The sequence below is a fragment of the Phodopus roborovskii genome, unplaced genomic scaffold (assembly GCF_943737965.1).
Source record: "Phodopus roborovskii unplaced genomic scaffold, PHOROB, whole genome shotgun sequence".
Lineage (NCBI taxonomy): Eukaryota > Metazoa > Chordata > Mammalia > Rodentia > Cricetidae > Phodopus > Phodopus roborovskii.
In genome coordinates, this window is record NW_026126480.1 from 39087028 (window position 1) to 39154839 (window position 67812).

The 67812-nt window shown below is 46.2% G+C and overlaps 1 protein-coding gene across 1 annotated transcript; it reads left to right on the forward strand.

The window, feature by feature from the left end:
- Window positions 1-212: 212 nt before the first annotated feature.
- Btbd16 (BTB domain containing 16) lies at window positions 213-45560 on the forward strand. Its single transcript, XM_051193164.1, has 16 exons — window positions 213-259; window positions 3641-3699; window positions 6146-6294; window positions 10757-10830; window positions 12492-12635; window positions 14833-14922; window positions 16396-16510; window positions 22691-22760; window positions 24194-24324; window positions 32896-33015; window positions 38396-38487; window positions 40349-40431; window positions 41779-41856; window positions 42875-42973; window positions 44330-44518; window positions 45414-45560. Exons 2-16 carry the CDS (start codon window positions 3682-3684, stop codon window positions 45480-45482), a joined length of 1521 nt encoding a protein of 506 aa, XP_051049121.1. The 5' UTR covers window positions 213-259; window positions 3641-3681; the 3' UTR covers window positions 45483-45560.
- The last annotated feature ends 22252 nt before the right edge of the window (window positions 45561-67812 follow it).

Here is a 67812-nt window from a genome sequence, read left to right on the forward strand (position 1 = left end):
AGTCCTTGGAATCTGACTGCTGTTACCATGGTACCCATTACTACCCCAGGAAGCCAAAGGCAGGCTCTCCCAGCAAAGCATCTTGGCCCATAGGAAAAAGGGGTGAGCCCCAGATGTCATGAGAGCTTTCAAGATTCAGGCTCAGAAGGTGCCCAGCCTCCAGCTATCCCATAATTCAGAGTTCAGTACAACGACCATTCCTCTGCTCCACACCCAACCTCTGTGAACATCCTCCAGTGGGCAACAGGACTTCAGAACAGTAAGTGGGACTGGTACTTCACCCATGGCAGAGACCAAGGGCTCACCTAGTGATGGGAGCTGCTTGCATGTAGCTCCAGCAGAACAGGGAGACACGTCAGAGGATCCTGGCTGGGAACTGAACAGACAGCTTCCTTACCAGAGGACATAGGAAGCAACAACTAAATCCCACCAAGCACATATCTCCCAGGGAGACATAAAAGATAATACATTTTAGGGCCATTGGGATGCCCTGGGGTTCAAGGCCAGCTAGTAAGACAATGACTAAAAGAAGCGGAGTTGAGCAGCAGCCACTAGACTGAAATGAGCCTTTTATATGGAGGGTCCTGGCAGGAGCGTTTCTTCATGTGCTGACTAGCTCTACACGAAATCCACATGAAGCCCCCTCCTCTCTCCTTAGATGCCGCTGGGCCACACTGAAGACTCAGAGTTCTTATCTGCAACAGTGGAAAGTAGACAAGGGTTTTTAGGCTAGGGAGCTGGAGGTCATTCTGACTTCTGTGTGAAAAACAGGGCAGAGAAGCCTCTATGTACTCCCTGGAGGTGGAACAGAAATGTGGAGACCCAGCCATGAAAGAAAACGTGTGTGTGTGTGTGTGTGTGTGTGTGTGTGTGTGTGTGTGTGTGTGCATGCGCGCGCGCACACACGAATGAGCATGCGCATGCACATTGCTGAGGATCCAGTCTAGGGCTATCCACTTGCAGCTCTACCACTCAGACCCATTCCTACCCGGGTTGCTTTGCTATGCAAGTTTTTAAGTGAGAATCCATCAAAGAAAACAGAAACTCACACAACGTGCTTCCCATACCTAATTCCCAGTTAAATAATTTAAAAAATATAAACAAAGAAACCAAATGGTATGCTGAGAATGTGGCACACCTGTGAGGCACGTGGGGCAGACGCATAAAGCATAGAGTTGTGTTCTCAGCACTGTACACAGCAAACACCCAGACAATGCCCAGAGAACCTCAGCAGCTCAGTGGGAGACGGAAAAGCAAAGCCCAGGACACAGAGAGTAAACCGTAGAATAATGTGAAAAAGAGCACCCTTGCTTACTGGTGGCCAGGGAAGTTCAAATGAGAATAGTCTGAAGCCATGTGTCACCAGATTACCAAAAACATACACTGGTAAACCTAGTACTTAAAAACTGGTGCTGGCAATGCAAGCTATAACAACTTTTGGTGAGGAGAATTAGCATTTATCTATTATAATTAAACAAGTGTAACTCATAATTCCATTAGAAGATCTGATTTGCAGAAATAAGGGCAGTAACATACAAAGATATATATGTATGTATGTATGTTTGGATACCTATGTAGACAACAAACATATATACATATGTCAATATAAACTACCAGCCTTAATAACACGTATGTGTTGCTCTTGCTGTTTATGCAAATAGGATACAGGAAGTAGCTGCAATGACTAATGACAGAGGACTGTTTTAATGAAAAATGAGGCACCCATTGTATGAAATACCATGTAGCCCTTGTCAAATTTTCTTTTTAAAAAAGATTTATTTATTTACTTATTTATGTATGTATAGATTGTTCTGCCTGCATGTACACCTACATGCCAGAAGAGGGCACCAGATCTTGATGGATGGTTGTGAGCCACCATGTGGTTGCTAGGAACTGAACTCAGGACCTCTGGAAGAGCAGCCAGGGCTCAACCACTGAGCTATCTCTCCAGCCCTTGTTTGTTTTTAATGTACTTAATTTTAAATGAAAAGATAATTCTGTCTGCTCACATGGAGTGGAAATCCCATGAGGCAGAGGTCATTCTCGTCTTGCTGTCTGTCATCTCTCAGAAACAAGCAACCCTTGTACCCAGGAAGTACCTGTAGAATGGATGCATGACTAAGTCACTCTGCTACCTTGGCTGTAATCCAGGTCAAGTGCCACTTGGAAAGCAGAGAGTAGATGAGAGTCTTGGTCAGCAAGTGCCACAGACTCTAATGTCTTCTCACCTGCCCATCTACTTTCCCCTTGCTCCTCATTTTTGTTCTGGGGAACAAATGAGCCCCCATTACACAGCGTCTAGTTGGAAGAATTACTTGGGTGTTTAAGTTAGGTCATTGGGGCCCACTTGTCAAGAATTTGACCTTGGGCCTCAGAGATGGCTCAGCAGTTCAGAATACATACTGCTCTTGTAAGAAGACCCAGGTTTAGTTCCCAGCATCCACATGGGGGCTTAAAACTGCCTGTAACTCTGGTTCTAGGAGATCTGGTCCACATAAAATAAATGTACACATAAAAAAAAAGGAACTGAAGAGATGGCTCTAAAGGGCTGATCTTCCAGGACCTGGGTTCAATTCTTAGCATCCGCATGTCAGCTCTCAACTGTCTATAACTCCATTTCCAGAGGATCCAACAACCTCATGTCAGTGCACATAAAATAAAATCAAATAAAATTTTTTAAAAAGTTAAAATGTTTAAAAAAGAGAGAGGGACATTGGCTTGAGTAGAACCTCATGGAGATGGGGTATGGGGAGCTGATTTAGCCTCCTGGGAACCTCTGACAAAAACAGCCTTTGGTGCTTGTAACTCAGTCCTTGTAGCAGATTCCCAGTCTTTCTGGGGAATCTGTGAGTGTCCTCCCCCACTAGCATCTTTCAGGTAATCCTACCCTCTTGTTCATACACACACACACACACACACACACACACACACACACACACACACACGTATAAATGTGTGTATATATGTATGTATGTATGCATGTAATTTTTTTTTAGCAGACCATTAATCAGATGGGTTTCTGTTACTTGTAACCAAATTGCCCTAATGGCATTCAGAACCAGCAGAAGAATGCCAGTAGTCTTCTTCCATGGCCCTTAAGCCAAAGTAATCATAAATCCGCTGGGCCCCAGCACAGCCCTGGCTCTACCTGTTGTTGGGGGCTAGTTGGCAAAGTTCCCCTTTGTCTCCTGATACGTGCTCACTCTGCTTGCAGCCATCCTTTCATCTCCATCCTCTTGACAACATGAGAAGTCATATCTGTGCTGCCCCATCTGAGATGCTTTTCCAACACGACAGCATAGATCCATCCACAGATATGCCTTTGAGAACGTAATCCCAGCACTTGGAAGGCAGAGGCAGGAGGATCTCAGTGAGTTCAAGGCCAGCCTGGTCTCCAGAGTGAGTTACAGGACAGCCGAGACTGTCTCACAGAGAAACCCTGTCTCACAAACAAACAAACCAAGAGAACCTAGGCCTGGGATGTAGCCCATCTTGCTTTGATACTTGACCTACAATTAAAGCTTTCTCATGATTCCTCTTTGGTAAAAGAGAGATTCTTTAGATATTTCCACTATAATATTCTGATGAGGTGCTTCAGGGATGTGTTAAAATGTTCAGCTTTAGCTCTTTTGTCTTCCAGATACTCATCTCTTTTCTTCCTTGTCATCTCCACTACCATTTATGAAAATGTTGAGTCCGGTAAGTAGGTCCATTCACCAGGAGGCAGGTAATGGCAGGGCTGGGAAGATGGTTGTTCATGCAAAAACCATGGTTTTCACCTCAAAGGGGATAACAGGTAGTTTATTCTAGAGCCAAATATAAATGATCTCTACTCAGGAACACAGATTTAGGTTACTCTAAAGTTCTGACATAGTAACAGCTTCATGACATTTTATAATCAATACACTGTCAATTATAAACCAGTACACTGTCAAGTATGTTGCCATTAGGTAGATAGGTCACACCCATGTGGGGAAATCTCTGCTACAGCTCTCTCTGTGTTAGCTAATGACATTTTGAGATTTTAGGCTGTTAATATATTGCAAAATGTTTCACCTGATAGTCACAAGGATGTGTCAGACACAGAAGGAATGGCTAGTAAGGGGACTGACAATAGTCCAAGATAAATTGTAGCTAGGCTCTGGACCTGCAGAATTCTAACCTCTCCATGGTCATTGAAGTCATCATCAATGCATCGACCTCATAGAAATTTCAACAGAAGGCATCGCTTCTTTCTAGGGAAACTTTCGTTCACATGGCTCAGTCAGTAAGTGCTTGCCATGTGAGGCTAATAACAAGTTTGATCCCTCAGTATCCATAAAAATTAAGTGTGGGTGGAGCTTCCCCAGTGCTGGGGGTGGGAAAAGACAGAATCCTGGGGCTTGTAGAGAGTTGTTCTTGCTGAATTGATGAGCTTGGGTTCAGCAAGAGACCCTTTAAAAATTAAAATTTGCTTTAAAAAATAAAGCTAAGGGCGATAAAGAAAATATCCAGTTGTCAGCCTCTGACTGTGCACACACACAAATGCTCAGAGGCATCCACACATGTGCATTGATGTGTACATTCACACACATGGATGGGAAGGAAGCAGCACAGGATTACGGTGGGATTCCCATGTCTCCATAAGGGCCAGGGCCTGCATGACTGAAGGTCTCAGGCTTAACTGGCTGACTACAGGGAAGGGTGAGTCCAGGCAGCATTGTCCAGAAACCAGAGAGCAGCCCCACTGCTGAGCTGACCCTTTTGGTGCCTCACTGCAGCAGGACCACGACTGAACTCAACCCACAGCTTACAGTCACCTAGTTAGGCGATATGCTGAGACACATTTCCCAAACCGTTTTGTTTTATCCTCTTAATAACTCTACAACTTAGATGGTATCATCACAGTCACCATCTTTGTCACCATTATTGTCACTACCACCACCAATAACAATATCATACTATCATCACCAGCACCTCACCACCAACAATACTAAAATCGATATCACCATGATCGCCAAAATCACTACCAAATCATTACTGGCATTACCATCACTGCCATTGTATTAACATACTACTTTAATCATCATCTTTGCCACCATTCCATTTAAGCTAATCCCCAATTTAAATGATGTCTGAAGGACTCAAAAGGTTAGGTGACTTGCCCAAAGTTGTCCATCAGTAAGTGATAATAATAGGAATTAGATTCAGATCCCACATCCCGTATCTCCACTGTTCCCTTGGTGCTTGGATGGCTTAGGATTGATGACTTCCATTCCCATGGATCCCTCGTGGCGAGTTTTTCCTTCTACGCGTCTTTGAGTCATCAGTCTGAGAGTTAGATTCCTGGTGTTCTCTTCCATTAAGGAAACTGTATGAATGTTCCTAGCAGCATGATGCATAAAAACAGCAAGAGGCAGGAACAACTCAGTTGTCATCAACTGATGAAATGATAAATTGTGGAAGAGTCACTCAATGCAATGTCCTTGAGCCTTGAAAAAGAAGCAAATGCTGATACCTGGATGAACCTTGGAATCATGGCAACTGAAAGCACCCAGACACAAAGAGCCAGACATTGTGAGATCCTACACTTACAATAACCACAGTGAGCAAAGCTATAGTCAGAAAGTCGTTTAGTGGTCACCAGCAGTGGGGAGGGGGTAATGGATGGGAAGCCTAGTGAATATAGAGTTCTTTGGTAAGTGATGAAGATATTCTGGAGCTCTATAGAGGTGATGGTTGAGTAATATTGACCCATATGCTATAATTGAATAAGATAGTGAATTTTGTGTTGTATATTTTTCCAAAAGGAAAACTCATTGTCCATTACATCTCTCTGACTGATGCTAGGCTAAGTGCTCAAAGAAGAGTACTTGAAGCACAGTACTGTGCCTACTGGTGAATTCTTAGCTACCTACAAATGACAATTGACCTTTTTGTCATAGGAAGCTCTTCTTCCAGACCCCAAATTCCAAAGTACTTACTTCATAGTTTGAACCACAGAACACATCACTCTTATACTGAGAAGATGCCCTGTGACAGATGCTACCCAGGTCTGAGAGTTCACCAGCAGTTTAAAGACTGCATTGGTTTTCTTTGTGCTGTACAGTCTGGGGAAGCTGACATTTGGGTGAAGTTAAAGGCCCTTCTCTCTTTGATCAAGCAGCGCAAGACTCGGCTGGAGCGCCGGATTGTTGGTGCAACCAACCGGTGGCGTTTTCCCCAACAGTATTTCTGTGGGGACCTGCTGGCCCTCTCCCAGATGTGCAATGTTTTGAACATAGATCTAGAAGAAGCTCTGAAGAACCCAGAAAGGTAAGAAGGGTGGAAGGCCCATAGTTATGGGATGGCAGCCCAGGAAGGGAGGGGAGGGGAGGGGAGGTGCTTGATAACTAGACCATGCTGGATAGATAGTCCAGGCATGTCTATAAGGAAGCTTCACTAGAAGATCATTCATAGGCATGGACAGGGTCTAAAGTGACTTCTTGCTCTGACAAGGTCTGCTGGTGGTGACTGGAAAGCAGCTTTTCAGTTCCCCCATTGGATTCTAAATTCCTCATCCAGGGACCAAATTTTCTCTTAAAAAAAGCTCCATGGTTAAATGTTTTTGTTTTGTTTTGTTTTTATTTTACATATCCATCCCAGTTCCCTCTCCCTCCCTCCCTCTTTCCCTCTCTCCCATTCTCCCATCCCCCTCCCATCCCCTCACTCCACATGTAAGGTGATGCCTTCCAGGAGGGGTCATCTAAATCTGTCAAGTCATTTGGAATAGGGACTAGGCCTTCCCTCCTATGGCTAAGTGTTTTGATGTGAATTCTCATGAATTCCCATTTCTACCCAGGCTATTGTTCCCCTTACCTCTCTTAGTTGGTAGTCTCAGCATCAAGCTAGACCATTACTCCTCCAAATTGTGAGTTCTACCTGTCTGGAGGACACAGCAATGGACCTAATTACAGAAGGCTCCTTCACTTCCAGGTGCTTTTGCCCTGGCTTGGGGTCACTAATCTCTGAACCAGTTCTGTCTCATGCACTCATGGTTAAGTCCACCTAGGCAAAGGCTGCTCCCTGAAGCAGTATCTGGCATGGAAGATCTTCTGGTTCCATGTTTGCTGAGTGACTGGTCAATGTGACCTTTAGTCTAAACCTCACTGAGCCCATCACTTTCCTCATCTGTGAAATGGTGATGATGGAAACTCCCTTGAAAACTCAATGGATGAATAAATCTGGTACACTATATTAGTCTGTGTATTAGAAATGCTTCTTATTATTCTTACAAGCAAGTAGATGCTACATAAATTGAACAATTATCTTGGTAGAGTCTGCCATGGTGTGGGGGAATCAGATTTTGTTTCACAAACATGGGATTGCAATTCTGTCTTTATATTGGGAATCAATCCTTGGGACTGTGAAAAACTCTTGGAAAACACGTTAAAAGTTCTAATTTTTTTTCCCTGTTTACTTATTTTTTTTATATAGATAGACAACACTTAATTTAGGTAATAAAGGAAGTATTCCTAATAATGTGTACCTTTAGATACCAGGAGACTTTCTGATGTCACATTCCAAGGCCAGTATGTGTGTGTCTGGAATTGTACTGTATAGCACACACGTGTCCCCCAAAGCACACACTGCTCCCCAACCCTACCTGATCAGTAAAGTCCTGGGCCTGTCTCTTGTATTGTGAGGCTTCTCCCACAAGGGGTCATTGTCAACTTTGACAGGAGCCAGATCAAACTGTAGTAAACATATTGCATCAATGGTCACTCAGCTTCTGTTTATTTTGGGTCTGTGGCTATGCCTTGGACAGGTCAGTGCCCTGGGTGCCATCCAACTGGCAAGTTCTGCTTGTTGTGTCTGTGGGTTTCCAGGGCGTGGGGGACTCAGAAGCGCAGTCCTAGACACTGTGCAGGGCTCTGTAGCTAGCATCACTTAGAGTACAGAGTGGGGCTGGGGGCTGAGAAACATGGAAGTATTGACTCCTTTCATACAACTGTGATTTCTTATATACAAATTGAATATGCTTTCTTATATGATATTATTCATGGGAAAACCTTTAACAGACACACTCAAAAATAATTCAAGCTGTCTTGGAGGGTTCTGGCATATGTAGATGCACACTGTCACTTACCCAAAGAGGTAAGGTGCTGCCCAGCCAAGACTTAAAGGAAGGGCCCACCCACTACAGACCCAGACATGATGGGAAGTGAGCCTACAGCCCTTCTTGGTCCCTGATTGATCTTGTCCTTCCATCCAGTCTGCAATGTCAAGTCCATATCAAGGACAATGAGGTCATGCGGAGAGATGAAAATATCAACAGGAGATCCCTTGATATTTTATCAGGGTACAGTTCTGTGAGGGCGAGTAGGGACATAGGGCCTGAGTTATTATAGGGAGACAGAAAAGCAAATATGAACCAAGTGTAGGCTTAATGGTAGGCCCTTCACACATTCATCCTTCTACCCTCCCAGTCATCTTTTCTCTTGAGACCAAGAGGCAGGTCCCTAAGTCACGTGGACCCAGGTCTGTGTAATTCTTCTCAGTAAGTCAGATTGGAGTTCTCAACACCTAAGTATCAAGCCAGCATTCCCATGTGTGGCTTGTTATAGGAGACTTATACATCCCTGAGAAGCTTCATGAGTCCCCTTTTCTCTTTCTTCATCGTGGGCCACAACTTGAGGGAACAAGTGCCAGCCTATAAGCACATTACCATTGACCCCTGTCACATTTTTACAGGGTACTTTTCCTCCTGGTGAGTGAAGCCATGTTTATACCATAGATTCTACTAGTGACCCTAAAAATGAGCCAGGGGAAGCAGTGTGTCCATTTTGTCATCTGGCATCTCCTGGCTCAGCTGGCAATGGGGATGTTTGTAAGGCAGATTGAGCTCATGGACAGTGCCCTGTAGTTTCCAAAACCCATCAGTCCCATTTAAGGTGATGGCCTGAACTTTTAACCCTGCCCACATCTTCTCAGACATGTCACCTAAGTGATTGAGGGAGGGTTTGAGGATAGCTGGGTCCAGACCATCACTCCTGCTGAGTAAACAACTCAGGCTCCCAGGCCTTCCTGAGGTTGAGTCATTTGCAGCCATCTCTGTCCTGGAAAGGGTTCCATGCTGTCACTATTATTCCGGAAACAGGCTCCTGCCCAAACCGCCTCCATGCACCTGGCTCATGAGAGCTTATGAATCACTGGAAAACAGCATTCCCAAGTGGACACCAGAATACACAGACCAGATGTGGTCTACAAGTGTCCCTTGGCTGATTGGTTTTCTTAGGACAATCATCTTCTAACTGAATATGTGACTCAAGTTTTAATTTATTTCCACACTCTGCATGTAGAGTACATAGTGTCTGTGAAAAGCATTATCACTGTTGCTATTCATACTCATAGATTCAGAGGACATTGATGCAACACTCATATGGTGACTTGTGCCAGGGCCACTACAGTAAACACTCCTATGTAGAGGACACAGGAGTAGCTAGGCAACCAGATGGCATTGCAGACGTTTTAGTGGGATCTTGGGGATCCATGGGGATGGTGGTGCTGGCCCAGAGAAAGCAACAATGAAGCTTCTCCTAGAACATTAGTAAGAGCCCCTGGAGAGAAAATGGAGAGACCTCAGCATGGCGACAGGACCTGTGAGTGTGTGGGAGCTGCATTCAGGAAACCAGAAAAGGCTGCAGCCAGAGCGGGAGGCAAAAGGTTGTGATGAGGCAGGAGCCTGGAGCTTTGCCAGTGAGCCTATGGGGACACAATGGTGGATCCCCAACAGGAGCGACAAGGCCAGCTCTGTGTGGTATGACCAGGAAAGGATGCAATAGAGGCTGGGACACTGGCAATGACTAGGCAGACAAGAAGTAGCATGGACAAAGGCTAAGTAATGAAGGCAAAGACACATGAACAGGTTGAAGAGAGCATTTCATCAGATGTGACAATGTCTTGTCACATCTTGGCTGGCTTGGGGACATGGGGATCCATGTTCTGAGACAGGAGCTGGGGTAGAGGAACAGGGTAAGGTTTGGGTAGACTGTGAGGTTAATTTTCAGCTGTCCTGAGACTGGCAGTTGGTGTTCTAGAAAAGAACACTCTATGTTCCTCTCCAGCAGGGTATTTATTGAGGACCTCATGTGTGCCATTGTTATAGAGATTTTCCAAAGGCAGTGCCATTCCATAGTCAAGGGTAGCCTCGAATACCTCCTTGGTAGGTCATGCTCACTAGCAAGAACAAGGATCAGTGTTTGGGGTCAGCCAGGTTGAGAGCGAGAGACGTGATAGGGTTCTGTTTTAGTGATGGATACTGTAAGGATAGATGACATGGGATACTGGAATGATGGATGTCATGGGGATGGGTGCTATGAGGATAGATGATGTAGGGATGGATGCCGTGGAGATGGATGATGTAGGGACAGATGTTTTAGTAAAGTAATCAATAGGACGAGTTGTGGCCCAATTTCTGAACCCTGACACGAAACACTATCAAAAGTTAGTGAGTAGCAATAATCATATCAGGAAGAAGACACGTGTACCTCAGGTCATACAGCCAAACTAATGGTGAAGCCAAAAGTAGCCATATGGAGCTACGTGGTCCTCTGGGTCCTATCTGGTGCAGACATTTAAGGTTTGGGGATGTTGCCCTTCTTTTTCCAACTCCTGGCTCATATAACGAGTTAAGACATATAGAGCCTGTCTCCCACTCCTCTCATAACTGTTACAGTTAGTGAAAAAAAAATTTGTTATAAACCTCTGGATCATCTGTTTGTGTTTTTCCTTCAAGATTATGCATTTCAAAATTCCCAAAGCTTTTCTCTGATAATATCGAGAACAATGACGTCCAAAGTGGGGAAGCAGGTGAGTTGTCACCAGTCACCAGTGGATTCAAGCAGAACTATGCTGATTTCATGGCCTGCCTCTGGTCCCTGTGGAAGGGTATCAGCCATGGGAAGATCTCTGTTCCATCAACCACAATTTTTATGTACCACAGTATCTGACATGGGACAGGTGTTTGTAAACACTCTTCTATGTTAAGGAGTGAATCCATGCTCTGCACACACATGTGCATGTGACACAGTAAAGACAAACACACCGATGACAATAAGTAGTCTTTAGAAGAGTCTATACATGAGCTGGAGAGATAGCCCAGGGATTAAGAGCACTGGCTGTTCTTCCAGAGGTCCCGGGTTCAATTCCCAGCAACCACATGGTGGCTCACAACCATCTATATAGGCATGATGCCCTCTTCTGGCATGTAGTTATACATGCAGAGTACTCATACATAAAATATAAATTAATAAAATAAAAAAAAAAGAGTTTACACCTAGCTTTCAGGCACAGGCAGCTGGAGTTTTGACCCTTTGGGGTCATGTAGCTTGACACTTGTCCCAGAGGACTTTTCTGTGACAGGAGCATAAATCAGAATAGGAAAAGACCCATTGAACCAGGTGAGGAAAGTGGGAAGATAAATGTAGTGCTTTTTCTACCATTTGTTATGCTGGAGATGAACCTAAGCCGTCATGTGTACATGCACTCTACCACTGAGCCACACCTCTACTCCAAAGCCAGCCTCTTAAAGGAGGGAAAGCTAATCATTTATTCTCATCTGCCAATTCTGCGGACTTATAGAAGCAGTCGGAGACCTTCTCATGGTGAAGAGAAAGAACACCGGGATTGATTAGGGACGTCTATCATGTAATGGCTGTCTTCAAAGTTGAGGCTGATATCCAGAGAAGGAGCATGCTGGATCTATAATTCTGTTCCTTCCCATGACCACCCTACATATAGGGAACATTTTTTTTTCCTAACCCAGCATAACCAAACTGCCTGAGGTCATCCAAGATTTGGGATGCAAACTCAGTTTCTGAACTCCAACATGAATCAGTATCTTAAGTTGGTGAATTACAATATTGGGAAGGAGAGACAGGTATCCCAAGTCACATAGTCAGACTATTGGCAAAGCCAAGAAACAGCAAGTGGCCTTCTAGATCACGTCTGGTTTGGAGCAATTGTCCCTTACACCCACCCCTCCCCAGCTCTGTGCTAACAGTAGGACTGAGTCGTGCAGAGTCCTCTCACCCACCCACCCCCCTCATGTCTCATCTTGGCAGGGCACACTTACATATTCACCTGCAATCCATTCAAGGTCTCTTCTTAATCATCTATGACAGACACGGGTCAGATGGCCCCACAGAAGGCATCCACAGTTTGCAAAGGGCTTTCTTTACAGTGCCATCTTACTTCAATATGAAGCCCCCTAAGAAAGTCTGCTTAAGAAGGTCCCTAAAGGTCTTTCTGAGACCTTTCTAAGCCCCTGAATTAGAGAGTAGCTTACATGTCTTGGAAAACAACAATTTTGTCAGCAACCCTCAATTGCTATAACCTTGTTCATGTAGCCCCCCTCAAAGCCAGCAAACACTTGGTCCCACACTACACTAAGGCCCATGAAGTCACTTGTTCCTTTTACCTACTGAGTCACTATGGCCATTGGAAGGAGACTATGATTTTTCTCTCCTCAGATGTGATCCTTGAATGCCTTGGCTTCAAGTGGGAACTCCACCACCCTCAGATTTTTCAGTCTGAGACCTTGGCCAAGCTTTACTTGACAGCCCTGATACAGAACACTAGAGGCCGGTCAAAGGAGCTGGACAAGATTCTGAAAGGTAATCTCCCAGGGGACCTGGGTCTAGCACCACAGATACCTTCAGGATTGAGAGAACATGGTCATTGACTGGCACATGGTCATCTTCATTAGAGATAAATCATACTCTACAATGTGAGCTCACCGTGTGTTCAACCTGCTTCCTCAGCCATGGTGTGGAACAAAAGTTCTCATTGCATGGCTTTGGAGCCTAGAGGAGGTAATAGGTGTGGGGCTTCTAGAACAATACCTGACATATAGCAAGTACTCAGTGCATCTTTGCAACAAACAAGTCTTACCTAGCCATATAAGACTCAGAGCCAACCTGCTTCTTAGAGCAGACAAGGTAGATGGGCTATGATGAATCTCCCTAAGAACTTTCTGGAAGGAAAGCATAGTCTTAAAATCTGACTTGTTTACCCTGTACATGCTGGCTATAGGTTAACACGTGTGTTTCTCCTTCTGTTCCCTTCCTTGCTGTTACAGCTTTTCTTTTTCTCAACTTAATCACCTTCTAAAAAAAGAAGTTAAGTCACTTCTTTATTCTCAACTCTTTGCACCCAACCTCCTTGGGCCTCCTCTTTTCTCATCCTGACTATACTCAAGATTGACTCACAAGCAGGTGAAATGGAAGAGCCATGGTCCCCAAAGCTAGCCAGCTGGTCAGGTTGTAGAAGCAATGCCTTGTTGTTCTGCAGCCAGCCAGGCAGCCAGTCTCCACTCTGCACCCCTCCTTGAGCCTGGAGCACATTCTCTTACCTGCTAGTATTCACCAGGCCAAACAGCATCTGAACTGGCAGCGAGCCAGATGTGTGACTCCCCCACAGAAGCGTGGAGACCTGAGCCCCTTCTTCTGATGTCTTTTCTGTTCCTAAGCACTTGCCTCATGCCCTCTAGAACAGGGCTGCATTCCCGAATCTTCCCAGAGCTCAGATCAGACCACCGACCAAGCCATCGATGGGGGCTTTGATGACTTAGAGAAGGGGTACATTGGAAAGTCAGAGAGCCCATGATGGGGAAGAGAGCAGTGTCCATGTGATCTTTCCCAAGTCCAGAATAGTGTCTCTGAAGACTTGGTCCTGCAAGACCCCTGCTGGTGATAAGGTCATATAGGGTCAGCGATGGAAGGCCTCTCTGAGAAGGGGACCTGTGTGTAGGCCCCTAGAGAAGGAGAAAGACAGGGACACTGGCAAACTTAGGTCCTAGGGAGAAGTTGAAGGCCAGGAAGCTCCTGGGATCATAGGTGAAGCTCTGGCCTCTGGGCCATGGGGAAGGGATGATCTTGGAAACCCTGTCTGAGAGCCTCTGTTTAGAACAACTCTAAGTACATGGACTAGCTAACGGTGATTGTCCTGCCCCCTACCTTCTCCTCACCCAGAACTTTTCAGTGGCAGGGATTCTCAGTTTGAAAATCCATGGGGCAAAACATGGAGAGCCACTCTGTGGGGCTTGTAAGATGGCTCAGCAGGCAAAGGCACTTACCACCAGGTCTGACAATTGGAGTTTGGACTCTGGGACCCACACGGTAGAAGAAGAGAACAGACTCCCAAGACTGTCTTCTGACCTACCATATGTCATGGATATATGGACATGATAACACTTTTTGTTCCTTAGTGTGTTTGAGACAAGGTTCTCTGTGTAAACAGTCCTGGCTGTCCTGGAACTCACTTTGTAGACCAAGCTGTCTTTGAACTCACAGTGATCCGCCTGCCTCTGCCTTGCAAGAGCTGAGAGTTTAATAGGATTAATGAGAAGAGCGCCACCATGTGGATGCTATAGCCTCCTACTCATCCTTCAGTGGGTGGCCACTGTGACCCCACTTGCTTCGTGCTCTGCCCATGCAGCCCAGGCACCAAAACCAATGGCTGAGGCCCACTTTGCCCCCAAACTGCTCACAGACTAGATGGGGAAAATGGAAGGACAGAGGGACGGGCAGAGAGCAAACCATAGTCAACAAGCCTGGCAGCACAAGGAAGATTTCCGGTGCCCAGTTTGGCAATGCTAAGATCACAGGGGAAGCCAGAAAGTGACACAGGAACTTCTGTGCCACTTTGCAGCTTCTTGTGAGTCTCAAGCTGTTTTGAACTAAGTAGTTACCTCTAAAAATACAAACAACACGTGCCAAGATCCAGGCTCACAACAACATGTGCCAAGATCCAGGCTACGTGCAGGAGGGCGGGGCCTCATTCTCTGTCTTCACACTGCTTTTTCTTCTTTAGCTCAGCCACCTGAGAAGATCAAAGAAAAATCCCCCATAAAGAAGATCATCATTTCCTTGAAGATCAATGACCCGGCAGTCACCAGAGTTGGTAATGTAACCTGTCTTCAAATTCTGAGAAAGCCATTGAATGGTCCTCCCAGGGACAAAAGTAAACAGCAAAATACAGCAAACAGGAGATGCAGGGACTGGAGGGATAGCTCAGTAAGTACCAAGCTTGCTGTATGAGAACGAGAACCCAAGTTCAGATCTCTGCACACAAGTAAAAGCCAGATGTGTGCACATCTTAACACAGATAATATGTAGAATCGGGGAGGCAGACACAGGCAAGCTTGCAAGCTCTGATGGGTGGTCAGTCAGCTGAGCCAACGTGACGAGATCCAGTGAGAGACCCAGCCTCAAAAAGAAAAAAAAAATAGGGTATAGAGTGATTGACAAGACATCTGACATCAACCCCTGGCCTTCACACACACACACACACAGAGAGAGAGAGAGAGAGAGAGAGAGAGAGAGAGAGAGAGAGAGAGAGAGAGGAGAGAGCGAGCAACAGAAACAGAGAGAGAGAGAAATAGAAAGAGACAGAAACAGAGAGAGAGAGCGGGAGAGAGATGAACAGTGCAGAGAAAGAAGGGTCAAGAGGACGCTAGGAAAAATAAAGGAACAGATCACTCCTAAAGATCAATGTGGTCAATGGTGAGGGGACAAGATACAGAGGGGATGGATGTCCAGGCTTCTCAGACCTGGGGGAACTACCCTACTAAGCTCACGCCTGTAGGGTACAGGGACACCCATGGGCCTACCCTTCTTCCCAAACAACACTTGACCTGCCCCTCCCCACTGGTCCCCATTGGCTGGCTTCTAACAGCGGTAGATGGTTCGACCTTTCCCCAGCTTTCCCAGTCAGTCATCTGTGTGAACACAGCTTGCGTGACATGCTGTGATGACACAGGCCTGTAGGTAGGTCAGGAGCACTAGATAGTATCCTGGAGCATGGGTACAGCTCACAGAACACTGCAACAGCATAGCCATACTGTCCTCAGCACGTGTTGCATTTAGAGGAGGCCAAGTTCATCTGACCCATGGTCTGGTTCCTAAATCATTAAATTATCCTGGCTCTTCCCAGAAGTGCCTGGACTCTTCTGAAGTCCCCAGACTCCAAGGGAAAACCTATCATTAAGCTCCATGTCATGGATCTAGAGAAGTGCACCTGCCTGTATGTAACATTCTTCACAGATTCAAGTAGACACACTCCTGTGGGGCCATGGACCCCAGGTTAGGTGAGATCTTGGGACATGCTGGTCATGTGGTGGTCTGACACACAGACTCTGAAGATAGGCTCCAAGGAGGGTCCTCATATGGAGATCAGCTCTCCTTCCCTTCATCCTCAGTTTCTCCAGGAGGCTAAGGGTCCAGGAGGTCATCACCCCAGGTAGTCTGCACCCAAGTGTGTGCTCACCATTCCTCCAAGCATCTCCACCCACTTCCAGCTGCAGGAGTAGTGAGACCCCCGGATGGGCACACAAATCCCACACTAATGGCTTCCCCTCTGCTGCTGCCTCCCCAGCCTTCGCCCTGGCCCTGAAGAACCTCTACATGAACGAGGTGGAGATGAACGTGGACAATGTGCTGGGCGTACTGGCTTCTGCTCACATCCTCCAGTTCAACCGCCTATTTCAAAAGTAAGGATGGCAGGAGGGACAGACCAGTCTGTGCAAACCGAGAGCATTCCTAGCGGCTCATTTCATGAAACATTCCTCCTTCATGGAGTTCCCTTTGTACCAAGCATGACTCAGAACCCAGAAAGGGACATCAGGGAACACACTGATGCATTGTTTATGACAGCCTCCATTATTGTTGTGCATGTCAGCCAAGTGATTCATGGCTCAGGGGGATGAATTACAAGTGGGGGAGATCCTACCACAGGGAGAGATTATGCAGGTGTGCGAAGTGACTTCCCTCAAACCTGGCTCTCTTATCGATTTTATCTGAGTTCATTTGGGAATAAAAACCTTTTTCTATTAAGTACGCACACACCTAAGCTGGCATCCTTACTTCTGATTGTCCTCAGACTTCTCACTTCTGATAAAGTCTTGTTTTACTCTTGAAAATAATAATTTTTTTTATTGTTGAGAATGTTACACATAGTCACTGTAAATCTTTCTGAAAGGAAAAGATGCAAAAATCAGGCCAGTGAGCAGCCCAGATGGCAAAGGTACTTGCCACGGCCTGGTGACCTGAATTTGATTACTTAGATGCCCATGGTAGAAGTAGAGAACCGACTCCCTCAAGTTCTCCTCTGAGCTCCCCATGTGTACAGTTGCATGTATATTCTTCTCTCACCCACAAAGTCGATTAATGTAATTTAAAATTTGTTTTTTATAAATTCGAAGATCAGATGTGGCCATGATCCCCATGCCTACTTTGATTGGTCTGGCTGCCTCGTAGGTGGGTTCCTCATGGAGCCTGAGGAGGACCAGCAGAATTAAGACTTAAGAATAAGGCTTCTACATCCTGAATTCACCTTGGCCCTGGAGCTTGTATACCATAAGAAACTGAGGACATATCTCAGTACATGGCCTTGAGTGATGTAGCCAAATGGGGCGTGGTCACCAGCCCCCACTTATCAAAAGGCTTTTTTTTTTTTTTTTTCAGACTTCAAAGCAATTGTGTGAGTGAGCGGTAAAGGCCCAGTTTAGTTCTCTATGTGCCTATTCACCACATGCTTCAGGGGTTTGTGTCATAAACTGTGGCTCATCATCATCCCCTAACGTCTGCCTGGGATTTGTTGAGGACTAGGGGACACTAGCCCCAAAGCCTGGAGATGGCAGGTTGGCCATGGTCAGACATGGTTCTCAGCTTTCTGCAGGGCCTAACTCCTTCTCCTTACTTACTATCTGCCCTTCTCCCCAAGCAGCCCTGAGAGCAGGCCGTGTTCCTGATCTAGCTCTACTAGTGAGAAAGCTGGGGCCTAAGAGACACAAAACTTGCTTCCTAGTAAAGCAGCCAGGACCCCAAACCCACAGTTACTTGCCACACTATCCCACTTGGCTCTGGTGAGGTAGCCATGTTGTTGCTTGCTTCTGTGAGAGCCTAACCCCTTCTAGGGCCACAGTTGTGGGGTGGGGTTGCTTATTCAGTCCTCATTCACTTGTCTGCTTCTCCCAGAACTGTTTCTTGAGCTTCTTTGGGATGCCAGGGAAGCAGAAAGGGACCAATGGGCAAGTGGCTACACTTGAAAGCCTATGGCTCTAAAGTCTCCACAACATAGGAAATGAGTCAAGTAGGGTGGAGTGAAGTCAACAACTCCCAAATGTTACATTCTGGCTGGGTAGGATTAACTTCAAGGACAATGTGTGCTTGTGATAAGCAAAGACACTTCTCTGAAATCCCCCTTTTAGCATCTCTCTGCATTTCTCTGTGTGCTGAGGCTTCTGAAAGGGTATGTGTGTCACAAGGAAATACTTTTATGGGATTTGTCTTTCTAGACTGTCCTGTTCATTCTCCAAGTTGCAGGGATGTATACCTACTGAATCCCTTTGGTCCTGAAGACAGGCATGGCATGGAGTTGTGTGGCTGTCTGATTTACTATGCAATTGTGGTGCAATTTGTCACAAAGACTTAGATGGTCTGCTTGCTATTTAACTACCCCAAGGCCTCTGTGTGTTTTTAGTATTGCTTATAGCTGACAAACCATAATGTGTAGCCTAGGCTGGCCTTGAACTAGCAATCCCCTAGCCTCAATCTCCTGAGTGCTTATAATACAAGGATGTACTTGTCCTTGACAAGCCTTGGTTTCAATGCTATATGTGTTGCTGAGCCATCAGCCCATTCCTAGGGGTGACTGAGGAAGCCTCAGGCCAGGTTCTCCACCTGGAGCTTCTCAGAGGCTTATTGGGGACTCAGATGCCCCACAAACCCAGGACTCTTCGGGTACACCAAGGTCTGGCCTAATCTGCAGGGAACACACTGAGAGGGTCTGGGAAAGTCTTCCAGTACATCTGTACAGCCAGACTTGCAGGGCGGTGTAGCTATTGCTGATTGGGAGGTGAGCAGCTGAAGTCAGAGTCAGTTTGTGTGGTAACTTGTGGTTGTCAGAGGAAGCTGGCCTTGACTATGCAGGCGATGATGGATGGGAAAGTCAGACTTTGCCTGCCTGAGACTTCCCGTCCTCCTAATGTTGTAGCTGATAACCACTCCAGCTCAGCCCAGTCCAGTGTGGTTCTCAACCTTCCTAATGCCGCAGCTCTTTAATACAACCACCTCACATTGTGGTGACCCCGATGATAATATTACCTCATTGCTACTTCATAACTGTAATCTTGCCACTGTTATGAATCATAATGTAAATATCCAGGATATCTCATAGGTGATGCCCAGGGGTCGAGACCCACAGGTTGAAAACCACCGGCCTAGCTGGTTACTATAATACCTGTGCAAGTGCAGTTTGCTCACTTAGATCATTTCTGAGCAGCTGTTTCCTGGGCCCACATATTGGGAGGGTGGCCTTCCTCCTGAAGTGGGCCTCTAGCCACCCTCAGTCTCTGCCCTCCACCCCCTTCCCTCTGACACTGAAAGCCGTATACGGCTGTTAGTATCATGTCCCTTGCTCATCCCTGGCTCATCCAAGAAAAGCAGGTCCTCTATCCTCCTCCTTCCTCCCCTGCTTTATTCTGAGTGCCAGAACAGGTAGGAGTTTTGGTCATAACGATCCAAGTCTCCTGACCTACTCATGAGTCTGGGCATATGAAGTCTGCCCCAGATTCTTCAGGTGAGCCCAATGGTCTTAGTGTTGTAGGTCAGAGGCCTGGGAAAGCCCTGACACACAGCCGAGCCAGTGTTTGAGAAGCTGGTGGTACAATTGATAGGGGTGTACTAGTCATGAGTGTGGTGTGCATAAGTATGCATGCATGCATACATGCTCATGCAGCAGGACAACGTGCCCTGGGTCACTCTTACAGCACTGTGACTTCAGGCACCAGATGAGACCCTGTAGGTTACCTCAGCTGAGGTGCTGATGAGAAATCACCCTGACAGCTGCTTGGGTCTGAATCACACATCCTGGAGGTCTTTCGCAGATGGAATCTGTGCACACGTGTGTCACCTGGTGATGTCGCATAGGCCCTCTCGTGGATGTCTGCATTGGTACCTGGGCTGGAATCACAGCTGAGATCAGCGCTGTCACAGGACGGATCAGGGTGGCTGGGACAGAACAGGAAGGCAGTTAGGATGAGCCCAGTCACACAGGACCCCAGAGGTCACGTCAGCCAGCAGCTTCCTCCATTTGGTAGAGCAGGGGACCTGAAGCATGAAGTGTGGTTAAGCAGGAACCCTCCATGGTGTGGTTTGGGCACTGTGAGAGGCTGGTACTGAGGTAGAGCTGGGAGGCAGAGAGGATCTGAGCTAGGTTCAGGGAGAAAAGAGGCCCAAGAGACACGGATGTGAGAACTGATGTGCTTTGCAATCTCATGGACCAGAGCTGTTAGAACAGAAGGTAGGGAACTCTAATAGTCCTTGGCAGAAATGAAGATATTCTTAATCTATCAGACTAATGAAACAATGGATCACAAAGAAGTGAAATGTTCCTGCTGAGAAAAGGAAAAGTTGCCAGCTGGGGGTGGGACTTGTGTGTCCCAGAAAAAGATTCTACACAGTTCTAACAACTTGTCACCCACATCAGGACCCCAAGGACATACTTGGGGTAGTGCGGCTCACTGTGTCTTATCTCTCTCTCCCAATGTGGCCACATAAATAAATAATAAATTTATGTAGTAGCAGGATTTATTACCAAAAATAAATCTCCTTTTTCTGCTTTCTTCTTTTGACTCTTTTAATTGGCTTATTGAGGCTGGGTAGCTGCACCTGGCTTGAGAACTCAGGCTGTCACCCTTAAGTTCAATAACAAGTTCAACAACTATAGACCTAGAATCTACTCAGCACCAGGTTCTCCTGTGCTCAAGGCCAAGCCTCTGATGGAGCAAGTCTCCTGGAAGCATCAAGGTCCTCCTAGAACACAAGGGTGGAGGTAACTTGGTCATGGCCATGTTATTATTCGTTCACTGGTTATTTCTTACCTCTTTCTAGCATAGGCTTTTAAATCAGTACATGACATTAATTAATTAATTTATTATTATTATTATTATTATTATTTTAGGGAGAAAGAAAAACAAAGATGGATACACTGAAACTTGACTACTATAGCATAGATCCACCACACTTTCAGCCCTGAACGTCCTAGCAGCTAAAGCTGGGGGAAACTTGATGAGTGTCATGAGATGGAGATTAAAATTACCTAAATATCTAGAGAAACGAATCACTTTGGAGAGGCAGAGCAGTTGTGGGTATCTTCAGTGTCCTCAGTGATAGCCAAGGAGAAAATGGACAATGAGTCTCTGTTCCCTCTCGAGTTGGTTGGCAAAGGAGCCCCAGCAAAATAGAAGCCAGTAAAAACAGTTCTCTAGAGGCGTGGGGGTTGGGGAGCCCCTGCTCAGTGCCACTAAGGCTTTATTGATAGATAATATGCTGGGCCAGTGAGATGGCTCAGAGAAGAAAGGTGCATGCCACCAAACCCAAGAACCTGAGTTTGATCCCTAGGAGGGAACTGAGTCCTGAAAGTTGTCCTCTGGATCCCACATGCATGCCTTGTTCCTCACACACCTGTACACACGTGCACAGAAACGGAATCAATAAATGCAAGAGCCACCGGGTAGCCTGTAAGTGAATCTCAACTGATTTTACGATAACCACAGGGCGATAATGAGCCCATATGATGCCCTGAGAGCTCTGTAGCAGCTCGCTGTCTGTGATAAGGCAAGCATGCCTCATGCCAGAAAGTGACCTAATGTCAGATAAGAAGGTTAAGTGACAGATACTTCTGGGATGCCACCTTCTATGTGGTAAGTCACCTTTCTACAGCTCCCTTCCTCCAGCTCACTTCTGTTTCACCTACCCCTCTCTCCGCATGCCAACTCTGTCATCCTTGCTTTTCCTGTACAATCTGCACGTGCTCCCGCTACAGGCCTTCCCATGTGCTTTTTCTTCTCTTGGGACACTGGCCTCTCAATCCCTGCCCCAGCCACTACTTTGTCCTGCTGTTTCGGGTTCTAAATTCTACTCTTTCAGTTTCTGATTGCTTTCGGATTTAAGCACAATCAGATCCCCTCTTTTCTGCATTCCCGCGGTACCTTAAAGCTTTAGCCTTTTAGCCCAAGGGCGTCCAACCTTTTGACATTGAGACATGATGACGTCTACAAATGTGTTGTAGTTTGAACATGCCTGTCCTAACCCCTAACCAATTGTAACAACATGATAACCTGTTCAAGTGTGTACTTAACAGTGTGTGCCTTCCCATTGGCTTTGTACGTCAAAGAACTGGGCCAGTGTCAGCCACACAGTACTTGGCCAGTAAATAGAATTTTGGTGAGGAATTGATCAGTGGAAACCAAGCCTAGCTATGAGAAAGAACTGAGATAGTCATCAGAAAGTCCCTGTTGGAATCTGTTTGTGAATAGAAAGGAACAGCATTTGAGGTCACCTAGCAGTATGTCAGGAAGAAAATGCCTTGGGCAAGAAGTTACCCAAAGACCTTCTTGGCAAAGCTTCTCTGGCTCAGGCCACAGTGCTACTCTCTGCTGAAGAGGCTGCTCAGCTACCTTCTAAAGAGTCTGAGTTCCTCCCAGCCTTGCCTCCCTCCCTTAGCCCAGAGCTCTTATAATAGGCCTGTGGTTTTGTTAAATCCCTAAAATAAGGGCTCTCTTCCCAGTGAGAGGTCTCTGCTGCTACCCTAGAGTTGAACAAAAGTCTCTGCCCTTCTTCTCTGACAGCATATGGGGCCATCACTATAAGCAGCTTTCTCTCCACAGGTGTGTCAACATGATGTTGACCAGACTCACACCAAGCACCGTCAAGAACTTCTATTTGGCCGGCTGCAAGGTAAGGATGGCTGGATTGGGGGTTTGGGGCCAGGGCTTCAAGAGCACCCAGACCTTGGATGTCATCCATGAGACCTAACTCTAATATGTCTACTCAAAAGCACCAACTCAAGAGTGGAAACACTTAACTTTAGAAAGTTAAAAAAGAAAGAAAAAAGAAAAAAATTAATGTATAAATGAAATAGCTCGAACAGACTTAGTCTTGGGATTTGAGAGCAGTTTCCAGCATGGCTTCTCTCACTAAGGCAACAAGTACCTTCTAGAACATGGATGGAGGCCATGAGCTTTTGTCCCACCTGGGTCCAGTCAGTGTGTCAGTGTTGGGAAGAGTAATGGGATGCAGCTCTCATTATCAGAGGACAATGGACGTGAGGAGGGATGCAACCGCTCAGGGCACTAACTGCTGGAGGCCAGTGGTGATTCCCGAGCCTTACCTCCTAATTCCAACTCCCCGCCCTGCCCTGCAGCGACCGCTCACCAACTAGTGACACGCTAAGAGGTTTCGAGGCAACAGTACCCACATAGCAGCAGGTCATGGTGTTATATCTAAGAAATACCCTGAGTGTCTGTCAAAGAACCAGCTGGTTCTCAGAGTCCCTCCCTCCACAGTACTAGTAAGTCACTCTTGGTCACCCTTGCATTCTGGTCGCCAATTCTCAGCAAGTCTTTAGCACAGAAAAACTTATGGCCCAAGGATATACAAGGTCTGCCAAGATCCTTTCAAGACCCCTGATTCTAGGAACCTTTTCCATGTTTCCTTCCTCTTCCTCTCTCTATTTTTATTAGCTCTTGACAATGTTGTATAGTGTATTTTAACCATATTTACCCCATCCTCTGTCTTCTCTCACCTCCTGGAGCCTGGTTGACTTACCAGGGGTCACAGGTTTAAAAAGTCTCTCTCCTAGCAGCTATTGATGGCCAAATAGTGCCTAGGCTGGGATGGTACGCCACCTCCCTGCAGTTCCTACCTTTTAATTCTTGCTTCTAAAATGTATGCTGGTGCAGTCTCTGAGCTCCCCAGACTCACAGTGGGTCACTGAAAGCATCTCAGGGTCTTCAGCATGCAAGCCTCAGCCAGGCAGCCTAAACAGTAGTAGTTGGACCAGTTAACTATGTGCAGTTACAAAAAGAGAAGGCACCTTGGGGCCTCCGTTTCTCTACTGGTGCCATAGGGATAACTGGGAGCCAACCTCACAGGAGTGGTTTAAATCAATGGAGTTTAATTATCTGATGGCTGTGAACACCCTGCACCACCCCCACCCATCCCTCCACATTCTCAACCTCTCCCCACCCCAAACCCACACCCTCTGTGCTACCTCAGTGTAGACTGTATGAAAATTGGGCACAACTGCTCGCAATGTCACCGCAAGCCAGCAGAGGGAGCCGAGAACCAGGCATGCTTTTATCCAGTGCTTTCCTGTTTTGCCTCCTCAGTACAAGGAAGAGCAGCTCACCGTTGCTTGTGAAAAGTGGCTGGCAATGAACTTGGTACCTCTGGTGGGGACACAGATCCACCTCCGGCACATCCCTCAGAATCTGCTGCATAAGGTGCTCAAGTCCCCCAGGTCAGAGCTGGTGTGCTGCCTCCAGGCTGGGTGCAGGGAGGACCATGGGCTGGTGGTTGGGGGGGGAGGGGTGTGTGGCAGTAGTGGCCACACCCACATCTATGTGGTCTCACCATTTAGTTCACAGTTCCCCACTTTCTTATACAACCAGGCCTTGGATGGGAGCCGAGACTCAGGGTATTACTTGTGGGGTCAAGAAGAGGGAAACCATTTATGCTCCTTCTAGGTAAGGGCCTGCTGATGTCAGCTGTCTTCTTACTTGCCTAGGGCAGAAAAGCAAACGACTATCGCTTGTCATAAAAAAGAAAGAAAGATAGAAAGGGGAAAAAAGAATTTGACAACATTCTTTCACATTAATTATGGAAAACAAGGAAAGGCAGAAAAAGAAAAGAAAAACCTCTCAACCCAAACCAGATTTCATCTCTAGTCCTTACTCCTGTACTGAATATTTCTAACATGGATATCTAGCTACCTTCTTGGCCCTTTCAGAGCCCTCTGCCCTTGCTGAACAGCCCCCTCCTGGCACAATGCCCTCAGAACACATTAGAACCTTGCGAGTCCTCTGGACATCACTTTGACCTCAGCTTGACCATGAGGTCAATTCTGTTTCCAAAGTGAGCACTCCTCAGTGCCAGTGCCATTCCCAAGGCCAAGCCTCCATCATCTCATGGCCCATGGCAAGGCCCTCTAATGAGACACCTCTAATATGGATCTCTCTTCTGGCTTTGATCTCTACAAGCAAAATCTGGTTCCACCATCTCACGGGATGACACAGCCACACAGGGACCTTCCTCGTACTCTCTGCAGAGGTGTAGCCACACTGTGCGTGCTTTGTCCTGCCTGAAATCTCTGTCCTGGCCTGCCAATCTCCCTCTCCTCCCTTTCTACAGTTGTTTATGGCGCCACGGCCAGTTCGTGGCTTTTAGCTGATTCCTGATGTTTTACCAACATTTGCATCTCGGTAACTGGCCTCCAGTGCCTATTTTCTTCATCTCAGATTATTTCCTCATGTTATAGTTCTAGAAATGAAATTGCCAAGATGAAAAGACTGTTTTTAATTTCTCTCTTAAAAATATTGTATTTGAAATTTTGAAACTTCAGGAATAACAAGAATAGTGCAAAAAACATTGGCACCTCAATTTGCAATAGTTTACCTGGACTACGTTCATCTTAAGCCGAGCACAACCCACGCTGAAAATGCATTGGGATGTCTCTAGTTTCCCTGACTTCACAGCCTGGCACATAGCCACCAGAGGGTGTCCATTGTTCACTGTTGTGATCCCTTGGCTGACAGGGCTGCCATGTCAGTATGATTGCCCAAGATACACTTTGAGGAAGAAAATCGAGATTTGAAGCTTGCTTTCTATTGAATGTGGAGAGTTTTACACCATCACAGGGTAAATAAAGCCACTGCCATTCCCAGGTACTCCCTTTGCTCTGAGTCACCTACCTTAGTGTTCTGTCCCTGTTCTGTTTGCCTCGTTATTTCATGGACACACACACACACACACACACACACACACACACACACACACACTTCTCTGAACTGGAGTAAGCTATGTACAAATGTTCCTTCACCCCAAGTGTTATTTAGAAAGGTTTCCTAAGAGAGAGAACAAGGCAATTATCCACTTGAGGAAGCTTGCCATTGGCATGATTGACATGATACTTGGCTATCACTAATCTAGTAACATTATTTTCTCTCCCTCTAATCCAAGGTTTAGTTTAAGATCACATGTTATATTCAGTTGCCAAGTGTGCTGGTTAATTTTTTATTGGCAACTTGACATGACCTAGAGTCACCTGAGAACAGGGGACCTCAGCTGAGGAACTGCACCAATTAGACTGGCAAATGTATCGGTGACAAATGTCTCGATTGATGTGGGAGGGCCCAGCCCCTGTGGTAACATCCCTAGGCAAATGGACCTGGGATGTATAAGAAAGCTAGCTAGGCATGAACCAGAGGGAGGGAGGGGGAGAGAGAGGGGGGGTGTTCCTCCAGTTTCTGCTGCAGTTCATGCTTGAACTCCTGTCCTCACTCACCTCACTGATGGACTGTGGCCTAGAAGTGTCCACTGAAATGAACCCTTCCCCTCCCTCCCTGAGTTGCTTTTGGCCATGCTGTTATGTCACAGCAACCGAAAGGCAACTAGAACATCAAGTCTCTTTGGAACTTATTTTTTTTAGATGACTCTTGGTGTTCACAGACATTTTTCTAGAGACCTTTTCCCTTTGGGTGACTTTCAAAGGTGGGAATCATATTCTACTTTAAAGAAATACTAGCAGTAAAATTAAAAACACAAATGTTTGTCATGTTTACGTGGTAGAAAAATATCCTGACTTTAGAAATTCTATATTGAGGGGCTACAGAGATGGTTCCATGAGTAAAAGTACCTTTTGTACAACCATGAAGACTTGAGTTCAAATCCCAGCACCCAATAAGAAACTGAGCATGCTCCCATGCACGCCCATAACCCCAAGTGATAGAGACAGGGGCAGGGGATTTCTAGGGCTTGCTGGCTGCCAGGCTAGAAGACAAATGTGAGCTTCAGGACCAGGGAGAGACCCTGCCTCAAAGGAATAAGGCATACAGTGATGATAGACGAGGGCACCTGATGCCCTTGGTTGGCCTCCCTTGGTACCCACGAGTGTGTGTGTTGCTCCATGCAGGATGATTAACCTATTCCATGATTTAGATTTACCCAGTGACACCCTCAGATGAACAGAGGAAGGAGGGTAGCAAGGCAGGGTCCTGGTATCGAGGGACACCATTATCCAAGAAGACCCCAGAACCCTGTTCAAGAGCTGCAGGACACTGGTGGGCCCCGGACACTCTACTCTGGTTCCCTAGGTTTTTCTCACTCTCCTACCCACCACCCTTCATTCCACCCTCCACCAGAGCAAAGGTCAGGAAATTAAAGAACATGTAAACATGGCGTCCTTAGACATTACATAACACCATCCCTCCCTCCCTTGGAAGGGCTGAGCTGTCCTACACTGGTAACATTTCACTGGAAAAGAGGGGGGAAATAAACATCTGACCACAGCCAGAACATGGGCGATGGCACAGGCCTGACACCATGCTCACCAGGCAGGAAAATAGTTCCAGAGCATTACGTGTCAAGTGTCTAGACTTGCCAGCCTGGCAGACATGAGGTGGAAACCAGATCCTGTCCTTCTGACAGGGTGCTGGAGGCACCTGTGCAGACAGGCCAGGGTTAACTGCCTAAGAGTCCACATCCTCGACTCACACAGCCTAAAGTGGACAAAGACGCAGGCAGCCCAGAATCCTCACTTCCTCTTCAGTTGGTCTCGATCTTCAGTGGCTACCAGCTTCACAGCAGTTCCTGTCTGTGATCCCACACTGGGAAGGCAGAGTCAGATGGATCCCAGGAGCACACTAGTCCCCAGCCTAGCTCAGTCAGCAAGTACCAGGCCAGTGAGAGGCCCTCTCAGAAAATGAGGCAGAGAGTGATTGAAGAAAACATTAAACGTTGATTTCTGCCCTCCACACACTCATGCATACACATACAAAGGAAATTAAAGAAATAAATGAAACCAGACCAGAGGATCTCTTGTCATGGCATTTGTTGAGAAGGGTCAGCACCTCCACTTTCCACGTCTAATCCAGAGGGAACACCTCCTCCAGTAACGGAGCACTGGCACTGGCACTATAGAAGTCACTACCTCTTAGAGCAGAAAGCTGATGAGGAGCTGGACAGGGCCCCTGTTGGCTCCTGGGACCTACATCCTGCATCCAACACGATATCCTCTCCAATTCATCATAGAAGTGAGGCCTCCAAGAAAGAGGGCAGCCAGGCCTGGGAGATGTGTCCTGAGATGTCTGTGAGTCCAGAGCAGGAAGCATGGAATACACACACACGCACACACACACACATACACACAGGGCCAGGGATAGAGCATTTCTGGGCCCCACACAGCTGACATGCCAGCTACCCACTGTCACTTCATGTTCCCACCCCCATCCAACCCCAGCCTGTGAGAAAGACACAAGGATCAATAGCCTTTCTCGGTAGAAGCCTTTACCTCCCAGCTGTCCAGCATTTTCTCTCCAACCTTGATCTTATCTCTTTTTGGTTTGACTTCCCATTTTGCAAACTATATACAAATATGCACTGTTTTTCTGGCGTCCTGGTCCTCTGGGCTTAATTTGTTTGCCTAGAATGGGGTTCTAGTTCTTTTTCCATGTAGAAGTCACCTCCAGGTGACCCTTGTTCTCCTAACTCTAATTTATGAAAACCTCATTCCAAGGTCTGTGTTCCTGGAAGCCCCAATGACTATCTAGTTCCCATCTACACAAGAGGGCTCTGACAGGGTGTGTGATGCTGACCTGTCTCACATGGAATTTCTGAAGCTGGTCCTTCTCTGGCAAACATAACAATACCTACCAATTATTCAGCACTTGTCAAACACAGAACATTCTGAGTGGGTATCCAGAGGGCTTATTCCCACAGCAACCCAATGTGCTGGCTTCTTCCACCTACCATTTTCTCCTGTGAGATGGAGATCATGGGATTAAGAGTCTCATGTTCTACCAACTGAGCTAACCGGGCATGAGACGGAGGTCATGGGAAATGAAGGATTAGTCAAAGCTGTGTTTCCCCCTCTGCCACCTCACACACAGATGAGCTGGATTTGAACCCAGGTCAGAACTCCCATGGAGCCATGGCCATCTCCAGACCCTAGTATACCTATGAGACCAGTTCCTTTAATGATGATCAAGATCAATAAGAATATTGATCTGTTTTTTTATTAAAAACATTAAAAGTGTGTGTGTGTGTGTGTGTGTGTGTGTGTGTGTGTATGTGTGCATACACATAGTTCCCCACATGTGTGAAAGCCTATGGGAATCAGTTCTCTTCTTCTACCACAGGTCACAAGGACTGAATTTAGCTCATCAGGCTTGGCAACAAGCACCTTTACCTGCCCAGATATCTCTCTGGCCCATTTTACTGTATAAGTTTTTATATAAAAAAAACAGTACATTCACTGCTTTAAATGAGCATTTTATCATAAATTAAGAAATAAATTGTTGGGTGTTGGTGGTGCACACATTTAATCCCAGCACTCAGGAGGCAGAGGCAGGTAGATCTCTAAGTTCAAGGCCAGCCTGGTCCACACTGTGAGTTCCAGGATAGTCAGGGTTAGACAGAGAAACTTTGTCTTGAAAGACAAAACAAAACAAAAAGAAAGAAAGAAAGAATATAAAAAAATATCAGGCTGGGAATGGTGACACATATACCTGTAATCCCAGCACTCAGGAGTCAGAGGCAGGTAGATCTCTGTAAGTTTGAAGCTAGCCTTGTCTATATAGTAAGCTCCAGGCCAGCCAAAACTACATAGTGAGACCTTGTCTCAAAAAAATAAAACAAAACAAACAACATCAAAATCTTACCAACAAAGCAGCTTACCTCTTTTCCTCACTGCTATTCCATTCCTAAAAACAAGAAAATGTCTGTAGGCATCCCCAATCACGTGCATGAACTCTATCTGCATACTTATACATCCACAAATAATGCATTATCTTGTTTTGTAAATCAGCACTCTTGTGGTGGTAGGGAGGTACCACAACCTACTCACAGCCGGGCATTGTGCTCCCTCTCAACCCATGCTGATGTATTTAATCAGATTTTCTCATTCTGAGTGCAGTGCAGGGTTCTATGGAACAAGTCCTCTTCTAAAGGCCTTTCATTTGTTTAGGTTTTTGCTATGACAAACAGAGCAGCAATGGATGTCCTTGTTCATAGCCTGTTCATGTGGGCATGGCTTTCTCCAAGGTCAGTGTTCACAAAAAAGGTTTGTTTATGCACAGCATTTTCCTTGAAAAAGAGAATAAGAAGACAGTGTCTTATGCATGACAACGATTTTCTCCTAAAGAACAAGGATCAGTTACTCTCAGGTGGCTGCAAGCGAATACCAGGGAACATGCACAGTGCAAGGCAGGAGACCGAGTTCCACTGGCACTAAAGTCTCCAAAACGCTTGGATTAATTAAAAAGTGTGTGTGAATATTCTCCTCTGTATTGCTCTGGTTACTTCCTGCAGGGGCTAAGGCAGCCATGTCTTATGCTGCTGACATTGAGACAGCATTGTCAACTATAATGTTCAAGTTCAAGGAGAGTGTAATGTAGTTACTTAAAAAACAAAACAAAAACAAAAAGCCTTCACGATGTTTTCAATAAATTTATGGTTTTATATTAGTCTGTACTCATCACTCTCCTGGGGTCCATGAAGCCTTTGGGGCTGCAAGTTGGATATGCCTGGAAATGCTCTTAGAATGCTATCCTAAATGCAGAGACCCCCAACTTCAGCAGATGTCTTACTAAAAAGCCAGGATCTGAGTGATGGAACCCAGATCATCCCTCTTGTTAGTTCTGACTTGTCCTTGGTAAGATCTCAAGAAACTTCCTAGGCTTGAAGGCCACAAATGTGGCGTCTACTCTAGAAGCCACACAGTCAGATCCCCCCACCCAGCTGACTAAATTCTCTATGGGGATGTGGCATCTACCTCTAAGAAGTGTCTCCCTTTCCTGCCTTGCTGCTGTGGCCCAGACAGTGACCAACTTGGATCTGTCTGGCCAGACTCAAGACAGTGTATCTGTAGGTGGCCTGGAAACAAATAAAAGGAACGAAGCAATTATACTGTGGCCAGAAATAGTGTGTGAGGTGGGAGGGTTACATTTGCATTGCCCTTTTAGAGACATGATTTAGCTTGGTTTTCACTCACAATGACCCCATGAGGTGGGGATTGAAGAGATGATGCCATATTTTATAACCAGGGTCTGACAGCAGAAATATCAGTGGGTTTAAGAAGTGTTGAAACAGTTCCTTTGATAGTTGAGCCAGCAGAAGCCCATGAGGCCTTAGAGAGGGCTGCAATGGCTTTGGATATAGTGGGATTTTTTTTTCACTATGTCACTCTGGCTATCCTGGCTCACTGTGTAGACCAGGCTGGCCTCAAAGAAAGGTACACCTGCCTCTGCCTTCCAAGTCCTGGAATTAAAGGCGTGAGTCATCACACCATGTGGCATAGTGGGTTCTTGAGGTGATGCCTCTTGCTGCTGTGGCCACAGCTTAGGCTCTGGAGTCAACAGCCATTACTGCCACTTTGAATAAGATCTATCATTGTAGCCAGGCGTTGGTGGCACACACCTTTAATCCCAGCACTCAAGAGGCAGAGACAGGTGGATCTCTGTGAGTTGGAGTCCAGCCTGGTCTATAGAGGCTCCAAAGCAATACAGAGAAACCCTGTTTGGAAACACCCCCCATCCCCCCCACTCTCTCTCTCTCTCTCTCTCTCTCTCTCTATATATATATATATATATATATATATATATATATATGTCATTGCTGAGTACATTGTCATATGCTGGACACTGACCTAAGCACTTTATCTTTATCTGTGTGTGGTCAACACAGTAATGACCCCAGTGATCCCAAGGATGCCCACATAATCCCCGGAAGCTGTGACTATGTCAGAGTACATGACAAAGGCGAATGCAGGTTGCAGGTAGAATAAAGGCAGCTAATTATCTGACTTCAAAATTCGAGGCTACCCTGGGGTATAGGAGTCAGCCCAGTGTATCACAGGAAGGTTCTTTCCATGTGTGAAAGGGAGGAGTCAGAGAATGCTGCATTGCTGGCTCAGCCAAAGAAGGGGCCAAAGCCAAGGGATGACAGAGCCTCCAGGAAGGACTGACTAATCCATCCTGTTCACGCCATGATCAGAGCCCAGTGAACCCTGTTTTATACTTCCAACCCCCAGAACCATGATGAATTTGTGTCCTCCTATGCTACCCTGTGACAGAGCAACAGCTGGACACTTACAGGAATCCTCTCCTCCGGTCTTCACCACCGCCATTCTGAGACTGCCCTTTCACAGCTGAGCAATCACAGCCATACACCAGAGTTTCCGGATCCATGCCTGGGTCTGAGCCCAGAATGGTGTGACCTGAGATAAGTTATTCATTTCGGCCTCAAGCCAGGCCAAGGTCCAGTGAGGCCAATGAGACACTCACTTTGGCTGCAAAATTTAGCAGGTGAGAAGGGATAATGGCTGGCTGAATAACCTGACTTACTAAGATGTAAGTATCTGTGTGCAATTGATCAAAATCAAGATTAATGCAAAGAGCCACAATGAACACAAATTGAAATGTTAAATAAACACAAGGCTAGGACCAACTTCAACAGCTACCAAAGCCAGGTACATACATCTCTCTCCATGGCATAGGCTTGTACTATGAGATTACAGTTAAAAGCTGCAATGACTAGAGAACACAGCATTTATTGAGAGCTCACCAAGTGAGAACATCACTTCAGTAACAGCATGGCGGGTGGCTGAGAGTTCAGGGCCCAGAATCTGGTTTCCTAGTTCCCCCTCGGCTGAGTTGAGTCGCCCTGAACAAGTTACTCATTGTCTCACTGTCTGCGGCCACTTAGACTCTGGCTAGCTTTGTCTTACCCCCAGACTCATTTCGACCTTTTCTTTTTCTTACCAGTGGCTTGTCCTGCCTAGTCCTGACTTTTCTTCTCCATCTGCCATTTTGACCAGGTTGTTCACCTTTAGTGAGTTCCATCTCCTGAAAACCTTACTCATGTGGGTTTACCTGCAGCTGAATAGCAAGGTCCAGGTGATTCCAATCCACGAAACCATGCTGGCGTATTTTAGCAGGTAACACACCTTAACGTTGATGGATAAAAATGTATGCATCTTGGTTGAAACCATTAATTAACTAATCATTTACTTATCTATTGTATGGGTGTGTGTACTGCACATTCACAGGAAGGTTGGAGGACGGCTTGTAGAAATCAATTCTCTCCCTCCACTGTGGGAATCCCCGAGATCCAAACCCAGGCTAGCAGGTTTGGTGGCCAGGGCCTTTATTCACTGAGCCATCCATATATCTTATCCATTTTGCTTAAAATATTGTGAGGGGAAAAGTGCCAGTAATATAGTTATCATTAGCATCCCCTGGAGAGCTTAGGGTGACACCTGTGGTGACAGGATGCTTCAAACAACTTAGAAGAGTCGACCGCACACAGTTGTTTTGGCATGAAATAGAAATCAACATTTGGAGAGAGGTGTGCCCAGTAACAACTGTGAAGCAGAAGGTGATAGTTCAGGAAAATGACCATGCTATACTGACCTAAAACATCAGGCCAAATGTTTTCATTTATATACACATTTTAGATGGCATATAAAATTCTGGGTTTTCTGGAAAAATGAAAAGCATTTGAATGGGCAGAAGTTTCCTAGCATGAATCTAGTTTCTGACACTCTCTAACCTTAAATGACCTAAAATTAGTGTATCTCAACATTCAAGTAAAAACTAATAGAGTGATAATACTGCATGCCCTTTAAGTGTGTCTTACTGGGAACTTGTGAGAAACTTTCTATTCATTTTATCTGCAGAATACTGAAGGGCTCTTGTTCATTTTACTCTCTCTCTCTCTCTCTCCTATTTGAGTGGTGTTTGTGTGTGTATACATGCACACGTGTGAGCACACATGTGAGGGTGTGTGTATATATGTGTGTATGTGTGTGGTATGTATCGGAGGTGTGTGTGTGCACACAGGCTTATGTGTGAGTGCAGGGAGGTGCGTGCCACAGAACACACGTGGAGGCCAACCTTGGGTGTTGGTTTTCAATTTCCACCTCAGATGCAACATGTGAGCTAGCTGTCATACTTCTGGGGATTCACCTGTCTCTGCCTCCTGTCTCACCACAGCAGCACTGGGTTACAGACATGCGTGTTACTAATCCTGGCTTCTCATGGGTTCTAAGGATCCAAACTCAGGTCCTCATGCTTGCATGGTAACCACTTTACCCTTACCCCCTGAGCCATTTCCTCAAGTTAAGGTCTATTCTAGCTCAGGGGCAAAGGTTTCAATGGCTGACAGGCTTTGTTACCTTTGGGCTTGTGTTGACACAGAATGTCATGGTGGGTGCAAAACTGCTCACTTCATGATGACCAGGAAGCAAAAAGAAAGAAAGAAAGAAAGAAAGGATTAGGGTCATGATACCCTTTCTTAATGCAAACTAAGGCCTCCTTTCTTCCCACTAGGCCCAAACCTGAAGGCTTCTCCATCCCTAGTGACCAAGTCTAACTCATGAGCTTAGGGGGGATATCTAAGAGCAAACCATAACACTTCCATATTAAGTGTCAAATCAGCATCCATATCATCCAAGATGGTGGATGAGTGTGGTGACCCTGTTGTCAAAGACTATCCCAAGTAGCTGTAAAGAGTGCTCTAAAAAGGGAGCCATGAGCAACCTTACTTTCTTCTCTGTTCCATATTCCTATGGAAACAGGAATTGGGGCCTCTTGGCATGACGTGGCATGTTCTTTGCACATGGGAGCTTAGCAGATAAGTATATATTCACATATTAATGAACGAAGTGACCTGTCTGAGCCAAATTTCATCTGGATTGTTTTGAAACATCTTATCCATTCCTGGAACATCTGGGCACTGTGCTAACTGCAAACCCTGCTCTTTTCTTGTCTTGTTATTTGGGGAAAGCTTTATTTGTGGCAGAATTGTGTGTGCTGTGCTCCGTTTCTATATAATTTGCTTGGAACCCAAATGTTTTAGTCTCACCTCCCCCCTCTTTTAATATCCCAGAGACACTCTTTCCAATGAGTCATGCCCACCAGGGAAAATTACCACTTGGCTGCAGGTCAGCTCTTGCCTTCATGCAGGGAGATAGGGAATGAGCTATCATGTAGTGACTCATTGGAGCTGTGGTTAAGGTGTGAGGAAAATGTGCTAGATGGGAGTTGAAGTGTGGAGCCCTCTACCAAGAATGGGCTTCCTGGAGCTGCCCATGGTCCTCCTTCACAGTGCATAGTGCACATAGACACTTCTCAGCGTACTGACTCCCATTTGACTCCAAACCTCACACTTCTATCTACCCTACATTGCCCCAAACCCTAGATCCTTCCCTTTTCCTTGGGACTGCTATTCACGTGTATCCAAGTCATCCCCACTGACCCAGACTTAGCAGTGAGGATAGCACCTTCAACTGGGGCAGTGCACATATTGGTGAAATCACTTAAATGACAGTGATCTTAGGCCATCGCCTTGAGGGAGAAATGGAGTGGACACTGAGGACCCACATTATGGGGACCTCCAACGTGAGGCTGGCCGACAGAATGTGACAACAGTGAGACAAGCTGCATAAACACTAGAGAGCAAGAGTGTGCAGCGTGCAGCCTACCAGGGAGGAGGCAGAGCTACAGCTGTGGGAGCAGTGTGGCTGGCTAGGCGCCCTAAGAGAGTTTACGGACAGTAACAAAGCGCAGTAGTCATTAGCTGCCTTCTCACCTGTTCCAGCCTCATCCTAATAAGGGCTAGAGGCAAATGTGAATATTTATGTCTGAGCTATTTCTACTGCATTTCCTTTCCTTTTACAAAATGTTTCATTCACTCACCAAATACTCCCTGAATGTGGAGGTTCCTTGATTCAGCCAGGTACTTTTATTGCTAAGTACACCAGTGTAGGAAGGGAGCCTGTGCTCCCACATAAGCACACACGTGAACACACACATGCAGTACACATGCAAACACATGTGCGCACACACTTATACACACACACGCACATGAGTGTACAGACAGACACACCCTGGCACCTTACAGGCTGTTTCTTCCCAGTGATTATTTTGGGGAAGCAGACAGGCTGTCCAGGCGGTCTGGAATGAATCTTAACATCCTTATAGGAAAGCATATGTAAACAAAGCTAATGCTTCCCTCCACTGAGGAAAAGTCCCGGTTCCAATGCACTCACTGAAGGATCCGGGAAAGCTGCTTTATTCCTTTTCTTCCTTTCTAGAGCCTAGATGGGGGAAGCATAGAAAAACCATGGGTAAGGTGCAGGTTGGTAGAGGTCCTTGATCTACATCCCACATCTGCCATTTACTCCAGCAGGGCCTTGGACCAGAAACCTAACCCTGGTACATGGAAGTGACCATGCTTATGTCCCAGATGTGAGTTGAGGAGAGGAACCCATAAAGCCCTTGGCAGAAGGAATTAAGTAGCTGTGGCATCTTTGGACACCTGGAACCGTGTTGTTTACAAACTGTGTTGTTTATCCCATGTTGGGGTTGGAAGTAAAGAGGCCATTTCCTGCCTCTTTGATCCCATAAGGTGTCTGAAAACATCTCCTTTCAGATGCTTCTGTCAGGTGTTTTCATGGCAACAAAGAAACAAAAAAAGTAACTAATACATCTAGGTGTATAGCACATGGCAGAATCCTCAGGTCTGTACCTAATGGCTCAGGTTTGAAATGCAGGGCCAATAGAGCCATGAGCCCCACACTTACTCATTAGGAAGGGAAACAGACTTCAGCAGATGGCAGGAAGGAGAAAGTAAGAAAACTGTGGCTGGAATGATCTTAAAATTACAGTCTGTGACCTCAGAAGGTGATTTGCCTCGAGCACCACCTTTCTGGAAGTCTGGGAAGAACACATCTTGAAAACAGGACCCAGAGGCAACCAGTTTGTATTTGAGTTTCCAGGAACTGTCTTCCCTAAGGGGTCAATCCCTGAGGGTTGAGGAACCTTGGACAATTTGCTCCTGAAAAGTAAGTGCTGAACTTTCAATGAGGTCTGAGCACGGACAGAGCACAGTGGCTGAGAAGACAGCCTTAGGAGACCTGGAATTCATCAGCATAGCCAGGCAGGAGGTCCCCAGACTTAGCAGCCCACCTGTCCTATTGTATGACATCAGATGGAAGTTTTCTGACACCATCCAGACAGGCAAAAAAGGTGCTGGGCTAGACCCATGTAGTGACATAGACAGAGGATGTCAGTCACCAAGCCATAGGAGAAGAGTGAGGCTGATTGGCTCCAGAGTGTGGGTCACACCCAGCAGGCCCTTTGAGAATTCAGAAACCAGAGGCTGCCAGGTAGGTGGATCTCTGTGAGTTTGGAAAGCAATGATGATGAATGACGACAGGAGCAATGCCATGTTCCCAACATGACTGAGTCCTGGGAGGGTGTATCAGCTTCCAGCAACTGTGCCAGGTTCTTCCCAAGCACTGTCACCTCAGCTTCCACCCAAGGAGACACATATGACTCTTGTCTCCATGGAGAACTAAGCTCAGACTGGCTCAATCACATGAGTGATGGACAATCAGGCTAGGAGTGGACCATGGTGTGCCCCTATATTGGTTAGTTGGTGAGCTGATCATGACCTCTCAGACCAGCCATAACAGTGTATGTCCTCAACACTTTCCCACAGGGTTGTGGAATTTAAATGCTCATCTCAAAGCTCTTCCCCAGTTCTCTGAGACAGGACAGTTGTCCAGAGAGGGCCTGGCTGGCAGTCCTTCTGGCCCAAGTGCTTCCCAAAGGGAAGACATGCTTCCCTCTAGGCCTGGCCTTTCCCTGCTGTGGTTGCTTCTGACTGTATTCAGTTACATCTCACTGATCACCCATATGTCAAGGGTGGTAGGTGTGAGTCCTCATGAGCATCTTTCCCTTGAGAAGCTGACCTTTTCTATCCATTCCTGACATTCAGCCTGTGTTGCAATTAATCAGCATTAACATTGACACTGGTTATCACAGAACTCGTAGTGAAACCTGGGACCCATAGTTGGCTCTCAGGTTCTTCCTAATTCTACCAGCAATGCTTTGAAAGGCCTAATTTGGTTCTTACTGCAAGGGCAACATCTGTTAAGGAGTTAGATGGTCAGGGTCAGTTCTGGGGTTCAAGGCCTGGCCAACGCTCAGTTCTCTGTAAAACTTTACCTTGTCTGTTCCACAGATTTGTAAAAGTCAAAAAAAGAAAATGGAGAGAAATCCCCTGTGAATGGCATATGTTGCCATCAGTCATTCAAGATGTATGTTCTAGGCACCTACTTTGTGCACAACTCAGAGGTCGAGGGAAATAAAATCACTCATCTCTTTGTACAATCTAAGTGATCCCTGCTTCCACACTTCTGCCTTGCCTAGCTCTGCTGGGAAAACCACTGGTCTCTAGGTCATGGCTTTCAGAAGCTGACACATTCCAGAGAGAACTTTTCTGAAGACTCTCTACTCTTTTCTTCCAAGTTTTCCCAAGAAGTGCTGCTTTCTGGAACAGGATGCAGGACAGAGCTGGACACCACTCTTCCTCTGCCTTCGTCTGCACGGCATCACCAGCGGTACGTGTCACCATCTGTGTGACTAAATATGCATGAGAAGGCTGTTTGGGATGAACCCCCAGCAGATGTTGCCACGGAAATGCTCCCTGGGATTGTCACTCCCGATATGTATGACTTCTGTCTCAGTGACCCCACCTGTAAAATGGGGGACAACCAGAAGTTCCATGGATAGCATGATGGGTAGAAAGGGCTGTCATAGTTTGCTTTGTGTTGTTGTGACAAACAAAATGACCAAAATCAAGTTAGGGAGGAAAGGCAGACTTGGCTTCAACTTCCAAGTCTATTGGTGAGAGAAGTCAGGGCAGGCACTCAAGCAGAAGCAAAGAAAGGAACCATTGGGGAGAGTCGCTTACCTGCTTATCCCCAGGTTCACATTCAGCTAGCTTTCTTATGTGGCCCAGGTCCACATGCCTAAGGACAGCACCAATTACAGCAAGCCAAACTCTCCTACATCAATTAGCAGTCAAGAAAATGCCCACACAGACATACCCATATATCAATCTGATGGAGGCAAGTCTTCAACTGAGGGTCCGTTTTCCCAAGTACATCAAGTTGACAGCCAAGGCTGGCTTCACACTTGTGATAGTTCCTGCCTTAGCCTCCTGAGTGCTAGGACTGCAGGCCCGTGTCACCCCCAAACCTCCCCACCCCCAACTCCATGTCTCTTTCCTTTTTCTTGAGGCAGAGTATCGTATACCCCAGACTAGCCTCAAACTCAGTATGTAGTCAAGGATGACTTTGAACTTCTGATCCTCCTGCCTCCACCTCCCAAGTAGTAGGATTATAGATGTTTCCCTCCATTCCATTTATGTGGTGCTGGGGATCTGACCCTGTTGAGTTATGCATGCTAGGCAAGCACTCTACCACCTGAACTGTGTAATATACCCATGCCCAAGGCTGTTTTCTTGCTATCTAATTGAGTCACCTGCTCCTGCATGGGACTAGCTTCTAGGTCACTTGTTTGGCAGTTTGGGAGAGAAATTGGCTCTCTCTTGAAAGTATTTCAACTGTTGCAACTCTTGGTCCCAGCAGTTGAAATGCTTGAAGTTCTTCTCCAGAGAAAGAAATGCAGGCTTCCAGGTTTCTGTATTGTCAATCTAGTTTCTTTATCAACTAGACCTCAGTTCTTTAGAAATCTTTAGTTACTTCTGCTCAAAGTTTGATGCAAAGCATACATAGCTCAGCCTGGCTTTCTCCTTTCTACCCATCTGTGAACTACTCTGCCTCTGGTTTCTAATACACTCAGGCTATGCATGTTAACCTCAACTTTATTTCCTGTCCCCTCCTGTGGTGAATACTGAGCAGAGTATGAGGCCAGAAGAGGTTACTGCCATTTATTGGCCTTATAGTTAGCTGAACTGATGTGGTACAACAAACAGGTTTAGGGTAATGCTTTCAATTCCCCTTTATGACATACACTAGGACATTCTCCATCTTATATATTGAGGTAGTATATATCACTAATTGGGCTGGTCTAGCTAGCCAGCTTGCTCCAGGGATCTCCTCTCTACCTCCCCAGCCCTGGAACTACTGATGTCCACCCAGAACTACTCCAAATCCTTACACATGTAGGGCAAGCACTCTGCTCACTGGGCTAATTCCTTGCAAGTTGTTTTTTCTTTTTCTTTTTTTAAGTTGTTTTTCTTTTAAGAATAAATTTGGAGTATGCATTAAAAATAAATGGCTTCTGCATACAACCATAGTGATTCTTAAGTATTGGCCTCCCATTTTATTAACAAACATTCAAAGGAAACTGACCCTTTCTGCCTGCCTGATGGCTCCCTTTTTCTTTCTACAAGTCAGACATTTGAGGTTGTGTTATGAATAAGCCTGTAACCACTTCCCCTTGTGTTTCTCTAAGGCAAGGATCTGGAGGAGTTAAGACACATTAATTTCTTCCCTGAGTCCTGGCTGGTCCGGGTTACAGCCAACCATTATCACGCAGTGAGTCGGCTTCTCAAGGAAGCAACTAGCAAATTGTCTTGCCTTCTCAGCTTTGCTTTTTCTGGAGATATGTTCCTCAGTAGACATCTCTGGGCCTCTGAGTTCAGGGCATATCTGGGGCATCCTCCAGGGGAAAGGGAGAGGGTGGGGTCCCACATGGTTTCTGATCTGGAGATTTAGCTGGGGTTGAAGCGCTATGGTCATACATCCCTCCAAACCCAGGCCCTCGTAGACACAAATATGAATGTGTGTATTATTGAAACTGTTCAAACTACAGAGAAAAAGAACCCTCTCAGACCATCACCCAAAGACAACAGCCCTCATCAATGTCTCATTGTCTCCACTGCCTTCCAGTAGGGATCACATTTTCACATAATAGTTTGTTTTTCTGTACTTTGAATTATTTGCTTGTAGGAGATTCTCCACAGAAGAAATGCTTGCTGTCTCTATAGCATATGTACAGTTTTGTTCCTGGTACATATTAATAAATGTTGGAACCAAACGACTCTGCCCCAGATAGAAATGAACTTCCCCCACTGTACACACACTTGGCAGCATGGGACATTTAAATTTCAAACCGCTTTTGTTAATTGAGGAGTGAACAATGACATTTCATCTTTAAATATGCATTTCTCCGATGACTGGCAAACATGAGTGTTTTCCCACGTGTCTGCTTTGTGGATTGTCCATACAAACTGCCCTGCTTCTTGTACATTCCCAGGGGTGCATTTTCAGAGATGAAGCGGGGCAGTGTTCAAGTTCTGAAGATGCATGAGTCACGAGCTAAAATTCAGCCAGCTCCACAAGTTCCTATTGTGATGCTGGAACCAGCCCTCCAAGTGCCCTTCTCCCTGCACATTAGAGGACAAGTCCACGGAAAGCTCTTGCTTCTCCCGGATATAATTCAGAACTCCTCTCTAAAAGTGGCCAAAGAGACTGGCACTGAGGAAGTGCCCAGTGCCATCTTCTAGCCCCCCAACCCTGCCCAACCCTTCCTTTCATCCTTGGCTGTAAAGTCATGCTCCTGAGATCCACACCCACTTTCCAGTCTTCTCTGTGAAATGTCATGCAAGGGTCCTGCTCACTCTTGAGTTTGTGACCATGATCATTCCCGCGAGGATGCTATAGACGTCCATTTTTCATTCCCCTAGTCACACCGCTTAGCCATTTTCCTCTCTCCTCTACATACTCTGGAAACACTGGGAACAGTACTTGGATATGGTCGGTTTTCAGTAAATGTCTGAAGATAAAAACCATGGGGCCTGGAGATCCAGGGTGGGTGGACTGAAGTGATGAGGAGGGGTGATTTACCATGCATCAGGTAAGCTGTGTGTGTTTCCCTTCCAGCTGGAGAGTGGGGGCAACATGGTCCACCTGAAAGATCTTTCTACACAAGCCATGAGGTTTGGGCTGCTCTTTAGGCAGGTACTGAAAACTTGACCCAATCAAGGGGAAGGGCTATTCCTTCTATGCTGAACGAAGGAGCTCTATGAGGCCACCCACAACCACTCTGACCTCAGGGAGTAGAGCATCAAACTCCTAGGAGTTCATAAAACAGGGTGGGACAGACCAGTCAGCAATCTGATGTGTGTAGTCCAAATTTTCCCACTAGGGTGACCAACAGTCCCACTTTTCCCATGATGGAAGAGATTTCCTGGGAGTGGAGAGTTTTCTTCCTAAAAGCAAGAAACATCTGGGGAAACCATGGACTAATAATCTCCCTACACACACACACATACACATGTTCCCCCACACAAGGATTGACAGTTACCAAAGGCTCAGCAAGTCTCCAGTCCAGGTTGCAAGACCTGCCTCATTCTGGTAGCTGGTTGAGAGGATCTCAATCAAATCATGGTTGGCCAAGAAGCTGCAGTGTGAGGCATCTCATTACTCAGCCATAGGACAGGGTCTGGGGTTGAAGGCTATGCTCTGTCTTGGGCTTGTTGCAATAGAATATATGTATGTATGTGTATATATACATAAATATGTGTATATGTATGTATGTATGTATGTATGTATGTATAAACACACACACACATATCATTTCTGCTTTGTGACTTCTTTAAGGTAATTACCAGGGCTCTTAAAAGAATTCACGTTTCAGGGATTTGGGACCTAAAGCTATCATCTAAGAGACTGAGCCAGTACCTGGTTGCAGAGACCCACTAAAGTGAATCTTTTTGCAAAATAGTATGGCATGTCTCATAGGTCCATCACATTGGAACAAAATGCATGGCAGCACGTGGGTCATTTAAGACCTTACCTAACTATTATTTCTCCCCTGAGAATCATGCAAGATAATGATTAGAAATGTTGGCAGTAGTAGCTGTTTCTGAGAAGCGACAGTTTTTGAGTATGTCACTCTAGTATTGCTGCATCCTCTTGCCTTCAAATATGGATGGAATTTCCCCTTTAACTTGGTTGCTTCTCTTTCCCAACGTAGGAATATACCACTTACTCGGAAAGGATTTCTATATATGGATACTTCTTTGAGATAAAGGGAATCAAACACGATATTACCTCTTACAGTTTTTCTATGCAGGTAAGAAGCAGGATCATGGGAAAGGCACACCTCTAAAGAAGCCACCCAGGGCTAGCCAATTGATGATGGATTAAAAGGAATTGAGGAATCATTAGTTCATCATTCATATAGACCATGTTGTAAAGCACTGTTCACACTCATGCATGTGAAGCCATGTGATTTTCACAACCAGCTGAGGAGGTCGGCACTGGTAGGAGATGAGGTTGTCAACTCTGAGTGACTCTTTCAAGTCATGTGGCGCCTTGACTAAAAGTGAAGGGTTCAGCTTGTCTGTCCTGGGAGTTAAATCATCATCAGTCTGTACATAATGGCGGATATTGTGCCCACGGTCATTCTTTGAAGAAGTGACAGGTAGTGCTTACAAGTAGGAGAGGGGTGAGTCTGCCTAGAGTGACAACAGGGCAGCATATGGGACATCTGAGGAATCAGGCGAGGGAGTGATGTCTCAATATTCTCTTCAAGCCTTCAGGAGAGGTTGAAGAAGACCATTTAAGGGCAGGGAATTGCAGTTAGACAGCCTGGCAAGCTGCATGTGCTCAAGTCCCATGATCCTCTTGCCTTTAAGATGAAATACAAAGACAGGGTCAACTTAGGAGTATTAAATGTGTTAATTGTGCAAAGGGCTTGCAACCAGTTTGGCATGGAAAGCATTATTTCTGGTTTGTTTTATTGGAAATTTGGTAGCTAGGAATAGAACTCAGGGCCTTGTGCATTGTAAGCATTTGCTACACTCTCATTCCAGTATTGTGTATATTTAGCAGTGAGGGTAGTGACAGTGATGGGTGCTGTGGTGAAGAGCTGCTTTATTCCATTTAGGATTTGCTTAGAAATCTCTCTTCTCTCGATGCCAAGCTCCCTGAGAAACGATCTCTCCCGTGGCTTTTTATGTTCATTGCCAGTCACCATGCCTAGGACCTAGGGGGACTTTAAATGATAAGAGGAATCAGCAAATGATGAAATCTGAGTTTTAGTCCCAGTTTGGTCACTATCTTCTCCTCCTGTGTCCTCCATTCTTGGTTACCAGGTCCTTGGGCATCTTCCTAACTGAATGGAAGAGATGAGTTATGTAACGCCACCATTGGTCCTTATGTATACACTACTGGAGCTTTATCCTGGCAAAACAATAAGGAAGCTTGATTCAGTGGCCAAGCTCTGGTCCATTGAAAGCGGTTTGCATATGGAGAGGTCTCAGACATCACAGGGCTTCACAATAGCCCTCAAGAAATTATGCCATTTGGAGAATGTCCGTGAGCTATCAGTATAGAATGAAGCAGGAAGGCTGTGTGTCAGGAACTGTTTGCTAGCTCTGGTCACCCTGGTCACATAGCTACACAGGATGGGCCATTCTCTTTGCAGAGAATAAGACATACCGACTTGGAGTGCCCCTCTCCCATCTGCGAGCACAGTGCTATCAGCCTGAGAGCCGAGCGCCTGGTGAAGTATGAGATCAGAGCCCAGACACTGGTGGATGGCAGGTGGCAGGAGTTCAGGACAAACCAGATCACCCAGAAGTTTGGGTTCAACAAGCCGGGCTGCAAAAGCCACGTGAGCATCCCCCTGGCCTCGCTTTTCTCTTTCTCTTCTGTGTCCTTTTTGCTCCTTCCCTCCCTCACCCCTTTTTGGGCATTCCTGTCTTCAAGCCACCAGTGGTCCATCACAGGATTGTTTTCGGTTTCTTAAAGGTGAGCACAGTCCAAATGATACCAAAGAAAAACCGTCTAAAATGAAAAGCAGTAGTTGTGGATGACACTAACAATCAAATCAGGGGCACAGCAGACCCCCTCTTGTAAATGTCAATAGGTATTAATGTATAGATGTAAAGTGTCACAGCTCATCAGTTCCTCCCTCAGGCTAACCCAAGAGGACAGAACCCAGTCAACCCTAGGGTGGTACCAACACCTAGGCTGACTTAGTACCTGCCTGGCTTTTGGCAGAGAGGCAGAGATGCAGCCCAAATAGCTCTTTGGGCTGTGGGTTTGAAGTTGGGGCTCCAGCTGGTGCCCTATTGAGAATGTTGCTGTACCATAAACCACAGAGTCATTCTCTGTCCAGAACTTGGGGACACATTAGAATCATCTGGAACTTTGAGCAGCCCCTGTAGGCGATCAGGAGACCACACAAGTGGTGAGAACAAATGCTCCACAGTTGGGGCCTGGGTTTAACATTTATGCTCATTCTCTTGGGGGTGGGGTGGGGGGACAGGCTAGGCTGAAGTATGCTTCACCTTGATCAGGTAACAGCACAGGTGTAGCCTTGGGACAACTCCTAAACATTTATACACTTCACTGTACCTGAATTATGTCTAAACTTTGTTTAGTTACACTCTCTGTGGGTTACTCTGCTAAAGCCAGGGTTGGGAGCCAGGAACTTATGCAGCTGCCATGGGCACAGTAGCCTCGTCCTGAAAGTCTCATTTGCTCTGTTCTGTTTCTTATCTCAGGCCTTGAAAATCCAAACTGTGGGCATTCCAATCTATGCCAGCTTTGCATTCATTTTCCCAGCATCTTGACAGTTTTCAGAGGAATCTATGGGATCCCCTGCCCTGACCGACCTGTCTACATGAGAGAAATAAAATGACATTAAGGAGGGGAGCCCAGCTGTCTGTGTTTGTTATCCCCACCAGGTCCTCTACTCAGGCGCTCCCATTATAGGTTAGTTGTAATCTGTGTCTCTTTTCATCCAAAGATATCACTGGGGAAAATTCATGTCCAAGTCCCTTGAGCTGTTGACAGGCTAATCTTGCAGCTTCATGACTAAGAGCCTCAGTAGCTACTAATAGCCTCACACAATGTCCTGCAGTCCTGGGGGACATCCTGTCCGGATTAGAAGTTAAACCCTTCCCTAAGAGAGAGGGTGGTACAAAGGGTCACCTTGGGGGGGGGGTGTCTACCGCTATGTGTTACCTGGTATCTTTGAGAATATGGAGAGTTAAGGGAGACCTGGAGGGAGACAGAGCTAAAGAGCTGGACTTTGGGAGCCTTCAGGACTGTCCCCTCCCTCCTGTGTCCCACACTTCTGCACCGTTGTTCCCATTCTGGTCCAGTCAATGAGAAGTAGTAATGGGAGCAGCTAGACAAGAGAGGAGAGAAACTGGGGTAGCTATCACCGGGCTACACAGCAAGGATTTGATAGAGTTGGAAATACATATGACACAGTGGGATGGATAGTGGAAAATATGGCCTTCATAATTCATATTAAGGTGAAGACCAGCAAGACCTCAGGCACAAAATCTATGGGGTATCATAGCCCCATAAATACTCAGTAACCTGGACAACTGATATTATAATGCAATATTTTAAAAATTCAAAAACCAATGGGGAAAACCCCCATTATGATATAGATGGATGAATTATCATGAGATAGACACGGGTCTACCTTCCACGTTCCCACCAACCCTTCTAACCTCCTGAGAGTCTCTGTTGGGGAGAAAACTCCCTCAACTGTGTCTCTTCCCACAGCAGCCATCAGACTGAATGTATCCCCCTCATTGTTTGCACGACACCCTCAACTCTCCACATCTGAACATAATGGAGCTGTGGTGGTGCCTGCCTGTAATCAAAGCGCCCGGGAGGCAGAGGCAGGCAGATCTCTGTGAGTTTGAAGCCAGCCTGGTCCACAAAGCAAGCTCTGGGACCGCCAACTAGTTTTAGTTCGGCCATGGAGTCTGATTGACTATTTTACAAACAGAAACACACCTCAGCCATTGTACTAGCTACTTTTCTTGCTGCTGTGATCCTGACAAGAAACTGTGGAAGAAAGAAGGGGCTGTTTTGGATCACAGTTCAAGGGTGCCATCCATCATGCAGGCAAGTCGTCTTCTGGGCTTTTTTGTTTTTCCATTCAAAATGGGTTATGCATGTGTTGTGTAGGAGACCTGTGGATGATGCTAGAAAAGACTGCAGTTAGAAGCTTCCATTCCTCTGTGAGAATCCTCACTGTGTCCCCTGCCAACACACACACACACACACACACACACACACACACACACACACACAGCAGGCTTAGGAATCTGTTTTACCACCCTGGGTGAAAAACAATCATCCTCTAAGACAATATCAATATAGTCTCCACTCCATGGAAGCTGGGCAGTGGTGGTGCTCTCCTTTAGTCCCAGCACTTGGGAAGCAGAGGTAGATGGATCTCTGTGAGTTTGAGACCAGCCTGGTCTAAAAAGTGAGTTCCAGGGTAGGCTCCAAAACCACACATAGAAACCCTGTCTCGAAAAACAAACAAAAAAGGAAGGAAGGAAGGGAGGAAGGAAGGAAGGAAGGAAGGAAGGAAGGAAGGAAGGAAGGAAGGAAGAAAAAAGAAACCCCCACAGAAGAACCATTTGCTCTGATTCTGATAATCCACTCCTGTCCACCAGAGGGCACAGTTGACTTCCAACTTGGGAGCCAGAATTCCAGTGGCTGAAATTGGCAATCTAGAAAAACTCAGTGTCCTAGTTACCATTAGCTATCAACCTGACACAGTCTAGAGACATCTGAGAAGGGTGTCTCACCTGAGGATCAGACTGGCCTGGGTGCATGTCTTGCTAGTTGATGTAGAAGGGTTCGGCCCACTGTGAGCAGTACCTTTCCCTGAGCAGACAGTCCTGGGTTCTAGTAGAAAGTTAGCTAAGCATGAGCTTGTAAATGAGCCAGTAGGCAGCATCCCTGTATGAGTTTGGTTTCAAGGTCTCCCTCAAGTTCCTGCCCTGACTTCCCTCAATGATGTATCCAGCAGTGTGAGTCAAGTACATCTTTTCCTCTGCAAAGTTGCTTTGGGTACTAGCAACAGAAATGAAACTAGAACACACGCCTGCCTTGCAGCACTGGCTCCTCCTTGCTTAATGGTTGAAAATGAAACTAGAACATCTGGGGTGAGAGGCAAGGAGTTCAGCCATACAGTCCCTGAACTTGGGAAGTACAAGTCTTGAGACAGAAAAGTTCTCAAGAGACTCTCACGAGCTCTTCTTATGAGAGGAAGCTTCATAGACTGATTTTATGACCCATGGTTACAATGCCCAAAGCAGTGGGCCTGGGCACTGGGCAAACTGACTGACTCTGTTTGCTTCTCTCGTCATTCCCTTCATCCCCCAGGCTCTGTAGAGGGAAAGATTTGTTCTCAGAAGATAGTTGCAGATTCACTTGATGCGTAGCAACTTTCAGGTTCCAGCTGACTTAGATTTAGGTCCCAACTGTGCTGTCTGTGTGGCCTTAGGCAATTCAGCTAAACTCAGCCTCAGAATCCAATCTGTTGCTGGTGGAGCTAAGCAAACCAAACTGCAGTGACTTTGTCAAGCACCTGAACACATCACGTACACTTGATAAACTTCATTCCTATTGTTCACTTGCTGCTTGGAGTCACTTTGTATTTGTTGAAGGTGGAGACCGATGTCGGGTAGGCTTGGTGCATCCTTCCTGGGGCCGGATGCGGAATGAGATGGCTGGACCAGTGGCTCCCTTGGGTCTTCGAGTCACAGATAGTGGTTTTTGAGAGCAGAGGAGCAGCTGAGCCTGTGAAACAGGAGTGGTGGCTCTGAGGAAGTAAACACTGACTCGCTTTACCTCAGGCTTGTCAGAGTAACAATGAATTGTGGAATCCCACCACTGATGGGGAGGCCAAGGCAGGAAATTCTGGAGCTAACTGGCCAATCAGTGAAAGACCCCATCTAAGGGGAGAAAAATAAAAAATAAAAATAAAAGAACTGAGTATGGTGGCGTATACCTTCAATCTAAGAACTTGGGAGGCAGAAATAGGCAGATCTCTTCAAGTTCAAATTGAGGTCAGCCTGGTCTACATAGTGAATTCCAGAGCTTGTCTAAATGCCTAAATAAATAAAAATAACTGTAGGGAGCACACATATGTGGGGGAGAAGGAGAAGAAGGAAGAGAAGACAGCAACATAGAAAGAAGCCTTTCCTCAACTTTTTTTTTTTTTTTTTTTTTTTTTTGATAGGGTTTCTCTGGCAGGCCTCAAACTTATCTGCCTCTGCCTTCTGAGAGCTAGATGCTAGAATAAAAGGCATACACCACCACTCTGGCTTACCTACCTCCTTTTTGAGATAGCAGGTAATTATGTAGCCTAGGCTAGCCTGGAACTCACAAGCCTCCTGCCTCAGGATTACAGGCATTACAGGATTATGCCACCACACCTAACTTTCCTCTTTTCAGAGGTTTTGTGTCCTGCAGATCACTGTGTCTTGCAGTATGAGGAGAAGAGAGGAAGCCTAAGTTGGAGAGGGAAGTACCAAGCTTTGGGTGGGCTGCCCAGGGCATTAAGGAGGGCCAGACCGGCCCCACTTCTCCTGCAGGATGGATGTAGAATGTGATATTTGCATGGATTGGACCAGTCCTTGCCAGTGAAGGAGATTCCAGGGAAAGAAAGCAAAGCCCCAAGGAAGCTCCAAAGCAGGGCTAACCAACAGAGCTTCCTAGCAGAAGAGAATACCGTATGTCTGTCCCACCCGATGTGGCAACCACAAGCTGTGCACAGCTGCTAAGTGTTTGGAGCATGACTAGTGCATCAAAGAAGTTGGGGTTTGACTTTTCCGCCATCTTACTGCTGTACATTTAAATAGCCCTTAGTGGAAGTCAATGGAGTGACAGCACTCTGCTAACCCTAGAACATGGACCAGCCCTCCCTCATGCCACCCTCTCCAGGCCTCAAGACCATCTGCCTTCCTGTCCAAGTGGGGCTAGCCATGTCTCAGGTTCAGTTTGGGTCACCCCCAAACCTCAGCTGACCTACTGTAAGGAAGGTCACCTCCAGGAGCCAGGAGATGCCATTCTCCAGGCCAGGAAAACAGCTCCATGTGTATTGGAATATCACTGATGCCCTGCTCTTTCTACCTGCATGTATTTATTATATCAAAATAAAACAGAATAGAATGCTGCTTGGCAGTCAGTCATGGCTAGTAACCAGTTACACACAGCTAATGGCTGCTATGTGGGCAGGCAGAAACAGGAGAAAAGGCAACACTGATGATTCTTGTGATTCTGAGTCATGTAACCTTTGTGCTCCTGATCCAGACTCCACAGATATATGACTTGCAGCCAGGCCAAGAGTTAGGGTTGCAAAGGTGAGCAAAAGATATAGTCCCTGTCGTTATGGAGCCCCAGTGTCTGGAAAGGACAGTTGTGAAGGTTGTTGAGGCACTAGTGAGAGTGGCTGGGTACGCTGATGAGAGGGCAGCTCTTTGCAACTATAAAGCAAACAAAGAGGTATAGACCCTGTGGGTGTGGGGGCTCCCAAAGGAGAGCCTTCTCCAGGGAGAGGGTGCTTAATCCAACATCAGAAGGAGGAGTGAGGAGCAGAAAAACTTACTGGAGGATGTAGGGAACTTGAATCCTTATACACTGCCAATGGAAATATATAAAGTGAACATATGCTATGAAATGTAAAGCAATGGTCCCTCCTAGAATGACCTAGGTACACACCCATGAGAAACTAAAACATGTGTCCACATAGAAGCTTGTGCATGAATGTTCATAGCAATATTATTTATAAGTTCCCAAAGATGGAAAAGCCTAAAGATCCATCCATAAGTGAATGGAAAGAAGAAATGTAGGCAGGCCTTATAATGAAATATTATTCAGGTTGGGTGTGTAATTCAGTGGTAGAGTATATATTTAGTATGTTCAGTGGTCTCTCTGGCTTAATCCCTGGCAAAAATAAAGGAATGGAGGATCTGTGTCTACTACATGGATGAACTCTGAAAATAGCATACTGCATAAAAGAAACAGTCACCAAACCCACGTCTTATATGACTTTGTTCATAGAAAGATGTCCAGAGCTATGCATAATCCCAGTTCTTGAGAGGTGGAGGCAGGGAGATCAGGAGTTCAAGGCCAGCCTTAGCTATCTAACAAAGCCAACTTGAGCTATATAAGAGCCTATCCCAAAATACACCAACAAAAAAACCCAATCAAACAAAAGGAAAATGTTAAAAGATGGAACTTCTCTAGACAGAAAACCAGTTAGAGTTTTTTTAGGGCTGAGGACAGGAGGGAAGGGAGACTAGAGACAAGAGTCAAAGGATACAGGTTTCCGTTTGAGGTGAGGAAAGTATTCTCCAACTGAGTGTGATGACAGTTGTGTGGCTCTATGAGTATACTGACCACCACTGACCCATGCACTTGAATGGGGAAGTCCAGTGATGTACACATCCTATGACATAAAGCTGACAGGAGAGCAAGGAGAAGGAAGCTGGGAGCTCAGAAGATTCTAGTCCGAATGACAGCACATGCAGGGAAACTTGGTGTCTTCAAAACACACAGATTCTTCCTGGGTGGCCAGGGCTGTCAGAGCCAGCAGCAGGATGGGTGATGAGACTTTGAGGATCCTGGAGGATGGTGGAGATATGGATGGTGGAGATACGGATGCTAGGACTTTAAGGATTCTGGAGGGGAGTTACCTGTGTTAAGTTTTGGTTTCTCTTTTAAGTGTGTGGATACCCTGATGACATGTGTACTCTTTTCTAATGTGTTGCCACAATGAAATACCTTTCTAGATGGCTGTTCAACAATATTCATGGATGGGTCATAAAGGCCAAACATCATCAAGGAGTTTTTACAGCAACCCTAGCAGAGGAGATGGAACTGTGTCCCTGGGGCTCTACCCAAAGCTGGGGAGGACCCCTCTACTTCCCTGTATTACCCTTTAGCTTGTTTTGGTCACAGCCATGTCATTATGGCCACTCAGAGGGCAGACCGCCTCCCCCACATCATATTGTTCAGATTGTTCCAGATTTAGCAGCCCATGTAGAGGTAAACATTCTGGATAGACAGTGGCTGGCTGCCTTTCTTGGACCTATGTGCATATTAGAAAGATATTAGGGCCCGGGGCTCAGTTGGTAGAGTGCTTACCTAGCACGCATGAAGCCCTAGATTCTAGCTCCAGTACTATATAAAACTGTGCTATCATGAATGCCTGTAATCCCAGCACTGGGGAGGTAGAGACTAGAGGGTCAGAAATTCAAAGTCATCCATGGCTACATGGTGTGTTGAGGCCAGCCTGGGCTACATGAGGCCCTGGTTTGGAAAAAAAAGAAAAGGAAAAAATGAGGGGTGAGAAAAGGGCTTAGGATGTCCAGGCCTGTGGCAGATCATGGTGATAATGGCCTCAGTGAGTCACACAGCCTTGGATGGTTCTCTAGCTCCACCCATCGATGGATAGATTCCATTTCTACACTGAGTCTGGGCTGCATCTGGGGCTCGACTTGGCCAGCAGAATGTAGCCGAGGCATCAGCACATAAATGGAGGGGCTGAGGGTCTAGGAGCCACACAGCCCCTTTCCTTGTCCTCTGGGAATCCTGTCCTGTGTTCATGAAGTTCCTGTTGAACACGTGAGAGCCATGTGAAAGAGGACCATGAGGAGGAGCGCGTGTGTCCGCCCCACCACCAGCATGAACTGCCTGATAAAGCCTTTCTTCCCAGAACCCTCCGGTGGGAGGCCATCTGGTGAGCATGCCAGGAGAGACCCTGCAAAAGACCTCTCAGGCTAACCACTTGGGGTCATAAACAAGTCATCATTTTAAGTCACTTAAATTTTGGGGGATGATTTGCTGTACATGCCCAGCAAAAGTTAGTGGAAGCAAACCCTTTCCATTAAGCAAATCTCTTTAAGAATATATGGGGTTTGAGCATAGTGGCACATCCTTTGAACCCAGCACTTGTGAGGCAGAGGCAGGTCCTTTCATTCTGTACACCAGGCTGTCCCCGAACTCTACAGAATGAAAGGACAGCCAGGGCTGCACCTTAAGACCCTGACTAAAAAAGAAAAGTCAAGAAAAAAAAAAAAAAAAAAAACACTATCATGGACACTTCCTATAGTAATACCTTTGGAATTTATTAATTAGACAGTATTTTGTTTTTGTTTTTTGGGGTTTTTTTTTTTTTTGTTTGTTTTGTTTTGTTTTGTTTTTCCAGACAGTGTTTCTCTGTGTAACAGACATTCCAGGCTGTCCTGAAAGTAGCTCTGTAGACCAGGCTGGCCTCGAAGTCACTGAGATTTGCCTGCCTCTGCCTCCTGAGAGCTGGGTTTAAAGGCATACACCATCAACGTCCAGCAATTGGACAGCTTTTAAAGTGTGTAAATGTAACCCCCCCAAATGAATATCTTAAATATGTTAATATGAGATGGTAGGTCCATGGGTGTATAATACTTCACTTTGTTATGTGCAATCGATCTCTAAAACCCGTGTGAGCATTTCTTTTCCTACCTGTAGGGAGGAGCTTTCCTGACTCTGGTTTCTGCAATCCCTGCCCCCCTAGGGTTTGCCCCTCACCTGTTGCCTTCAAAGAGATCAATCCACCCATTGTCACAACTGGCCCCCAGCAAAGCAAACATGGCTTCCAGCTTTATTTCTCTTCACATATTTCTGTTTTTCCACCCAGGCCACCATTTTCCCCTGACCTATTTTCATCCAACTGAGGGTGTCTGGTTCATTTCTGGGCACACTTGGGCAGGAGGCAGGTGGGAACTGCCCCAAGAAGCCAAGCCAGGAGGGTGCATGGGATGGCAGCTGGGGCACACTGATTGTCACGAGGGAGCTTCCTGCCCAGTGATTAACTCTTCTTTAACCCTCGAATTACTGAACAGCTCAGCCTGCCTGCTGGCCCAGCAAGCTTCCATGAGTCACTGTACATCTTAGTGTGGCCCAAGCGTGCTTTATTCCTGGCAGGTTGGACTGCCTGTCCACATGTCCTTGAGAAAATACCTAATGTCTGTCAGCCCCATCTAATGCCATTTAAATATTGAATTAACAGTGCCTCGCTTAAAACAAATCAAAGTTGACTTAATAGCCTTGGGGGAGGGGTCTGGCACAGTGCCAAAGAGACAAAACCATTTTTTTTTTTTTTTCTCCTTGCTGTTGGATTAAGACTGAGGTTATCCTGGACACAGATTTCCCTGGGTAATAAGAAGGTTATGCACTTCTGGGCTAATTGAGAAAATCATTGACCAAACCACATGTGAGACATAGGGCCAGCAACCTTTGGACAGACATAAAGGCTGGGGGTGGGGCTGGGGGTGGGGCTGGGGGCACTGGAGCCAGCTGTGGCCTCCTTGGCTCTATTCTTCTAATGTGGGTCACTTCTTGAACTAGGACAGTCTGCAGGTGTCCTCTTTGTGTTCAGACAAATACTCAGCTCCTTAGAGAAACAAAGGGCTGGTCCGGGGCTGGAGGAGACGTGAATGGAAGGAAGCCGCCGGTCTCTGCTGAGTGGCAGGGCCTTGGCCTCTGACTGTTAAGACTCCTGTTAAGTTGCCATCATGCAGCTCTGCATTCCACATCACCTCCTCACCGCTTTCTGGCTGGGTGACTTTTGGCAAATTGCCTAACCTTTCTGATCCTCACGGAGCCACTGAGAGGATAGTGAAGGATGAGTTGGGGGGAGTGGGGGGTAGTAGGAAGAATAATGGCTTCAAAGCACCTGTATCCTGATTCGTGAAAGCTGTAGCTGTTGCCCTGATGTGACAAATGGCTTGAGCACTCTCCCTCTCCGACCAGCCTTCCCCCATTCCGAGGTCAAAGGGCAACCTCAGATGCTGTTCCTCAGGCACCAACATCTTCTCTTATTTGTTCAAGACAGAATTTCACTGAACTTGGAACTCACACAGGAGGCTAGATTGGCTGTCTATCAAGCACCAGGGATTGGCCTGTCTCCATCTCCACAGTGCTGGGATTACAAATACATGCCATCACACCCAGCTTTTTTACATGGGTTTTGTGGAGAGAATGAATGCAGGTCCTTGCACCTGCAAGGAAAGTACTTTACGACCTGAGTCATCTCCCAGGGATCTTTAAAAAAAAAAAAAAGAAAGAAAGAAAAGAAAAGAAAAGAAAAAAATTATTATTTGTGTGTACATGTGTATGTCTGTGTATGAGGTCATGTGTTGTCAGATTCCCTAGAACTGGGGAAACATGCAACTGTGAGCTGCCTGGTGTGGGTGCCAGGACTCGAACTCTAGGGTCCTCTGCAAGAATGGTATGCTCTTGACCACCGAGCCCTCTATCGAGCTCTCACACAGGGGGCTTTCTAAGAGGGTAGGAGGGCAGAGAGGCAGAAGGTAATAAGATAACAAAGGCAGAGATGCAGCCATAGGGCCTTGAGTCAGGGAGTGTGACTCCCATTCCTGGGACTTTCAAGAAGAAAGGATCGGATTCCTACCTAGGGTATCAGAAGAAACCAGCCCAGAAATCTTGACTTTGGTGCAGTGAAAATGATTTTGGACCTTTAACCTCCAAAATTATAACATAATCAATGTGTAGGATATTTTAAAAAAATATTTATTTATTTGGTGGTCCCTGTGTCACAGTGTATGTAGAGGTCAGGCATGCAGGAGTGGGTTCTCTCCTACCCTGAGGGTCCCAGAAATCTAACTCAGGTCTTCAAGCTTGGTGACAAACTCCTTTCTGTGCTGAGCCATTTGGATAACCTAGGTATGTTGTTTTTAAACTTCCAAGGTTGTGGTCATTTGTTGCAGAAGCTGCAGATAACTAATGCAGGCTAGTGTATAGAGTTATGGAAATGGAAGGAACTTCTGTTGTGTAGCTGCAGCAGGTAATAGACAAAAGCCAAAGCTGTGGGTATCCATGAGCCGTTGAAGTGTCAGCTTATTCACGCCAGTTTTCTTGGGCTCACTCACAAGGAGGTTAGGGGCCTCCAGGGAAGGGCTGTGGCTTGTAGCTGGGCTATATTTGCTACCTAACCCTGCCTAGTCACTAGATTGGAGCCTGGACTCAGGAGTGGCTCTGAGTGCTTCAAGGGACTCTGACTGCCTCAGGGACACAATCTATAATGTTTATGGGCTCTGGTAACATGATGGGACATCAAAGGACATGAGTGCCCACTCCCTCACACAACATAGCCCAGTAGACATCACCTGGTGCATTCTGGCATCTTGAAGCCTACATCTCAAGATATCTAGCAGACCCCATCGTTGGTCACTGTGTAGATGGCTGCAGAGAAATGCTTCCTTGTGGGCAGCCAGAGTCACCAAGAGATAGGAACTGAACACACAGAATTCTCCTAAGCTCCTCCAAGAACTAACGGAATATGTCACTGCAGAGTAACCAGGACCCTGACCCTTGGCCTAACACACATAGGTGCCCAACCACTGGTGAGGTTTTAGCACCCTCAGACCTCCACAGGGTTTGCTGGTGGGCATTTCTTTTCAGGGCAGACACCTGTTTCTGAGCAGATCAGCTGCCCTCGGGTCACTGCACAGGTGGGACCATGACTCTTTCAAAGAGTGGCTTAGTCAGGGGTGCTCATGTGTGAGTCTCGGGGAGGAATGTTTTCAGTTCCAAAATCTCTTCTGTCACATTACATGAATCTGCCTAAAGAGCCATGAGGAGCTGCCTGCCATCAGACTGCTTGTTCTGGCCCTATTTCCCCTCCCCCTTGCTTTCTGATTGGAGCTTGCTCACTGCTGGCTTGTGCACCGCAGCTCTGTGAACAGGGGTCATGCGTGCAGAGCACCTGCACTCAGAGCCCAGCACAGTGCCCAGCTACGCACAAAGGCCACCTAATTAATTAGCTGACTCCCCCAGCATAATGACTGAGGAAGGAGGCTGGAGGTCTGGGATCTGAAAGCTACATGCAGCCTATCTCTCAGTTCCCGGCTCACTGAGTTGGAAAATCTCCCAAACCAGCCAAGTGGAAGAGGCACAGAAGGAGATAAAGGGATTTTTCCACTGTGGTGGCCTGAGGGGGGGTCAGTGGAAAACTCTGGAAGAATGCACGTGATGCTCCCACAAAAGTACAGCCCCCTCTTCCCTCAGCGTGCCAGAATCTCCTTTGGTATCTTCTTCTGTCCTCCGCTGCATCTTGGGGGTATTAACCCAGACTGCATCTCCTGTGGGGGCCCCACCTTGCCTCTTGTCCCTCCTCTCTGGGCTAGTAAGATTTTTTGGAAAGTTGTTTCTGGCTGCCCAGTACTTGGGTAAAGGTCCAAAATGAATCTTAGCATTACTATAGATGTTCCTTTGATACCTTCCTCAGAAAGAATTGTTCTGACTCATTCTAGAATTCTAGAACTTGGGATGAGGCCAGAGGAGGCAGAGAAAAAGACAGAGAACCTCTTTGGGTTTATACAAGTCATACTTCTAAGTATTCAAGTTTCTTGATCTCTGAGCCCTTCCTCAGAGGGGACACCTGGGTGGGGTCTATGATCTCCATTTACGGTGGCTTCTGTAAAATGTGAGTAACTGGAAGAACAAAGGCTTCCACAGTATAAGCAAATAGTGACACCCAAACACCGTGAATGTTTCTAAATACTTACTGACTACAAATACCCCACAAAGGATGTATAGTACATGTCTGGGCCCTGATCCAGCCTCCAGAGGAGCCATTGAGTGCATGGTATAGATTGGTGGACAGACTGCTTGCTGTTCAAGGGTAGAATTCTGAAAATGTTTTGCATTCTTCAGTACCTGAGTCCACAGCAGTGTTTCTCAGTAGACAAAAGAAAAGAAATTCAACTTGGCTCACTATCCACTGATCGGGCTATGAGGCCATCAAAAGAGTTGCCAAACCCACCACCTTTGGCAGGAGGCAGAGGTGGTCTTTGTGGTTGTTGAGGGCTGCTAGAAAATGGAGGAAGCCGCAGGAAAACCAGAGACAGGGTTGATTTGAGAACTATGAACAAAGCTCTGTCCTTCACCTGCCCTGGCTGGGAAGGGTTGTCACTGCCCCATAAGCTCTCAAGCCCAGGACAAATATTTGTACCATGATTTCGGAGTTGTGACACTTGTAATTTGCAAAATGATGTTGGAACTTAGACTGAGTATTTGCTATGAGGTGGACTGCCCCTTGGGTTGTTTCCTTTATTGGCCCCAGTACTTCTCAGGGAAGACATTAAGCCTCTTGAAGCCTGTGTTCTGACACAGGTACAGGTCCACATACCAACTGGTATCTGTGACATCACCTCTTCTCCCCAATCCATGAGTTGGGCTATTTATGATTCTTCAGGAAAGATTCCACAGTACAGGGCTTCCCAGAGTCCGTGGCATTGAATTATGAGAGCGGGAATTCATCCACACGAAAAACACCATCTATATCAGTGGTTCTCAACCTTCTCAGTGCTGTGACTCTAACACAATTCCCCATGTTGCGGTGACCCCCAACCATAAAATTATCTTCATTGTTACTTCATGACTGTAATTACACTACTGTTATGAATTATAGTGTAAATATCTGTGCTTTCTGATAATCTGAGGTGGTCCCTGTGTGGGGGAGGGGGGAAGTCACTCAACCCCCAAAGGGGTTGAGACTGACAGTTTGAGAACCACTTATCTAGATCAACAGTGTTCAGGGGCTTGAGCAGCAGCAACAGCATTGAAATCAGTTGAGGGCTTCTTACGACACAGACTCATGGCCTTCCAACCCAGCAATTCCTGCTTGGCCGAGCTGGAGAAGATGGGAGACTGTGTGTTTAGCAAAACTGCAGGTAATGTCATGGCTGCTGGTCTCCAGACCAGGCTTTGAGAAACTTCTATAAAGTAGATAGGATGTATGGGGATGCTGAGTGTGGGTGGTATGGCTCTCTGGGGAGGAAGATTGGGAAAGAGGGAAGCTTGATGGTGTGTTTTCTGTGCATTTAGGGGATTTCTCACTGACCCCTTTTTGTTCTTCAAGACTGGACACCAAATCAGCATTGTTACATGAGCCTTGGGATACAGTAGCTCCAGATTGGGAATGTGGCTTGGTGTTAGAGAACTTACCTAGCATGGTTAAAATCCAAGGTTCAAACCCCAGCACTGAAAGAAAAAAAAAATAGAGAGAAGGTTCTAGAGTTCTTTTTCTGATCAGCCTGATACCAGACATATAGCAGGCATCTGCTGTATAGTTGTCCGAAGAGTCTTGAATGAACACATTTTCTGTCATCTGGTCCATCTAGTGGGTGGGAGAACTGGGAGAACTCATCATAGTTAGTATTTTCCTTCCTCCCTGCCCAGCCAGAGACACAATGAGAGAAAGGGAAGCGCTGGAAGATGAGATTCCCAGGGAAACATGCAAGTAGACAAAGAAACCAACCCAGAGCTCCCTTGGTGTGGCAGGTGGACTCGTTCTAACGACATTGAAGCCAATTCTGAGGGCTGGGGTGCAGCTCAGCGACATTGAAGCCAATTCTGAGGGCTGGGGTGCAGCTCAGCGGTAGGAGGCAGGCAGAGGCCCCGAGGCTCCTTTGTGAACACTGAGAAGGAAAAGGTTCTGCACACAATGGGTAGTGCCCCATTCTGCTGGGCAGCTGACTCTCAGTGCTTGAAAAGTCACTCTGTGTCTCATGTGACACTGGGACATGAGACACAATGTGCAGGACTAGTTATTACTGTAGGACCATCTTTGACCTGATCACAGTTTAGGGCTCTCTCTATACATGGAACAAAGGGGAAAGCTTGGTGCCTTTCACATCTAATCTAATCTAGATTTGACAGTTTGTTGTCAGTTCTGAAAGAATGTTTACCACTTTGCTTTGAAATTATTCTGCTGTAATGGTATTTAGTGTGTTATCGATGATGCTTTCTTAGCAACTCTGTAGACTTGGGAGCTCTTGTGAAACAAGAGAGATCTCTTTTATTCACTTAAACATCCCAAAACTCAGCCGGGCAGTGGTAGGGCACACCTTTAATCCCAGCATTCAGGAAGCCAAGGCAGGTGGATCTCTGTGGGCTCAAGGCCAGCTTGGTCTACAGAGCTATTTCCAGGACTGCTAGGGCTGTCTCAGAAAACAAAACAAACAAAAAGTCTCCAAACTCTGCCTCAGTTTAACAACTAAGGGACTTGTTATATGTGGAGGTTTAAATTTTTATTAATTCTAACATTAGCATTTTCTCACTTTGTAATTAGCAAACTTGTTTTTCTAGTATGCATTGTTTTCAAAGTCTCCTAGGAACAATCTTTGGCTTTTCCATACCTGCCTTAGGTTTATTTCGGTTTCTGTGTTTTAAAAAAAAAAAAAAAAAAAGCCCTGTTAAAAGAAGCTTAAGGGAGAAACTATATTTTAGCTCACAGTTCTAGGATCATCACTGTGGGAAAGATCAAAGGGGCAGATCAAGCAGCTAATTACATCCACCATCAGGGGCAGAGAGGGTGGGGATGCAGACATGATGTGTGATGATGGTTTTCTCCACTCTTACCTAGTTTAGGAACCCCTGCATAGGGAATGCTACCCATAGTGGGAAGGTCTTAAGAAAGAAACACAATCAAGATAACCTCCCACAGACATGACCAGAAGCCAGTCTAACCTAGATAATCCCTCATTGACTCTCTTCCCAGATGATGCTAGAATGTGTCCAGTTAACAATTATAGCTAGCCATAACATCACCCAAAGGTTAAAACATTCCTGTCACAGGCTCATCTTTTCTAATCTTGAACCCTTAGTTCAACCTCTCTTAATGAAACCTGGTGCCTCTGTGACTCAGAGTTGGCCTTGATGGCCAGATGGCAATTACCCAGGACAGCAGGCTTCTGGAACTCCCAAAATAATGCCCAAGGATTTATAAAGCAGCCTTTCCCTGTTCTGCTCTGCAGCAGAGTTCATAGGTACGGTCTGAGTCACCCCTACATGTATGAGGCATAATTGGAATCATGGACATTGGGCCTTCAGAAGTCATCCCCACCTTGCTCTCCAGGCTATCATAGGCATATCATTTGAATATTATGGGCTATGTTTGTTCCTCATCTTTCAAGTGTGACCAATGATCTGGGAAGGCAGCCACCCCAACTGAGTGTCCTTGATGTTTGTGGTAGTCAATGGAATACTTAGCACTTAGACTGAGGATTCCAGACCAGTGGTTCTGTAGACTCTCTGAGCACCTTGGTCTCCCTGGCAGCTTGAGGGAGAGTGGGACTTCTAACACCCTCTCTCACTAGGATTCACTTGATTACCTTTTTGATACATGAGATCATGGCTCATTTCTCAACTACATCTTCTACCTCACTCAATAGGGAACATCATTTTTGTTGTTATTCCTCCCGTCCTACGAAAAACTCAACAACTGGACATGGGAAAGGGTCGATGTCATGGTGAGAGGATGGAGTATGAGGCTGCATAACAACTGCAGCAATAGCTTCGTATTAATAACAATAACAAAGATTGGTTATTTGAATTTACTGTGGCAGGCCCTGCGATGCCAACCTTTCAGTGTCCATCATTGGGTTTAGTCCTTAACCATGTGAGGTTCTGTCTTTGCCTTCATCTTGTACACGAGAGGCAGCCTAGGTATCAAAGAGTGGTCCTATATTGTATAGCTAAGTGGCAGCAGTGCTGAAGTTGAGGCTGAAAAAAAGCACCTGACTTCAACCTCTGTGTTTTCCACACTGCTTCACACACACACACACACACACACACACTCACACACACACTCACATAGATATATACTCACACACACACACTCATCACTCACCCACAGAGATATACTCACACACACACACACACATTCAGAAGGACACACAGGCTCACACACATACACACACACACATCAATTGGTAAAGTAATAGATACGTTTGCTGTTCTTCTAAGTCAATAAAGATAAGTTTTTTTTTTTCCTAAGCAAAATGAAAAACGATATGGCCAAAACAGGATTATGTGTGATTGAGTATGTAAGACCTGCTCACAAGATCTTAAAGAAAGCCTTCTGCCTCCTTCATGCCTATCTGTTTCACTGCCTGAAATCCCACCACTGAACCATTGGCAATCCATCCTTTTTGGATTAAAAGACTATTGCTTTTGGAAACTTCTGTTTTCAGTTCTTCTTGCCCAAGAATTATCTTGGTTGGCTGTGCAACTTTGGACTACCAAAGCTCTTTCCCTAGCATCTGCTCTGTAGTGGTAGTAGGTGTGAGTGTGTGTGTGTGTGTGTGTGTGTGTGTGTACAGAAGACAGAGAGAGATACAGAGACAGAGAGAGACATGGGGAGAGAGAGGAAGAGGAGATTGTAGAAATCTGAATTTTCTTCTCTGTCACTCACAACCTAGTGGTAGAGATAAGAAATGGACCCCAAAGCCACAATCAAGATAAGAACTGTGCGCAGAGGGACATTAGGCTCATAGTTGAGAAGTGAGCCAGGCAAAAAATCAGGTACAATTTAAAAGCCATATTGTTGGAATGGCTGGAGGGCAAATGCTCATGTGAAGGAGGAGGCAGAAACATGACATCATCCTTTAGATGACTCTTCTGAACTGGCCTCAGTCTTCCCTTGCTACCCAGGCAGAGGTCTCACCCAGCAGCCCTGACCCCTCTCTTGATGCTGTCTGTTACCTTGCAGACAGGATAGCTGAAAGCTCAGGAGAGATCTATGGCTTGAGAGTGCTGTCAGCTACTGCCTCGGTACACATTTGTACACACTGAGGGTCAGCAGGGAGGAGAAGCCCTCAGAGCCTGCATTCACAGACACTTGCCCTCCTGGGGAACTCTTGGATCCAAAGCTAGGGCAGACATTGTATTGGTGGCTGACTAAGGACAGAAAGAGGGCACCCTTCTTTAACTTGTGGTGACAGCTCCTGAGCTGTAAAGGAGATGAGGGGGTCCTGGAACAAGACTGGATGATGCACTATAATTCAAAGAGTCCCAGTAGCTTTGCTGTGAGATCAAAATCACACCAGAGGCCATCCAGCAAGGTCTGCCCGGGCCGTGTGGCAGGTTCATCTTCCTCAGGCCGCTCCAGATTATTGGATACCCACAGGGCTATGCTCTGGGTAAAGGACTCTGAGTTTCGCAAAGAGAATTAATGTCTGGAATCTGAAATCTGCCATTCAAGGAGAAAGGAGGGGCTTCTTGGTCACACATGTAAAGGGTGGGCTATACCTGTCCACAGAGGGGTCGCCTTCAATCTGTGATTTTTTTCCTTTTGAGAATAAACCATTTCTACCGAAGACCCAGAAGGTTTTGCTGAGTTTAAGATCAGAGAGAGTGTTTTTGAGTTAAAAAGAGGGACAGACTCTTTATCAAGTATTTCCATCAGATAAGGCTGCTAAACACTGGCTGGCATACCAAAGGAAGAATGTTTAAATAGCTACAACTAACTTAGTTCTCTGGAGGTACAGGCAATTGTACATTTTTAAAGCACACTTTGCATATTTTTTCTTAGCCCAGTATTAATTATAAAAATATCTGAGACTAACTCATGTATTTTCTAAAAAAATCCAAAAGGTTGATTTCTGTTCATGTTCTAGAGGCTGAGAAGCCGCTGTTGTCTTCTGGACTTCTGACGAGGCTTTATGCTTCTCATCCACAGAGAAAAAGCAGAAGGAGAAGGGAGCACCTAGGGGAAGAGGAAAGGAGACAGAGGAGCTGACACAGCTTCATAATCATGAGCTCTGGCAGCAACGAATCCCTTTCCTCAAGAGCAAAATGAATAGACTCATGAGGGCAGATTCCTAATGAGTACAAATGCCCTGGCCCCACTGCATTGGGAACCAAGCCTCAACATGACTTCAGTGACTCCACCTGCACTCAAGCCAACAGAGCTGTGTGTGCACGACAGACCTATGCTGTTGCCGAGATGTAGCAGTAATCCAGTTCACGCTCAAGCACCCACCCCACACTAGGGTGTTATTGTGAGAGCAGGCCACGTAGGAAGGGAAGACTTGCAGCAACAGGTTTCCTGCCTTCTCAACCATGCTGTGTCAGAGTGAAGATAGTCCTGGAAGCCTGAGCTACTGATCCCGAGATGGTCCTTTACTCTCCTTCCTAGCTTGATATCTCAGTTAACCCCAGTTACTTCCCAAAGACCCAGCTCCAAATACCAACAATCTCTGAACTGGGGGATTAAGTTTTGACATGAGTTTGGAGGGGACACCCTTACTATGGCAAAGGGCCTGTGTAAGGGTGGGAAAGTGGTCAGCACTGTCTGGCTGCACCTCCCACCCACCCCTCCCTGCCGTGACTTTTGAGAGAGACCAGTGTTTGTGAGAAGTTTCTTGGTCAGGATGTCTTTACATATAAGTCTTTGTCTGTTGCTGTGAGAGTGACACAATGATTGACAGCCTGATTTACGGGCTCACAATAGGTGGGGGATGTGAGCCATGTCCACCTCCTGGGATTCTAACATGGTGTCAGATGCATTTCTTCTGCAATGAGACCTCCTCTTTCATAGGCTATAGAAGACACCTAGGTCAATAAGTAGTGAGTTCTTTCTCTGTTCACATGGTTGCAGAAGGCTGACCTCTGTGCCAAGGCAGGCTGTGATGAACCTTCAAAGATGCTATTTTCCAAAACTGTTCTGCTTCAAGACAAGACATCACTAAATATCCCAGGAAGGCTCCAAATGTACAATCCTCCTGCCTCAGCCTCCTGAGTTCTGGGATTACTGACATGTGTCACCATGCCTTGCTTCTTTAGGAACTTTAGTGCCTTGGTACGCATCAGTGAGATCTGTCTACCCATAAGGAAGGACCTGTGTAGTAACAAGCATGTCACTCATACTTCAAAGGACAGACAGGAGACAGCCTCTGGGTCACCAGGGACAACCATTTCTTGCCCAATCTCCCTGTCATTCCTTTAGGGATTTGCTCTTTCCAGTCACTGGCCATTTATTCAAGTGCTTAATTTTCTCCTGGATTTCATTTAGCTATCCGTTTGGTTATCCAGTTGCTGATTCCTTATGTATCCAGTTTAGACTTTTGTTCACAAACACACTCACTCATCCAATACCTTTCCTCCCAACCCTTCAACCACCCCTCCTTCCCTCCATCCCCATCCATTCACCCTCTCTCCGCTCGTCCATCAACCTGCTTACTCACCTTTCATCTACTGTTTTATTTGCTTAGCCAGTAAGGAAATCATCTAGGCAACCAACAGATGCATATAAACTCCAAAGTCCAAACCTCTTTTAGCAGTGAGGAGGGAGAGGCGCTAACGTCCATTGCCAGGTTACCAAGTGCCAGGTATGGTGCTGCCCTCTTAACATGCTAGACTGTGACTTTAGTTCCACAGACAGTTAATAGGAAAATGATCCCAGAGAGATTGGATGACCTGTCTAAAGAGAGTCAAGAGCAGGAGGCTGAGCCAGGGTTTCACATCAGGCCTCCCTGGCACTTCAGCCATGTCGTCTCCAGCTTTTATTTGATCTGAGTGTTTACCAAGAGCTTTAAAATTCCCTTGATACCATAACCCCTAGAGATGCCTGGGTTGGCCTATGGGCACAGAAGAAAAGTGTGGCTCAGAGAAGCTGTGGAGATGCTGAAAGCCATAGATCTGCAACACAGACTCTGAACTTGAACTCAGGTCTGACTACAAAGGTGTTATCCTTCTCACAGTACAGAGTCCTCCAAGAATTGGTTGCCTGGGGCAGCAGTTCTAAGTGGTTCTCTCCACTGTGTGTGTGTGTGTGTGTGTGTGTGTGTGTGTGTGAAAAAGCCATGGGTTTTGGTAGTGAAGGGTTACAGTCCTGTGCTGGGAGTCTGGAAAGGATTCCTGGAGTAAGGACAGCAGGCTAGACCTGAAGACAGTGGTGGGGATGTTGCCAGTAAAGGAGAGCACTGCAAAGGAGGCTAGCGTGCAAAGCTGGCCTTCAAGCCATAGCTGGAACAGAGACCAGCAATGATGAGGCTGGATTGGGGTGGGATGGAGCATTCACTCCCAAAGTGCCTGCTCAGACTCCATAGGACTTAGTCCTCTGCATGTGTTATGTATTTTATTATGTATTCCTCTACATTTCCCTAGGGTAAATCTCCCATCTTTTGTGAGGCTTGCAGGGCCCTTATCCCTGTCACTCTGCCCCAGGCTATTCTGCCTCTGACATGTCTGTGGGTGCTTAGATGTACTGGTTTCTCTCAGCTATGACTCAGGGATCAACTTTTGTTTCAAGGAACCGTATGAGCAGGCCTGCCACTCCCTGGCTGGCCTCCTGCATCCAAAACAAACAGTCTGGCAGGCAGCATGTGGGCAGTGGAATGGCGTGCAAGAGGGCATCTCAGGATAAACAGGAGAACTTCCAGAGAAGCAAACTCAACTGTTGTTGGGAAGCAGATGATGAAGCCAGGGGGCAGGCTGCATAGAGGTCCCACATGACTCCCGCAGTGGCCTAGTGGACATCATCATAAAAGCACTTGCTGGTGCTATGTGCCAAGCGCCATCTTCCAGCTTTTCTAACGCAGCAGGGATTGGGTTTCCAATGAGAAAGCAGACTGGATCCCAGAACTGAATTTCAGTGAGTAGCTCAAAGTCACACAGCCAACAAGCAGTGGGCATGAACCTGGTGTCAAAAAGAGACATGGCCACTTAGGTTTCTATAAAAGGCCAGTCACTGTTATAATGTTAATGCAGTTTTCCTAATGCTGGGTGGTGGTGGTGCATGCCTTTAATCCCAGTACTTGGGAAGCAGAGAAAAGGGGAATCTCTGTGAGTTCAAGGCCAACCTGGCCTACTGAGTGAGTTCCAAGACAGCCTCTAAAGCTAAAGAAACCCTGTCTCAAAAAAACAAAAAACAAACAAACAAAAAAGAAGAAAAGATAGAAAAAAAAGAAAGAAAAAGAAAAAAAGCAGTTTTCCTAAATAATGCATATTTATTAATCTATGCTTTGCTATGTGGTTTTTGGCCTCTCTTGTCCCCTGGCTCACGTTGCTCCCCTTGTGACTGGCTCACATTCCCCTGACTCCACTGGGCCCTTCTTCCCCCAGCATCCTCAGTCTGATGGCCCCACCTATACTTTTTGCCTGGCTATCAGTCAATCAGCATTTTATTAACAATGAGCATAATCCATTGCGATCTCGTGTGTGTGTGTGTGTGTGTGTGTGTGTGTGTGTGTGTAAGAGAGATTTATGTGAGGTTTGTGTGTGTTGTGTGTATGCCTGTGGGGTGTGCGTATATGATGTGTGTGTGGTATATATGTGCTTTGTATGCCTGTGGGTGTGTGTATGTGTTATGTGTGTGGTATATGTGTACTTTGTATGCCTGTGGAGTGTGTGTGTGGTGGGATGAGGTTTGTGGTGTGTGTGTGTGTGTGTGTGTGTGTGTCTTCCTTTACTGGTCTCCACCTTATAGTTTTTTTTTTTTTTGTTTGTTTTTTTTGTTTTTTTTTTTTTTTTTTTTTTGAGGCAGTGTCTCTCACTGAACCTGGTGTTCACTGACTGGCTAAACTGGCTAGACACTGAGCTCTGGGGATGTCTGTCTTCATCAGCTCATGCTAGGGTTACAGATATAGGAGACAATGTGTGGCTTCTTTGACATGGTACTAGGGTCTGAACTGAAGTCATTTTCTTGTATGGCAGGCATTTCAACAATTGAGCCGTCTCCCCACTCCCTTTCTATCTCTTTGTGACAAAAAGCCTAACTAGAGGCAGATCCTGGGTATGAGGCTTTCTCAGTATTGCTGCTGGGTTGCCATACTGGATTTGAAAACTATATTGATGGCTCAATGGACTCGTGTGAAGAACAAGAGGGAAATAAAAGAAATCCTGCAATGAATTTTGAAACAGAATCCTCTGCATAGCCTTTTGGACAGGTCCAAAGCTCCTCTGAGGACCCGTGGCAAAGGAAGGGTGAGGACCATGTGGTACTACCCAAGATGGAGCTGGGGATGCAGGACTCCAGTCCTTAGTCCTTTGTTGCTGGCTCACTGATCCATCCAGAGGATCTGTTCTCCCAGGATCCACAGGGGCTATGGAGCTCAATGTCTGAAGCTGCGAGTGAGCGTTTGGAAGTCACCTGGGGCTGCTACCAGAAGGGAACCCCGAGTTGTACCCAATGCTCCTTCCAGTGGGTCCCATGAATGTCCTGTCACGTTGTCCTTTATGTTCTCCAGTCCTTTTTAGGTCTGGACCTTGTTTCCATCTGCCAGTCACTTCACCCCAAAGCCAGATCTGCCCCGAGACTTGCCCATATCCTAGTAGCAGACCTGCCTT

Coding starts and splice junctions, on each gene's coding strand:
- Btbd16 (XM_051193164.1), top strand. Junction 10,831..12,491: donor CGTCCAAAGTGGGGAAGCAG/GTGAGTTGTCAC, acceptor TTCTCTCCTCAG/ATGTGATCCTTGAATGCCTT. Junction 44,519..45,413: donor AGCCGGGCTGCAAAAGCCAC/GTGAGCATCCCC, acceptor TTCTTATCTCAG/GCCTTGAAAATCCAAACTGT.